The sequence below is a fragment of the Nicotiana tomentosiformis genome, chromosome 6 (genome assembly GCF_000390325.3).
Source record: "Nicotiana tomentosiformis chromosome 6, ASM39032v3, whole genome shotgun sequence".
In the NCBI taxonomy this organism is placed as follows: domain Eukaryota; kingdom Viridiplantae; phylum Streptophyta; class Magnoliopsida; order Solanales; family Solanaceae; genus Nicotiana; species Nicotiana tomentosiformis.
Window position 1 is genome coordinate 23,601,116 of NC_090817.1, and position 72,089 is coordinate 23,673,204.

At 39.5% G+C, this 72,089-nt stretch overlaps 2 protein-coding genes and 2 long non-coding RNA genes across 4 annotated transcripts; all 4 read left to right on the plus strand.

Annotated features, from left to right (window-relative positions):
• Nucleotides 1–8,694: 8,694 nt before the first annotated feature.
• On the plus strand, nt 8,695–10,514 carry LOC138893683 (uncharacterized). The gene is made up of 4 exons (XM_070178335.1): nt 8,695–8,938; nt 9,262–9,338; nt 9,432–10,079; nt 10,125–10,514. Exons 1-4 carry the CDS (start codon nt 8,695–8,697, stop codon nt 10,512–10,514), a joined length of 1,359 nt encoding a protein of 452 aa, XP_070034436.1.
• A 1,070-nt stretch (nt 10,515–11,584) lies between these two features.
• LOC138893290 (uncharacterized) lies at nt 11,585–15,698 on the plus strand. The gene is made up of 2 exons (XR_011408405.1): nt 11,585–12,071; nt 15,353–15,698. It is a non-coding gene; the product is annotated as an uncharacterized lncRNA (long non-coding RNA).
• A 7,579-nt stretch (nt 15,699–23,277) lies between these two features.
• On the plus strand, nt 23,278–24,405 carry LOC138893684 (uncharacterized). The gene is made up of 2 exons (XM_070178336.1): nt 23,278–23,404; nt 23,915–24,405. The coding sequence occupies exons 1-2, from the start codon at nt 23,278–23,280 to the stop codon at nt 24,403–24,405; spliced, it is 618 nt and encodes a 205-aa protein (XP_070034437.1).
• Nucleotides 24,406–37,260: 12,855 nt separating this feature from the next.
• On the plus strand, nt 37,261–38,095 carry LOC138894330 (uncharacterized). Its single transcript, XR_011409094.1, has 2 exons — nt 37,261–37,510; nt 37,633–38,095. It is a non-coding gene; the product is annotated as an uncharacterized lncRNA (long non-coding RNA).
• The last annotated feature ends 33,994 nt before the right edge of the window (nt 38,096–72,089 follow it).

Consider the following 72,089-nt stretch of genomic DNA (forward strand, 5'->3'; position numbering starts at 1 on the left):
CGGATGGATGGAATAATTCGTCGTCTTTTCTACTAGGGATATTATCCCGGCCACGACTCTAACTTTTAACGAGTCGTGGAATCGCTTTCGTAAGTTCTCGATCACTCACTTCCTTCCTTCTTGAAAATATTATTTTCCATTGTTGCTGAGTTTCTTGTTTCTTTTATTTCAACTATTCGATGGGAACCACCATGGGTTCAAGGCTTCGATCAGTAGGTTCAAATTTTTTTGGAAATCACCACTCCAGAATCCCGCAGGTAGAAGGAAATGCCCCTCAAATACGGGTGAAAAGCCAAAACCCATGGTAAGCATAGTCCTTTTTCTTTATTCTTGTACGGGCACAAGTAATTTCGTGAATAAAGTGTACTCTATTTTCGCTTTTGTAGGGCTTCCTAGGGGCTCAATTGTATGTCCCGAGGTTGACTCCTTAGTTGACCTCGAGGAGTCCAGGAGGGTGTGGAAAATGCCCTTTCCCGGAACAGAGCTCGTGGATCTGCCCCGAGCTACCGGTGAGGGCACCTCCTCTCAGAGTCTCCAGTCTGAGAGCAAGAAAATAAAACGAAGATGCTCTTCCTCAGCTGGGACTCAGGAGAAGAGAATAAAGAAAAAAATGATCGAGCCTCCCACAGTCACAGTGGTCCTCGATGATGAAGGAGAAGCCAGTGATGGAGAGGTTTCCCTTCTAAGGAGAAAAAGATCTTCATCATCTCAATTGGATGCTCAACCGGAGGAGCTTCAAAATCCAACACTGGAGGAAACCCATGCACTTTTGGGTGAGATGGACGTGGTAGAGATTGCTCATTCTCTCTTCCCAGCCCCCATTGATGTTTCTAGTCCAAGGAGTTCGGACCCTGGGCCTCTTATGCCTCCGACCACTGAGGAAATAACCATCAGCACTTCTTCTTCCACTAATACCTCTTCACCTTCCACACCGATGGGTTCATGCCTATCGATACCAGTTGCTCCTTCGCTACCAGCAACACCTACATCTCCTCCACCGATACCATGTGAACCAGAAAGTGACACCTCTCCTCCTCGGTCTCCCGACCATGGGAATTTGAGGCATGATTATTCAACCCCTTCCCCAGATCCTCGAGGGAGAAGAAGTGCCACTCTTTTGATTTCGAAAGAATACCATATTTTGTCTAAGCCGGTGGAGCTTCCGAATTAACTAAAGCTATTGGCTTCGAAGAAAGATTGGAAGAAAATGCGTTCCCTTTCTGGAGAGTTCTTGATAAATAATGCCATGCATAGCGCGACGCAGGTACCGTACTTGCTTCCTCATATCTTCTTTTTTTGCTTACATGTTGCAGCGAAAATCCTAACTTTAATATTCTTTTTTACGGGCCAACTTTGTTGCTTCTGAAGGCCTACAAAAGTTGATCCTTGATAAGTAAGGACTTGCTTCCAAAGGGGATCAACTTTTGGTCGAAAGGAGCCAACTTGCTACGCGCCTCCCGGTGTTGGAGGCAAAAACTGCTGAGATGGTCTAGCTCAAGGCTCAGTTGCAGCAAAGCGAACATGATAAAATGGCCCACAACCAATAAGCTGCTCAATTACACGAAAAGTTTCAAGAGGCTAAGGCTAAGTGGCCGAGCTTCATGACATTGTACTTGCCGCTGCCCAGCGTGAGTCTACCTTCGAGGATCAAATCAACAATTTGAAGGCAGACTTACACTCAAAGATCAAAGAGGCCAGTGCTGTTGAAGAGAAAAGGGCCAAAATGGAAGAGAGGTATAAGAGGGTCATGGAGAAAAACCGGATCCACTTATCTACAACTATTGAGCTTGACTCTTGCCTCAGTGCCATGAGATCTGAAAAAGACGGTCTTCAGGCCGAAATGGATAAACTCCAAACTCAACCCCAATATCAAGAAGATTCACTTGTATTCGAGAAAGCCTATATTATATATCATATGCAGAGGAAGACTTTGGAGGAGGCCAAAGTGGGCATCTCCATCATAGACGATTGTATTGCCCAGGCCCGAGAACTGGAATTGTCTAATCGTGAAAATCTTCCTACCTGGACCTCTGCATCGGACTCCATGAGCATTGGTTCTGAGTATTCGAGAATCGAAGTGGAGATTGAAGAAGATAAATGCCTCATAACTAACAGTAGATCCGCCTTCTTCTACCTGGGGAAACATAGATCCATCTCTCCCTTCGGGTCCTGCTGGCAATGATGCATAAGTTCTTTTATTTTCTTACATTGTAAATATGCCAAACCTTTCATCAAGTTTTGCACTTGATAAATAAATAATTTTTTGCTTAAGTGTTATGCAAAAATATTCCTTTTATATTTAATCAATTAAAGCTTCAGGTATATTTTCATTCGATAGCTTTTAATTGCGGGCATAAACTCTTCCGGAATCTACCTTTTACTATGAGGGTTTCATAAAAGATGGGCCTTATGTTTATGGTGCTCTTGAAGAGGACGTCTCCTGTTTATGACGCCACAAGCATTTGAAGTTTTAGTTAACTTTAAAACGATAAAATTAACTCATTATTTGGACAAAAAATAAGATAAAAATAAAAGAAACTTTATTTTATTCCTTCTATCTTTATAAGTACATAAGCATTCATTTGCTAAAGTAAATAAAACTACCAATACATGTGGCTAACCTGTATAACTTATTTCTACAGGGCTGATCATGCAGTCCCCGGTCCTGATGAAACATTGATTCCGGTTCTCGTAGTCCCGATTTTGTGGCATTTCTACTGCCGTATCAGATATTATTTCCCTCTCCCTAGTGTTTGAATGCGAAGAATGGAATTAGAGCACTGGAAGTCTTGTGCCCAGATTCATACTTCACTGGTGGAAACAACTTGTGAATTATTAAATAATCCTTTTTAAATAATAGAAAACAAGGTTTGCCACTGAGTCAAAGATTTTTAACAATCCACATAGCTGTTTACCATTGATGTGAAAGTTTTAGTGCCTTGATATTTTAAGGTCTTTTTTTGCCGATGGCGTTCTCTTCATAGTATGCTTTCCGTCGCTGCCTTGTCAAAAACCTTGCCAGAAAAATTCGATTGGGAAAAAACTGGTCGAAAGAAAAAAGAGTGCATCACATATTTTCAATATTGGTAGGCTTCATATGCAATAATACCTTATGAAGTGAGTCACGTTCCAATTGCTAGGTAATTTGACTCTGTCTTGGTTATCCAACTCGTACGACCCTTTACTGGTGATAGCTGAAACCTAATAAGGGCCTTAATGAGCATATCAAAAGAGTTAATTGAATGTTGGGGTAAGAGAGAATACCATGACAACCCCCTTTGTGTCACGACCCAATTTTCACTATAGGTTGTGATGGCGCCCAATTTCCAACGTCACCGCTAGGAAAACCAACGCGTGAACTACCCATTTAATTGCTTATTTTTAATATTTTCAAAGTCTTTGATTTTTTATTTAGTAAGGAAACAAATAGTAAGTGAGCGTAGTAATGTAAGCATAAACTTAACGTGAAAGTAAGATAGTAAATTAAATAATCAAAACCCATAAGTGTATACTAGAACTCCCTAAAACCCGGTGTCACAAGTGCACAAATATCTATTAGAATATACAAAACTTTCTAAGAACTGTTGTCTGAAACAGAATAGATAGGAATGATAAAACATAACAAGAGAAGGCTCTGGGTGCTGCAGAACGGAGCATGAGAAGCAGCTCACCACTATGCCACCGGGTAATACGGATGCATGCTCGGACGAACTCCAGATGCACCTGCCTCAAAATCTGCAGGCCATGTGCAGAAGTGTAGCATGAGTACGTAAATAAGGTGTACTCAGCAAGTATCCAGTCTAGCCTAGAAGAAGTAGTGACGAGGGTTCGACATCGACGCTAACTAGTGGGAACTATACATAATGTATAAGAATATGTAAAAGCCATGAAATGCAACATCAATAATGGAATAAGAGGCAATAATTAAATGACCCCTTAACGAAATAAAAATTAGAAGTCCTCAAATATCACATGCTAATCTCAACAAGTAAGGGGCCAACATGTATTTATAAATTCTCAAGTCATGAAATACATATAAAGTATAATCGGACTCCGAGTGACAACACACATGAGTTATGCTGAGGTCGTACGACCCGATCCATAATAATCGTATACATACACTACGGAGGTCGTACGGCCCGATCCATGGATGCATCCCATAATTTATATAAATATTGTCGAGGCGTTCGGCCCATTCCACGTGAATAGGGAAACGTTTTGGATTACGAATTAAGTATTTATAGCTTCAAGGTAAGCCCATAAAAGAATATAAATTTCCATCAATGACTAAACATTCCGCCAAATCTCTAAGTAATGAAGCTTGATTTAACACAATCTTTAACCAACTTTTACTTATTAATTCAAGCAATTAAACTAGCGAATTGAGTTCAAAGAGTGCAAGTAATAGCATAATAAAGGCCTATGTCTACCCGTATATAATATGAATTTTAGCTACGCACGGACTCTCGTCATTTCGTGCATATGTAGCACCCACAATTAGTAGCAAATAATAATTTAAATACCTATGAGGTTAATTCCCTCTTACAAGGTTAGGCAAGAGACTTACTTCGCTCCCAGTCCACTTTCCGGTCCACAAATCATTCTAAAAGCCTCAAGTCGGTGCCGAACAATCCGAAACTAGCCAAAGGTTGTACAAACTAATCAATAATTGCTCAAAAGTTTATAATTTAACTATTAGAGTGATTACCAATCCAATTTGGAAAAATCCTAAAATTCACCCCAGGCTCACATGCCCGGATTCCAAAAATATTTGTAAATAGTTGTTACTCACTGCCTCACGAACACAAATATAAAATTTCTACTTAATTCCATAACTATTTTCATGGTCTAATCCCTTTTTTTATTTATCAAAACCTAAGTTTTTCAATAAAATACTTAACTTTCTACAATTTCAATGTTAAGATCTACCCATAATCTAGATATTAAACTCACATTGTGTAAAATACACTTACCTCAAGATGTTAGGTGAATATCCCTCTCTAAAAAGCTCCAAAATCGGCCAAGAAATGAACAAAATGGCCAAAATCCCAATTTTTATTAAGTCACTGCCTAGATCTGCCTTCTTCGCGATCACGGACAAGCCCTCGCGATCGCGAAGGCAAAACTGCCCAAGCCTCTGAAAATCTCCTTCTCGAATGCGACAGGGTCCTCGCGATCACGAAGTCTTGACCAACCCAAGCATCGCGAACGCGACCCACCCTTCGCGAACGTGAAGAGCAGTGACCCACACACCCCTGACCCTATAATCCCTTTTACGCGAACGCGACCAGGACATCGTGAACACGAAGGCCACAAGTCCTGAAGCTTCGCGAATGTGAAGAGAAAAATCACCTAGCCCCCAAATCCTTCATCACGAACGTGAGGGTTCTTCCGCGTTCGTGTGGAAGGAAACGAGAACCAGTACACCAGCAGTTTTGGACTTAGCTCCGAGCATTCTGAAATGCACTTGAGCCTCCCGGGACCCTGTCCAAATGCACCAACAAGTCCATAACCATAATACTGACCCGCTCGAACCCTCAGAACACATAAAACAACATCTAATCTAAGAATTGCAACCCAAAACCAAATTGAATCAACTTATGAACTTCAAACTTTTCAACCAGTTCCGAACGTGCTGAATCATACTTAGACTACTCGGTATCACTCCAATTCTTTTTGTACAAGTCATAAATCACCATACAGAACTATTACCGAGCTTGGAATACCAAATGGACCTCGATAACACCAAAGTCTACTCCAAACTATATTTAAAGAACTAGAAAACCTTCAATGAACCACCTTCCAACATTAAGCGCTGAAATGTTCTAGGATCACCTGAAACCTGATCCGAACACACGCCCAAGTCTAAAATCATCAGAAAAATCTATTGGAACCATCAAATCCCAGTTCCAAGGTCATTTATTCAAAATATTTACTCAAGTCAAACTTAGCCATCAAAGGCCACTATCAAGGAACTAAGTGTTCTGATTTCAACCCGAACCCTTCCAAACCTAAACCAACCATCCTCGTAAATCATAAAATAGTACATGCACATATGGGGAGTCTTAACTAAGGTAACAGTGATCTAGAAAGTAAAACGACCGGTCGGATCATTACACTTTGTGAGGGTTTCATCAAACTTCTTCAGAAAAATCGACTTGATCTCATGTTGAGCTAAATCATTCCCTTTCACAGTCGTGGTGTAGGTTGAGATGTGCTCATGTGGATCCTAAGTCCCATCATATTTTGGTATGTTTTGCATCCTAAACCTCTTTGGAATTAACTCTGGTGTTTGCGCTTGACTTAAATGGCAATTGTGTGTATTTTCTTGAATATAGGCCTTTATTACTAGCGGTGCACCTAGAATCTGATCCATCCGAGCGTGAAACTCCTTCGCATTTTGATCCATTCGTTCATTCATTTAACTCATAAACCTCATGATCTTCGTTTTGAATGGATATTCATGTTGTTATTCCCAGATCCACTACTAGTCCCTCTGGCTTTGTCGAAACCGACTTTGCCTCTTGGTGTATTGTTATCGACCCTATGAGCTGTTTGGTTTGCAGGGACACTTGGAGGAACTGGGCCCCTTCCGTTCGTGTTATTGAAGGCACCTGACAATGCTTGTTTTAACTCCTTCATCACTCGATCCTTCCTTAAGAGGTGTTTCATGATTGCTTTCTACTGTTCTCTCATGATTTTAATAGTTTCCACGACATGTTCCTCCTTCGCATCATCGAGAGTCGATTCCCGCACGTGCCGAGGATATTGGCCACCTTGAACCGGGTTTGTCTCATCCCCTTTGTTATCACTGATTGAATCATGTCCGTGCCTCTCAATGTTGTGTATGATATTGACATCATTGGCTGCCATTGTCACGCCCCGACCTTATGAAGCAGGACATGTGCTCGACTGAGTTGCCCCAGTCAAGCAAGCCTACTTAGTGCCTACCATTCCACCTTACCCATGAGTAATTTGAGGATAAACATAAATAGTTAAACCAATCAAGAGAATAGTATACACAACACCAACTTTCATTCTTACAAGAACTCCATGATGTTTAGATTAAAGTATATATATTTATATGTATATCGTCTCATGTTTTACTTATGTTTCGTGGATTTCAGATGTAAAATGTGTTGATGTATATTAATTTGGGGTGTTTTTATGTATAGGAATCATCCGGAAGTAATTGGGGGCTAAAGATGCAAGATTTGAGCCCAAACGGAGGAAAACGGAAAAAATGGATTTTCAGCGCCATAGGAAGCGCTCCACGCCACCTGTGGCTTGAGTGACAGAAACTTTAATAAGCCAGGTCCAGGGCCAGTGTGGGGCGCTGGGCTGGACGCTGGTGATGGGAAAGTTATCCAAGTTTTCCCGGGGCAAGATTATTTCGGCCCTAGACCTACCCAATGCGTATAAAATCAAGACTAAGCTTATTTTTAGAGAGGGGGATGCCGCTTTGTAAATGGAATACCCACGAGGAACATCCGAGAGCGAGGAGATCTCAGTTTTCTTCATATTTTCTTCGTATTTTCAATTATCCAACACTTAGGAAATTGTTTGATATTATCATGAGTGGCTAAAATCCATAGTTCTAGGGTTGTGATTTAGCCATGAATATTATTTTTTAACGTTGACTTAACCTTGATTACAATTCATCAATATATGGTTGTTTCTTCAATTCTGTGATTAATTGCTTAATTGTCTGGCCAATAGTTACGTTCTATTTACTATATATGCTATGCTTGGGAAAGCCGTGTTTAGATTAGAGAAGAATTGAAGAGAGCACGATCTTAACTCTGATGGGGAGGGGGAGGATTTGTGGTTAGGATAGGAATATACCTAGTCACCATGCTTAATTAAATATCATAATCTTAATGCGTTCTTAATCGATTGATTTCATAGGAATATAAGCGTTAATCTGTTTTGAATAGGCGAGTAGTACTTTGGGAGAAGGCTACGAGAGCAATTATTCGATTAATTAGCAACCATGAGTGAATTGTATGAAAGGGAGAGTTAACTAAAACATAATAAGATTGGTGAATCGATCACAACCCTGGAATATTTGTCTCTACTAAATACACAACCACTATTTTGCTGCTTGATAATTTAGTTACTAGTTATAATTATTGTTTAGTATAATCACACATTTGAACTCGAATTGACTCAACTGAATAACAATCTTGGTGAATTTAGTGGGTAGTTAATACAAGTCTTTGTGGGTTCGACACTCAACTTATCATTTTATTACTTGTACGACCACATATACTTGCGTGTGTGTTAGGGAGAAACAAGTTTTTGGTGCCGTTGCCGAGGACTTGAATATTGAATACTTTCTAGTTTTTGCTTTAATTGTTTATTTCATCAAGTCTAACATTACTTAATTGTTTCTCTACTCTTAGGAACCTTGATTGAATGCAAAGGGTCAGAATCAAGGATAGACTTCAAGGCTTTGACCTCGAACTTGAGAGAACATTTCATAGGAGGTTGAGGGAAGCAAGGGACACAAATAATCTTCAGGCACTTGTTCAATTTCCTGTGAACATGGTAGAGGAGAAACATATGGCTGTTCATGAGGTGGCGATGCCCAACATTGCTAATTTCACCTCCAGCATTGTGAAGCCTAGAATCACTGGGCATTTTGAGCTGAAACAAAGCATGATCTAGCTACTTCATACGAATGAGCAGTTTATGGGTCTTCCACACGAGGATCCACAACAGCATATCCTGAATTTATTAGAGATTAGTGATACTTACATCACTAACAAGGTCACTCCAGACTATGTGAGGCTTATACTTTTTCCGTTCTCTTTGTTGGGTAAAGCAAAGCGATGGTTGAAGGCAGAACCGACTAATTCTATTACATCATGGAATGATCGAGCAAGGAAATATTTGGCAAGGTTCTTCCCTTCAGGCAAAACTGCAAAGATTAGAAGTGAGATAGTCGCCTTCAAACAGAAAGTTGGGGAGTCTTTATACTGAAAGGTTCAAGGGGCTGCTCAGAGACTGTCGTTATCACAATCAGACAAACGAAGTGTTAGCTCACACTTTCATAGAAGGGCTACATCATAAGAAAAAAATTATGGTAGATACTGCAGCTAGAGGTCAAGTGTTGGAGAAAAGCTTTGATGAGATATATGCGTTATTGAACAAATTCTCCAAAATCAATCCTGATTGGCAAGGAGAGATGGGCAGACACGTTGTGCAAAATCTGTAGGGGTTCTCGAGCTAGATGTCATTTCTGCATTATCAACACAGATTTCCACATTGACCAACCAAGTCAATCAGATGACCTTGGTTATTATCAAGCAACAAGCTCAGCCAGTGCAACATGTGTAATTATTTTATGAAGTATGTGGAGAGGGTCATACGGGTGACTTATGCCCAGTTAATCCTGAGTCTGTCTATTTTATGGGTAATACAAATAGAGGCTAGGCAAACCAGTATGGGAACACTTACAATCACAGTTGGAGGAACCACCCAAATTTCTCTTGGGTGGAAACCAAGGTGCTCAGAATCAATACCGGCCACAAGTACCTCAACAACAATATAGACCACCTCAGGCTGAACAATATACAAACTCGACAAGTCACCTTGAGGAAATGATGAAGGAAGTTATGGCTGACCAGCAGGCCCAAACAACAGAGATGATGAAAAGAGTGATGGCTGACCAGCAGGCCCAAGTAGCAGCAATGAGAAATTTGGAGCGACAATTGGGACAACTTGCCAGTGCCCAAAATACTCGACTAGTTGGAGCTCTTCCAAGAGACACTGAGGCTAATCCTAAATCATCTATTAATGATGTGTCATTGAGGAATGGGAGACAATTAGAAGAAGTCCAGTCGAAAAGGAGAAAATATGTGATTTTTAATGAGAAGCCGGACACTATAGAGTCACAATCAGAAAAATTAAAGGAGTTAGAGAAGCCAGCTGAAGAGGCAGTGGCTAAGGAACCCCCACCATTAGCTGCGAGGCCACCACCCCCATTCCCTCAAAGATTGCGGAAAGTGAAGGATAATGCCGCCTATAAAAAGTTTCTTGATATTTTGAAGCAAGTGCAAATCAATATTCCACTGGTAGACATTCTGCAATAAGTGCCCAAATATGCAAAATACATCAAGGACATACTGGCAAATAAAAGGAGGTTGATCGAATTCGAGACTGTGGCACTCACCGAGGAATGTAGCTTAAGAATCCAAAGCAAGCTACCTCAGAAATTGAAGGATCCTGGTAGTTTCACTATCCAAATCTCCATTGGTAAGCATGCAGTCAGGAGAGTTTTGTGTGATCTTGGGTTGATGCCGCTATCTGTGTTCAGACAGTTGGGCTTCGGTGAGCCGCCCCCAACAACAGTAATCTTACAATTGGTTGATCGCTCCCTTGCTCATCCTGAAGGAGTGATTGAAGATGTGTTAGTTCAAGTGGGGTCTTTCATATTCCCTGTTGATTTCATTATCTTGGACTACGAACTTGATCAGGAAGTCCCATTTATTTTGGGGCATCTATTTTAGCCACGGGGCGAGCTATTATTGATGTATGCGAAGGAAAGATGACGATGAGAGTAGGTGATCGAGTGTAGGTATTCAATGTGTATAAAGCATTTAGATTGCCAGCCCACTATGAAGAGCTATCCATGATTTCTGTGGTGGAAAGCGATGCCACATCATTGGTGCCTTATATGAGCCCCATATATCCTCTTGAACGAGCTTTGATTGGGGATGAAGAAGATAGTGAAGATGAGATGATGGGCGAAATTGAGCAAGTACTTGACATGTCGTACAATTATATCCATGGGTTTGGGAGATTTGAGGAGTTGGACAGGCTTGTCACTCTGACCCCTCCTAAGCCATCTATTGAAGAAGCTCCAAAGCTAGAACTTAAGCCCCTTCCAGCGCATCTACGCTATGCTTATTTGGGGAACTCTGAAATATTGCTAGTAATTATCTCATCCAGCTTGACTAATATACAAGAAGAAAAATTGTTCAGAGTATTTCGCGAGCATAAAAAGGCAATAGGGTGGACAATTGCGTACATCAAGGGAATACGTCCATCGTTTTGCATGCATAAAATCTTTTTGGAAGATGGACACCGCCCCAGTGTTGAGCAGCAAAGGACACTAAATCCCACCATGAAAGAAGTCATGAAGAAGGAAGTAATTAAGTGACTCGATGCAGGTATCATCTTTTCTATCTCTGACAGCAACTGGGTAAGCCCAGTGCAATGTGTGCCTAAAAAGGTAGGGATGACTGTGGTTGAGAATGAGAAAAATGAGCTAATCAAATTATTTCATGTTAGTTCCATGTTAGTTTGCACAAATCAAATTATTTCAATCTAGTTAGTTTGAGTATTAGTTCCATTTGAAAGTCTTATTTATTGTTTTGACAATTCTTAGTTGTTTGAAATTGATTTGGTTCAAAATCAAGGGGTTCGGTACTGTTTTAGTTCATAACTGAAGTTTAGTTAGTGTAGTCATGAAATAGGATATGCTAGTAGCTTACTTTTTAGTACTAGAGTGGTTGAAAATATATTTTCCTCCATGTTTTTGCCATTTTAGCTGGTTTGGACTGTCCTTTCCCTTTTGGACAACCTTTGGACATACTTTTAGCACACACAAGTGAGTCTTTTGGGTAGGTATTTGGTAGAAAAAGTTAGTCTTTTTAGGCAGACGTTTGGTAAACCAAAATCTGTCCAAAAGATGTTTTTTGTTTCCTACCTAAGAGTTCATTTCTCACACATTTGGAGATCATCCTTTACACTCTAAGAAAGACACAACTAAAAAAAGTAAAAAGGCCTCTGCTAAACATCAAAGTAAGTTGAAGAAATGAAATCTTTGTGAGTGATCTTCTGAGTGCATAATCTTTGAGAAAACAAAAGATCTTATTTTTTAACTTCTGAAATTACATAGTTTCTAGCCTCCGGTGCTTCTTGCTAGATTTTCTGGGGTATTCTTGAGTTCTGCTACTACTGATTTGCTGCTGCTTTTCACTGCTGGTTCTGCTTGTTGGTCCCAAGTAGCTTTGATATCAAAAGATTTTCTTGTTGTTTCTTTCTCGAAATTCTACAACAAGGTATTCTGTTAACCTCCATATGACTGCTGTGATAAAAATGAATGAGAATCATGATGTTTTGAATGTTTACTTCCACCGTGTGAGATATTCCTTAGCTTAATGTATACAAATATGGATGTTCGTATGTTTGAAATCTAAGTTGTGGAGGTTTTAAATAACTGTTATTGTTTCAAATCTTAGAGACGTACATGCTATATCTTTTTCAGTCATGAATATTGGTGCTTATCAAATCTGACCATCCTCGGCCGGCTTAATAATTTCGATCCATAGACAAAAGTGGTTATGCTTGTCGTATATAGCTGTTCAAATAATAAAAATGGAACTATTTTCAGCAACGCTTTAAACTAAATTGGCTTTTGTGTTCTGTCCAAATGTGTGAAAGTTTTAAGCATATTTTGTTTCATTTAAGTTCACTCTTCTTTACTGCCATCTCGCTTCAATAGTGTTCGAAGCCGCGTTTCAATTTTTCATGTTCTGTTTTTTTAATTTGGATTATTTTATTTGTGCTCATGGAGGTTAGTTTTTGGTTTAAGCATAGTGTGAGGTTAAAATGATGCCTTCAATGATTAGGCGTTCTCATTTTATTGTTTCTTGGTAGGTTATAGGTTAATTAACAAATTGATAGGACGTAATTTCAATTCATTTAAATGTCAAGTAGTTGAAAGAAGATCCATATTTGCCTTGTTAGTTAGGACTTAAATGTAGGAATTAAATAGGACTTGTTAATTAAGAGTTGAATGTGGAAACTAAATGTCAAGTGTGCTTTGTTGGGAAGAATTTCAAAGGTTGTGGGCCCATATGATTCTTAATTGACTTTTGTCTTTAGTTTGTGTCATTCCAATATTATTAATTAATTTAATTTTAGTACCAATAGTTGATTGTTTGTTTGTGCCTTCGGCCTTATCTTTCATGTGACTTACAATGGGGAGCAAATACTAGGAAAAACAAAATACTAGGCCCAAAGAGAATAACCAGCAATTGGCCCAATGGCCATTTAAATTCAAAAGATGCCAATAGCTTAGTACCAAATAATTTGGCCCAATGGCCATGTGATAACCAAAATAGGCCAGCTTGTCCAATACAAGTGAACTGACCCATCATTGATTCTCCATATCTTTTCAACAATAAAAATCCAAAAAGTCAGTTTATTTGTTTAACTAATTTAACTAATTTAAATGCTAGGCAATTAGTAGGCGCGTTTTAACCTTTTTTAAACGACCCGACCGGTTATTTCGAGCTCTAGCGCATCGTTAGGCGGTTTGAGGCCTTGAGTAGACTTACTTTATGTATTATGACTTGTACGTATGGTCGAAATTGAATTCTGGGAAGTTCAGAGTTGATTCAGAAGGAAATTCTCAATTTGGAAGCTTTAAGTTGGAAGAGTTGACGAGGGTTTGACTTTTGAGTAAATGATCTCAGAATCGGAATTTGAAGGTTCAAATAGGTTCGTATAATGATTTTGGACTTGGGCGTATGTTCGGGCTGAGTATCGGGTCGCCCGGGAGCATTTCGGCGCTTATTGTGGAAAGTTGGCATTTTGAAAAATTTAAAAATTCCTAAGTTGGACTTGAAGTGGACTTTGGTGTTATCGATGTACGTTAGGGATTCCTAGCCTTGGAATTACATATTGTGATTTATGACTTGCACGTAAAGTTTGGCATCATTCTAGGATATTTAAGTATAATTCGGATGCGTTCGATAAAGTTTGAAAGTTGAAATAAAGGTTTTGGCCGTCGAGTCATAAATTGTGATATTGTTTGACGTGATTGGAGGCTTTGACTAAGTTCATATCATGTTTTAGGATGCATTGTTATGGCTGGATGGGGGTCCCTGGGGCCTCGGTTGTGAATTAGATTGGAATCAAATCATAATTGCTGAAGCTTAAGGTTTCTGGTATAATCGCACCTACGAGGTTTTGGCCGAAGGTGCGAGACCGCAGATGCGGCCCAGGGGTCGTAGAAGCGGATGTGATTGAGGCTGGCTGGATTTTCAGGTGCAAGGAATCCACCACACCTGTGAGCTCGCAGATGCGGGCAGTGGAATGCAGAAGCCAAAGGCGAAGAGGCATGGCCTTCCGCAGATGCGGAGGCTCAACCACAGGCGCGCTTCCGCATGCGCGATTAAATCCTCCGCAGAAGTGGAGTTGGGAAGGGCTAGTGTAGGCTTGCAAAAGCGAGAAATTTTTCACAGAAGGAGGTTTGGCTGGCCTTAGAAGGAACCGCACCTGCAATGGATGTTTTTCGCAAGTGCGGAGTCGCAAGTCCGATTATTTGGCCGCATGTGCGATGATCGCTGGGCAGAATGCTTTGTTGAGTACGGGATTTGGCTCACTCTTTTTTCATTTTCTCTTGGTTGGGCGATCCTTAGAGCTCTTGAAGAGGAGATTTTCATCATCTATTGCAGGGTAAGTAATTCCCACATATTGTAAGTTAATTTCATGGATTTAATAAGGATTTAACATGGAAATTTGTGGGAATTTTAAAGAAAAAGCTAAAAATTATATTTTGCATTTTGACCACGAAATTAGACATGGAATTGGAATAAATTATATATTTGAGTTTGTGATGTTATGGGTAGTATTTATCTTCGAAAATGTTCGAAATTCGGGCATGTGGGCCCGAGGGTTGACTTAGTTGACTTTTCGAGCGGAGTTGGGAAGTGTTATAAATTAATTAATTATGATGTTGGAGTATATTTTTATTGGTTTTCATGATTGTTTGACTAGTTTCTGATCGATGGGCATTGGTGTGAGGTGCTAGAGAGGCGTTGGAGCCGGTTATGGAACTTCAGAGCGAGATAAGTATCCTGTCTAACCTTGTGAGGGGGAATTTACCCCGTAGGTGATATATTCTTATGTTCTACATGTTGTGAGAGATACACACATATGAGGTGACGAGTGTCCGTGCATATGCTAGGATTTCTAATTATGTCCGGGTAGACTTAGACTCACGCCATGTTTAAATTATACTATTTGAGTCTTTCTTGCATGTTTAAATGCTTTTATTTACATTTATCATGAGACTAGACTCGCGTAAAGTATCGTACTCGCTTTTTAAATATTCGACGAGCTACTTGATTAGCGGCGGAAAATTATTCTTCCTTTACGAATTTCTCCCTTGTTGTGCGTATTCATCAAAAAGTTTCCTTAAATTTCATAACTCACATATATATTCGTTAGTGGGGGTCAAGGACCCGTTAAAGCTTCTTATTCTAGTAGGATCGGATTGTTCGCCTTGGTAGGATTATATATCACACTCATAACGGGTCGTTCATCTCGGCAGGATTATGTACCACACTCTTATTGGATCAAGTCGTTCGCCTTGGCAGGATTATGTACCACACTCTTATGGGATCGGATCGTTCGCCTCGACAGTATTATGTACCACACTCTTATGGGATTGGGCCGTTCGCCTCAGCAGAACCATGTGTAATATTTGACAAGAAGCCTTGTATCCGTGAGTTTTCCTGACTTGAGTTGTGATGACCTATCTGGTAGGGACCATATTATATACTCCATTTGAGGAAGTGATCGATATTTGAGGACTTGTGTTTACTGTTCAGATGACTATTGTATCATGTACATATATTTGTTTTAACTTTTTAATTACCATGCTTCATACTTGTTTACTTTCTACTGTACTTGATATATTGGACCACTAGTAAGTGTTGATGTCGACCCCTCATCACTACTTGTCCGGGGTTAGGCCAGATACTTACTGGGTATGCATTGATTTACGTACTCATGCCACACTTTTGGACTTATTGTGAATGTACATATTTCTGGTGGTGTTTTGGGCACAAAGGCGCAACTATTGCGGGGACTTCACGGTAAAGGTGTTAACCGGATGGACTAGTCCGGGCTGGACACGAAAAAAAATAGCCCGTCCGGTTATTGTTCCGGGCTAGTTAGTGGGCTGGGGTTCCAGGATGGTAGTGGGCTTAACGGGTCCGGACCGGGCTGGGTTAATTTTTTTTTTCTTAAAGTATATTTTATTTTTCTTATTCAATGTTATTGATACTTAAGTGTTTGCAAACTTTTAAGGCTTAGAATTAAACTTTAAAGTTTAAAGTTTTAAATTTTAAATTTGAATTTTAAAATTTTAAATTTGACATTTGAAAGTAAGTGGCTACAAAAAATTATTTAATAAGACCAATAGGCAATATGTAAGGATCAAACTCCGAAGACTTTCGTTTTATATTTTCATTGAATAATAAATAATACTTCAAATTAATTTGCAAGTTCTATTTTAATTTTTTTTATTTTTGAACTTGGAAATTAAAAGTTTACAATAATTATAAAAAATAAAGAGTACATCACATGCTTTGCATCATATTTGTAAGTTCATCCATGTCAACATGAGGTTCTTGATTTCCGACATTGCTTGAATCGGAACCATAAACCATTATATCTCCAATTTATTTGTCCTCCGCTTCATCTACTTCTTCATGCCCTTGATTTTGTTGTTATGATCTTATTTAATCTCTGAAGTACGCTAGAATTTTCAAAGCGTTACTGCCCAATGAATGACGGGTATCTCCTAGTTGTTGCCTTGCTTGGCTAAATGCGCTCTCTGATGCGACTGTTGAAATTAACACATTTAGCACGTCTCCAGCCATGGACGAAAGAACGAGAATTGATTTGAGAGAATTGAGAGAGAATTAGAGTAGTAAGAGAGAAAATTATGAGAAAAAATGAAGAAGGGGGCTATTTATAGTTTTTAAAAGTTTAAAATTGTAATTTATCAAATATTAGGGGAGGGGGGCTATTTTCTTAAGGGGTAGATCGAAATGGCTAATTTTGCAAAAAATGGTTGTTGCCCAACAGTCATTCTTGAATTTGACTGTTGGCAACGGTCCAGAAATAAAAGAAAAAAGCAAATTACAACGGTAACCGGGCTGGACTAGGTTGTAGTCTGGTAAATATCCTGTAACGGGTAACCGGGCTAATCGGTTTTCGGGGCACCATTTACCAAAATGTGTATGTTCCTGCCCGGCTCTCCGCCCAATCCTCCCCAACATGTCCCCAACTCCTATCGTACCGGGCTGACCCGGGTTGAACCAGGTCAAATCGGGCCGTGATTGGGTTGGCCCGGCTTGTTTAACAGGCTAACTTCACAGTGAGCTGCATCCCATGTTACGATCCGCAACATACGGAGTCCATCATAACTATTTACATTATCCTATCTATCTTGTATTCCAGACAGATGTTGTATTATTATTGCACTTCCTAGTAGATGCTTATGCACTTGTGACACCGAGTTTTAGGGTGATCTAGAATTTGTTAATCATTTTGCTTACCATTAAGACACTTTTACTTTGTATTTTACTTAAATCATATGTATCTACGATCTTAGATGCATCGATCTCTCCGTCTAATAAGATTCACGATTTCAAAAATAATAAAAATGAACATTTAAGTTGGTAGTTCACCGTTGGCTTGCCTAACGACGACGTTGGGCTCCATCACGACCTATAGCTTTAATTAATTTCTATTTTAATTATTCCTTTGATAAAATCGCGGATTCGCTTGTGTAGCGCGATAGTTGATATTTAATTAGTTTCTTCGAATGTAGTAATTTTTCCTAAAGTAATAACCTACTAATAGTCCTTGTCATGACTGCGGATTCGCTTGCGTAGTGATATTATGATAAAATAATAACTTTAGTCTCGATTACGCATTCACTTGCGTAGTGTGGTTACGACATCTTATTATTTAAAATATTCTTTATTTTTTTTTCTAATAATCAAAAAATAAAAGCGGATAGGTAAAACATGAAAATCAATAAAACACAATTTGTCCAAAATTAATTCAAGCCAAATTTAAGTCAATAAAGTGATTGTGCTAGAACCACGGGACTCGGGGAATGCCTTACACCTTCTCCCCGGTGAACAGAATTCCTTACCCAGACTTTGTTTTTGCAGACCATAATAATAGAGTCAAACATTCCTTTGACTAGGGATTCAAATAAAAGGTGACTTGAAATACCCAAAAATCAATTCCAATCGGTGACTCTGTAAATAAAATAATCCTTACTCAAGTTTGTCACTTTAATTGGAAATACTCTCTAATCCACACACAATCCATAATATACAATATATCTTTTTGGAGTAAAAGGGGGTGTGACACCAACCACAACCTCATAAGCATCATATTACCCAAAGGAGAATCTTAGTAAAACTGCACAAGCTTGAACATAATTCATAGAAAGTAAACTCCTAATATGTTTTTTAAAACACAACAATATGGTTATACAACAAGTGATGGTCTTTCTCCTTCATCTCTTCCTCGGCTTCCCAGGTTGCCCCTTCCACTTGTTGGTTTCGTTATAGCACTTTCACGGAGGCAATCTCTTTATTCCTTAACTTTCAGACTTGTCTATCAAGAATGGCAACCGGGATCTCCTCTTAAATAAATTCTTCATTAAATATAATAGTTTCTACCGGAACAATGAGTGACGAATTCCCAAATCACTTGCTTCAACTGGGACATGAAACACAGGATGCATGAAGGACAACGATGGAGGAAATAAAACTCATAGGCTACTTGGCATATTTCCTTCAAGATTCTATAAGGCCCAATGTGTACTGCACTTACTTTACCCTTATTAACAATTCACATAATGTCTTCATGGAGAAAATCTTGAGAAGAACCCATTAACTTTCTTCAAACTCCCAAGTCTCTATGTCGAACATCCGAATTGGACTTTTGGCGATCCTCAACCTCCTCTAACTTATTCTACGATGTATTTGAATGAATATTACCAAAGAGTCGCATGCCCAATGTTATTGATCATGGAATGATTCTTCTTCTTTTACATATTTGAACCTACAACCCCAGCAAGTTTTAATGCAAATAGGAACAACGTGGTTCCAGATTGAGCTGGAATTATTCAAGAATTCACCAATGTGCTGAGCAGATGCATTTCAGGAAGTTATATCCTAAGAGGTACGAAGGTTACTACCAATAGCGCTGGCATAGTTAATCATGGTGATGACTTTGTTGAACTGTATGTTATAAACTATCTTCTCACGCACTCCCTCTGAGTCTTCTTGAAATTAAAATTGGAAATTTGCTTGAAATAGCCCGCTTTCTTTGAGATAGACGAGGTTCTTGCCACCCGATAAAGGATTTTAGTCACACATGTTTTAGGCGGGGAGCGCCACCAGCTAAGTCGGAAAGTAATACTACCAGTATGTTGACCCTCATCGGCTCGAGTTGTCCGCTTGAGTAAGCCAGTCTAGATACCTTTTCCACCCGAAATTAAACTTTAAAACAAAACCTTATGCCGGATATCTGTTGTAGGTTAGCTTTATTTGCATAACGTGCATTTGACTTAGCAGTGCTTGACACAGGGGTCGGATTCTATTTAAGGACATGTAAGTGTCGAGACCATTATGTTCTTATTATGTGCTACCAGTTACATTATTTGGGAGACTTGCATGTTGACCGACTTTAGGGTGGATCAATTGAATGAATAGAGAGAAATAAAGAACATGCTCTTGATTTTTGTACAAATGTCCGTTTTAAAAATAAAAAGAAATAAACAACAATATGGTCTAGTGCTTATGGTAGTAAAGATTAATTTCATAAAATTCAAAAAGAGAAAACATGGTCATTTTATCGAACTACGTAGGTCTGATTCTCACTACCCGGTGAGATATGTAGGCAACCTCCATCGGGTTCGACCCACAGTTTTCAAAAAACAAAAAGAAGCATAAAAATTACGCATGTGCATAAAATTTTCGAAAAAACAAATTTCTATTTTTGGTCACCTTTTATTGTTTTGCCCTCTTATCCGGCTGATTTTGCCAAGACAGCCTTATCCTTGGAAGTGCTAAAAGGCCATTTTTGTAAAAAATAGCTACTTTGTCCAACTTTTTTCACCTTTTACCATTTTGCCCTTATGTCTGGCCATTTTTGCGAGACAACTTTAAACCTTCTACGGAAGTACCGAAAGGTTATTTTTGCAAAAATAACCATCTTATCTAGTTTTGTCCGGTCGTTTTGCCGAGACAGCCTAAAATCTTCCATATAATTACTGAAGGGCAGGGGCTGTTTTCATAAAAATGGCCATTTTATCTAGTTTTGTCCGGTCATATTTGTCGAGACAACCTTTAAACCTCTCTCGGGTGTACCGAAGGGTCGTTTTTGTAAAAATAACCATTTTGTCTACTTTTTATTATTTTGTCCTTATGTTTGGCCGTTTTTGCCGAGACATCCTTTAAGCCTTCCGTGAAAGTATCAAAGGGACATTTTTGTAATGATAGCCATTTTGTCTACTTTTTATTATTTTTGTCCTTATGTTTGGTCCTTTTTGCCGAGACATCCTTTAAGCCTTCCGTGGAAGTATCGAAGGACTATTTTTGTAATGATAGCCATTTTCCTACTTTTATCATTTCACCTTTTGTGTACGGTAATTTCAAAAATAATAATGAAAAATAGATTAAGTCCTAAAATGGAATTTAAAAGAAAATTGGAATTTGCTTGTAGTTTAGGTAATTCGTGACCTTTTTTTTAAATCTTATTCATAGGTTCACCATAAATTCTCCCCAAAGAAGCAGTCAGAAAAGGGTAAGGGACGAGACACCTCCTATGTTCTTGATTAAAGATAAGACCCCGAGTAGTCTCTGTAATTGGTGGGTTAGTTTTGCTACATGAGAACAAAATCAAGTATTTAAGCACCTCAAGTTCATCACAAACATCATGGGAATTTAGCCTAACGGAGATTTAATCGAGGCCCTAGTGGGTTTTTGGGACCCCGTGAATAATGTCTTCAGGTTTAAAGATTGTGAAATGATGCCTACATTGGAAGAATTAGGTGGGTTTACCGAATTGGGGAGAGATCTTCGTGGGAAAAAGCTCGCGGCTCCGAGAAAAGTTGGTGTGAACAACGTTTTGAAGAAGTTATGACTCTGTCGAATGCCAATGGATTGCTTGAACGAAGGTTGGATTCCGTTGGAATATTTCAATGATATATTTGAGGATGAGAAAGGGTTTGAGAACTTCTCGGGCATAGAATTCGTCAATCAATTGAGTTACGATACTTGGAGGAAGTTGAGAATCTTTGCGTTTATGATATCGTCTCTGGGAATCATGGTCTTTCCAAAGCGTGGTGAGCACATCAAAATTCAATTACTTGCGGTTGTCTCGTTTTTGCAAAGTAGTGAAGATCATACTATTCTTCCTATGATTCTGGGAGATATTTTTCGAGCTTTGACCCGCTGCTAAGAGGGTGAAAATTACTTCGAGGGATGCAACATTCTATTGTAGATGTGGTTCATAGATTTATCATCATCTAATAGTTGTAAATTTCAGTGATAGTTGGCTGAATTACATTGGATGTCACCCAGACATGGTCGCGAGTTGTAATCTTCTAGAGGGGGTGAGGGCATGTCGGACATTACTTGGTTCATTGACTGCTGACAGAATCACTTGGAACTATTATTGGTTCCCTTCTTCTTGGGTCATGCATATGTCGACGTATCGCCCATTCTTTATACTCATGGACTTCAGAGGTTTCCACCCTACGCGCACCTACGTGTCATGCGCCAGTTAGGGAGAGAGCAAAGGAGGCCCCAGGATGAGGACATGCGTTCGTTTGTGTGGGAGTTCAAGGGAGAGGAACTTCCAAGGGAGTCATATGCACAAAATATTTGGTTTGGTAGTTGATTTTCTGACTTGGACGAGATGTTGGCCGATCGGTAACGTGAAGAGGTGAGCCTTGCGTATCTTGTGTGGTTTCACAATCAGTCGATCTCAAAGTAAAGGCTAGAAATATCTTTAAAAAATACATTTAATTGGGAGGAGGAGATTGAGGCCAGAGTTAGAGAAACCGGAAGGGAAGTGGCACATGAGTACCAATCCCGTATTAACATTTTACAAGAAGATAAAGGCATTTCGGAGACAGCCATAGACATACAACATGCTGATTTCGAGCGGGAAAAGGCTTACTGGCATAAGAGAGGTGAGCACTCAAAACTCAAATTAGACAGAAAAAAGTGATCACTACCGCCCAACAACAAGATGAAAGAGAAGCCCAATTCAAGATGGTCCATGATCATAAACGCAGAGGATTTTCTCCATTAATCCAATGTCTGAAGGTTCAAATAGGGGAGTTGAGTCAAGCAAGGAGCGCCAAATCGTAGAGTTTGAAATAGAAAGGCATCACTACCAAAGTATGATCAATCGGTTAGAGGGGGAGTCACTAGAAGTTCAGCGCCAGAGAGATATGGCCATGGAGTGCGAACATGATGCGCTGGATCTAGCTGAGACTAGTGGTCAGCGAAATCAAGAGTTGCATTCTTCTCAGGAACACATTAAGGAAAATATCCTCGAGGTAGCCACTTATATCTCCCGAGCATGAAGGAGTTTCCAAGGAATGACACTTGAGCTGTTCGCAGAAGTACCATTGAACATCGTCCGTCACATATCTACAGACTTATAGAGGATATACCGCAATGTTGGGGGTCAGCCGCATAAATAACTGTCTTGACTATAGTGATGTCGATGGATTCTACTGTAGAGATCAGAGTCTTCTTTACTTGGCAGTCTACTTTGATTGTTCTTTTGTTGTCTTTGAGTCTTGTTGTTTTGCCTTTTTTCCTTAAAAAATCTGTTTGAGTCGAGTCTGGTCTTGTTTAAATGTTTGTCTTTATGTATTTTTCGCTTTTTAATCTTGTATAAAAAAAATTAAAAAATATGAAAATCAATGAAAAAGTTTTTGTTTTAGTAAAATTCAAAAATTAACCAAAAAGAGTTTTGTTTTTGTAAATATTTGAAAAATGGTCATGTCTCTGAACTACGTAATGATCTGATTCATGTGGCGACATGATATGTAGGCAACCTCCAAAAGGTTCGATCGAAGTATTTTTCAACGACTCTAAAATGAGGGATCAAAATGAGGTGAGTGAAAAGAAAGCGGAAAGAGAGAGAGAGAGAGAGAGAGAGAGAGAGAGAGAGAGAGAGAGAGAGAGAGAGGAAAAATAAGAGCGTCAATAAGTAACAACCTTATAAGCCGGAACGAAACATGAAGCCTTCCAAAAGCATGTTAGAGACGGTGATAATTTTAGGAGCATAGAATATTTACGTGTAAAATGCTTAACCCTAACACGTTTGTTGCCTTTTATATAGTAAGCTTAAGGTGGTTAGTTTGTGGTGAGACTGACAATACATCATTACTTCACCAGATCTAAGGGAAAGGTAGAAATGGCTAACAATGATGAAATCGAGTTGGTCAGTGATAAACCCCAGGGTCAGCTAGTTGATCAAGAGTCGGAGGAAGTAAGAAGATGGAAACAACAACTGTCTGATGTGTATCAGGCTTGGGTCTCCGGTCAGCCTCCGCCTTAGGGTCCCTTAGAAGGAACTTCCACCGTACCCCTGACTGCTCAACCACCGCTTCATGCAATGTGCGATCAAATTATACTACCATGGTATGTGCCAAACTACAGCTTCCATGCCTCCCCCGGTACCTCTAATGTGTGACCTCTAGCTGCACTGATCAAGAACACCCCTCCCATCGTGTCTGGCGCGCAGGTATCTACAATCCCGCCAGCACCTCTTGTGATGAGGCCAGACAATGAGACACCATTTCATGCTTATGATGTCTAATACTACTCTCCAAATATGGCTTTCAGGGTCTCGGCTTCATACAATCAGACTCCTCAGTACGAGTCACCAGTGGAAAACGAAAAGCATGCAAAGACGGGCGGTGAACTAGATGAGATGTCCAGGAAAATGAAAAGTCTTGAATAGAACATAAAGAACATACAACGACTAGGTGGTCACAAAAGTGATTCATTCAATGATCTATATATGTTCCCTCACATCCATTTGCCACCAGGGTTCAAGACCCCAAAATTTGAGAAATATGATAGACACAATGACCTTATCGCCCACTTGAAAAGGTACTACAACCAGTTGAGAGGTGCAGGAGGAAAAGAAGAGTCGCTGATGGCTTATTTTATGGAACTCTTGGTGGGAGTAGCCTCTGAATGGTTAATTGACCAAGATATCTCCCACTGGCATGTTTGGGACGACATGGCACATGCCTTCATCAAACAATTTCAATACAACATTGATATTGCGATGAATCGCAATTCCCTGTCCAATATGAAGAAAAAGTCGACTGAAAGCTTTAGGGAGCATGCAATCAAGTGGAGGGAGAAAACGACTAGAGTTAAGCCACCCATGGATAACCACGAGTTGATCATTATAATTCTGGAGGCTCAAGAGCCTGATTACTTTCAAAACATGATGTCCGCGATGGGTAGACGTTTTGTAGAAGCGATCAAAATAGGAGAGATGGTTGAAAATGGCCTCAAGAAAGGCTGAATTATAAGTCAAGTTGCTCTCAAAGACACCACCCAAGCAATCCAAAATGGGTCGAGAAGTTTGGAAAATAGAAAAAATAGAGATGAAGGGTCCATAATGACTTCGGGATCGAGGGAAGTTCAAAGAGAGGCATTACACCCTTATGTGCAAGTTCAGCAGGGGCAATCCAGCTACCCTCAATACTATTATCCCCCATCAATTCCGCAATACTCTGTGGGCCCACCAAAGTATACAGGTACGGGCACCAGCTCCAAGGATCCCCTGACCTCAGTAATAAAATTTTCAGGCACCCTACAATGCTCGTCCCAAGTAGGATTATGGCAGAGAGCAGAGGCCGATGGAAAAATTTACTCCATTAGCTGAATCATATTGTAGTCTGTTCCAGCAATTGAAACAAATTGGCATGATTGGACCCATCGCTCCCCGACATATAAATCCTGATTAACATGGATTACAAGCAAATGCTAGATGTGAATATTATTCAGGTGCCCAGGGGCATATCACTGATGACTGTTCGACTCTGAAAAGAGCTATAGAAAGACTCATCGCTGAAATATTGATTGTGGTGACAAATGGAGAGGACGCTCCTAATGTGAATAACAAACCGTTGCCAGCACACAATGATGTTCATTTAGTAGGAATGATTGGCCGAGATTAAGAATACAAACCGATTGGTCGAGCAGAAATGTAATGACCTGACCGGTCATTTTGCTTTCTAGAACCATGTTCCCCTAAATAAGACTCCTCGTATGTGCTTTTACTATTTTATGACTTGCAGGGATGGTTAGTTCGGGATTTGAAAGGGTTCGGGTTGAAATGGGAATACTTGGTTCCATGGATTGGCTTTAAAATGCTAAGTTTGACCTCGGTCAATGTTTTGAGTAAACAACCTCGAAATCGGGATTTGACGGTTCCAATAGGTTTGTATGATGATTTCGGTCTTGGGCGTATGTTTAGATCGAGTTTTGGATGACCCAGGAGCGTTTCAGCGCCTAATAGTATAAGTTGGCTCTTTGAATGTTTTAAAGCTCTTTAAGTTTGGGTTGGAGTAGGTTTTTGTGTTATCGAGGTCCAACTAGAATTCCAAGACTGGGAATAGTCTCATATGGTGATTTAAGTCTTGCACGCAAAATTTGATGTCGTTCCGAGTAGTCTAAGTATGTTTATATGTATTTGAAGTTAGTTGGAAGAACTTGAAGTTCATATTTTAATTCAATTCAGTTTGGGGTGTGATTCTTAGTTTTGATGTTGTTTTACGCATTCCGAGCGAGTCCGTCTTATGATTTCAAACTTGTTGGTATGTTTGAGCGAGTCCATTCGGATGATATGCGAATTGAGTTAAAACTGAAGAGTGTTGTTGGTGCACCAGTTCTGGTGTGTTCCCACCTGCGAGCTTTGGTGCGAGCCTGGAGATGCGGGATTTTGGCCGCTAAAGTGGCTTGGATAATTTGGCCATGGCCGCAGAAGCAAAGGGGTTTGCGCAGAAGCGACCTCGCTTTGCGATGAGAATCCGCAGAAGCGAGATCGCAAAAGCGGAAGCACATCCGCAGATGTGGCTAGCGCTAGTCCTGTGGAGTTTCACAGAAGCAGGTTTGGTGCCGCAGAAGCGGGACCACAGATGCAGCCCCCTGATCGCAGATGCGAAAATCGCAGAAGGTAGAACACTTGTTTTAATTCGGGACTTAGGCATTTTGAGCTCATTTATTGCATTCCATGGGCGATATTTGGAGCTCTTAGAGAGGGTTTTTCACCTAACACTTTGAGGTAAGTAATTTCTACACAATGTGAGTTAAATACATAGATTATGGGTAGATTTAACATGTAAAATTAGTGAAATCATGGGTTTAGATGAAAAACCTATGTTTTTGATGGATTTAACCACGAAAATGGTTATGGAATTTAGTGAAAACCATATATTTGAGTTCATGAGGTTATGGGTAACAGCTTTCTTCAAATATTTCTGGAATCCGGGCATGTGGGCCTGAGGGTGAATTTAGGAATTCTTCAATTAGGGTTGGTAAATCACTTTAATAGTTAGGATATGAACTTTTGAACATGTATTGACTATTTTATATAGCATTTGACTAGTTTCGAGACGTTTGGCACCGAGTTGAGGGTTTAAAGCACAAATGTGGACCGAAAAGTAAACTTTGAGACGAGGTAAGTCTCTTTTCTAACCTTATAAGATGGAATAAACCCCATAGGTGAATTGCATTAATATGTACTTCTATTTGTGGGGGCTACATACACACGAGGTGACGAGAGTCCGTACGTAGCTACTAATTATGCTTATGTACGGGTAGTTTAGGACCCAAATCATGTTATACTTGCAATGTTTGCACCCTACTTATAAATTTAAGTGCCTAAACCATATTGGAACTTGATAAAGTAATTGTAAAAGGTCGAATTTCATTTTCTTGAGTTTTGGACGGGTTACTTGACCGTTAATGAGAATTGGTGTTTTCTTTGAATATTAGCCTCTTAATAATCTTTGAATCAGTTGTTTATAAAGTACTTTTCTCTTCTTTTGGAGCGGGCCGAACGCCTCGGTAATAGAATAGATGAATCTATGGTTCGTGCCGTTCGAGCCCCGGCAGTACACAGTTTATATATTTGTATGTTGGATCGGGTTGTATGTCGTACGACCTCGGCATAATTCGTTCTTAAAGATTCTTGGAGCCCAAATGTAATTGATATTGTTTCATTGGCTTGAGAGCTTAATTTGTTAAATGACGAAAATTAATTTGGAATTTACTATTAGTGACAGAATTGTTTATTTATTTCATGTTATTGAGTTTTCAGCTGTATTTCTATAATCCATGCTTAATTATAATTTCGGTATTTATTGTTTGCCCATAGTAAGTGTCGAAGTCGACCCCTCATCACTACTTCTTTGAGGTTAGACTAGATATTTACTTGTTACATGTTGTTTATGTACTCATGCTACACTTCTGCACTAATCATGCAGGATCTGAGGTTGGTACATCTGGCTATCAATCCGGTGCGCATCCTTGATTTCTTCGAGACTTAGCGGTGAGATTCCTTTCGAGCCCATTCTGCAGCACCCGAAGTCTTCCTTTTATTTTTACTTTCTGTCTATTTCACTTCAGACAGTAGTGTAGTATTTTTGTATATTCTACTAATATCTCATACACTTGTGACACCAGGTCTTGGAAGTTATGCCAGTAGACACATGGTGATATTTGTTTTTTAATATTTACTTATCTCATTTGTTCTTAAAATTAATAATCTATCATCTTATTAAATTCTTACTTCCTATTTATGCGCTAATTAAAAATTAGCTAGTTTTGAAATGTTAAAAGAAACAATCATAAGGTTAGTTCACTGTTGGCTTGCCTAGCGGTAACGTTGGGCACCATCACGGCCTATAGGAGAAATTGGGCTGTGACAAGAAACGACAGTGGGAATGATTCAAGAAGGAACAAGACTAGAAGTAAGTCGAAATCGAGATGTGCCATTGATTGTGAAAGGTGCCTAGAGCTCAGAGAAGGCAACTTTATTTGTTCCAAAAATCTCTAGGTTGGAAGTTCGCTCCAGTGTTCCAAGCCCAAGGTTGTATGTCCTGGGAGGCCACTCCGTCATGAGTCAGAATCAGGGTGGTACAAAAGGTATAATAGAGCCGATCATAAGCAAACCCTCTGTGCTACCCCATGTGACAAACACAAAAACCATTCCTTTGAACTTTAACAAAACTGTGGTGACCTACAAAGGCAGGGAAATCATAGATGAAGTGGGCGAAGCTAGAGGACTCGATCGGGGAGGTTTTATTCTCCAGTAGTGTTGAGGAAGGCCAAGCAAATCAGAGAAGGTCAAATGCCAATAAAGAAACCGGTCACTGAAGAAGAGGCGGAAGAGTTTTTAAAAAAGATGAAAGTTAAGGATTACTTAATTATTGATCAGTTGGGAAAGACTCCTGATCAAATTTCTCTGCTATCTCTGCTCATACATTCAGAAGAGCATGTCTGTGTACTAATCAAGATCCTGAACGAGGAACATATCTTAGAGAATACCACAGTGAATCAGTTAGAGAAGATAACCAAGAGAGTTTTTAAGGGGAACAAAATCTCATTTACTGAAGATGAATTCCCCGAGGAGGGAGCCGGTCACACTAAGGCTTTGCACCTGACTATCAAATATGAGGGTTACTATGTAAAGCGAGTCATGGTTGATGGAGGCTCGAGTGTAGATGTATGCCATCTCTCTACCTTGCAAAGCATGAAAATCAATACAGATAAAATCCGACTAAGCAATGTCCGCATCCGGGCTTTTGATGGCTCAACAAGATATACCATTGGGGAGATCCATCTCACCATGATAATTGGGTCGGTCAATTTTGAAATTGTCTTCCAAGTAATTGAAATGGAAACTTATTATAACTTTCTTCTTGGAGGGCCATGGATCCATATGGTTCGAGATGTGCCATCCACCTTACATTAGATGCTCAAGTTAGAACATGACATGCAAGAAATTATTGTTCATAAAGAAGACGATTCATCCATAAAGACCTATTAATCTAGTGTATTGATGCCAAGGAAGGGTGTGAGTCTATTATCTATCAGGCTTTCGAAGTGGTTGATGTGGACCATGTTGAGGAAGGAAAGCTCATTCTGTATCCTCATCTTTCCGCTACATCTGTAATGGTGGCTGCACTTATACTGAGGCAAGGTTATGAGCCAGGAAAATGCTTAGGGTCATCATTGCAAGGAATTTTCGAACCCATTTCTTCGTTCAGTAACAAGGGTACTTTTGGCTTAGGTTTCAGGCAAGATAAGCAGATGAAGACAAAGCCAAGAACCATAAAAATATGGGTGGGTCTTGTAGTAACCGACCCCTCACAATTTCTACACTTTTGTCAAGCCATGACTCCAAGAGGGTCAAAATCCCTCGACACAGGAAAACATTGATGAAATTTGCCATGGCCTCAGCAAGTTATTTTCTAAAGTAATATGATCCAGGCTGGTGAAGGCACAAGTCATGCTGATATTCAACTAATTGGCCCTAACACCATGCTCAACAACTGGGAAGCAATTCCTCTCCCCACAAAGAAGGAGTCTTGGTAGTTTGCTATTGCAACTTCTTTTTTGTATTTTGGGTTACTTTCAGGGTTTTAATCCAAACATCTCAGTATGATTGTTTTGTTTTGATGTTAACCCTTGTGTCCTATCAAATTTAATGAAATGCAGTTCAGTTTTGTATTAAGTTTTGAATCTTTTTCTTTTCCTAATTCCTATCATTTTATTTTCATTTCAGGTTTGTTAATGAAAGCTTTAATAACATGACAAGCATGCAGAATTCACGCCTAGATCTTAAAAAGCTGTCTAATTTCAAAATGATGCATCAAGAGGTTGAACATGATGAATATGAGGTTGTTGAGGAAATAAAAAGAGAGTTGGAACAATTTGAAAACAAACCTAAGTCCAACCTCAATGAAACTGATCCAATTAATATTGGAAGTCATGAAGAAGTTAGAGAAACAAAGATAAGAATTCACAAAGATACCACAAGACTGCTTGTACATTTGTTGGTGCATTATCTGTTGGTATATGGAACGGAAGCCGTAATACAAGTTGAAGTTGAAATTCCCTCTCTCCGGATCATTGTGAAATCGGAGATTAAAGATACATAATGGGTAAATACCCGTTTGGAACATCTGATGCTGATTCATGAAAAAGGCTAGCAACAGTATGTTTTGGCAAATTATACCAGCAAAGAATGGTGCGCGCTTACAATAAGAAAGTGTATCTGTAATGACCTAACCGGTCATTTTAACTTTTAAAACCTCATTCCCTAAAATAAAATATTACGTAGATTCTTGTAATGATTTATGACTTGCGAGGATGGTTGGTTCGAGATTTGGAAGTGTTTGAGGTGAAACCGAAACACTTGGTTCCTTAAGTTGGCCTTAAAATGCTAAGTTTGACTTCGGTCAACATTTTGAGAAAACGATACCTGAATAGAATTTTGATGATTCCAACAGCTCCGTATGGTAATTTTGGACTTAGGAGCGTGATCGGAATTTTATTTGGAAGTCCGTAGTTAAATTAGACTTGAAATGGCTAAAAACAAGAATTTAAGTTTGGAAGTTTGACCGATGAGTTGAATTTTTGATATCGGAGTCGGAATCCAGTTCCAAAAATTTTCATAGCTCCTTTATGTCATTTATGACTTGTGTGTAAAATTTGAGGTCAATCGGAGTTGATTTGATAGGTTCCGACATCGAATGTAGAAGTTGAAACCTCTTAGTTTCATTAAGCTTGAATTGGGGGTATGATTCATGATTTTAGCGTTGTTTGATGTGATTTAGAGGTTTGACTAAGTTCGTATGATGTTTTAGGACTTGTTGGTATATTTGGTTGAGGTCCCAAGGGCCTCGGGTGAGTTTTGGATGGTTAACGGATCAAAGGTTGAACTTAAAAAGCTGCTGAAATTTTCTCTTTTGCTGCATATTTTGGGCTGTGATCGAGCTCCAGATCGAGCCCCAGATCGAAGACCAGATATCGAGCCCACGATCGAGTCCTGAGTCGAAGCCAGGGACAAGGCTCAGTATCAAAGCCTCGATCGAAGGCAAGGCTCGAGGGCTAGGATCGAGACCCATACTCGATGCCCTGATCGAGGGCTCAAGCTCGATGCCATGATTGAGGCTATGATTGAAGGCCTAACCTCGATGCACTGATCGAGGCCATGACCGAGGTCCAGGCTTGAGCCTGTGATCGAAGCCCTGATCGAGGCCCAGTTCGAGGACCAGTTCCGAAGGCTGTTGGGCAGTTTTATAAAAAGAGGGCATTCGTCCCATTTGCCTTTTTGACGAACTTGAGCTTGAGAAGAGACGACTTTTGGCAGATTTTCAAGAGAAAAATATTGGGATAAGTGATTCTAACTTGGATTTGGTCTATGAACATAAATATATCATTGTTTTCACAATTTAATTAGTGTTTTGAGATTTAAATTTGGAAAAGTTTAGAAATCTCATAGAAACGAAATTTTGAGATTTCGGTATTGAATCAGAGTCGGATTTGAGTGAAACTGGTATGGTTGGACTCGTAATTGAATGGGTTGTCGAATTTCATAACTTTCGCCGGATTCCGAGATGTGGGTCCCGCGGGTGAATTTTTAATTAATTTCGGGATTTTTATTAAAATGTAGTATTTCCTTATAGAATTTATTTCCTATAAGTTTTAGTGATTGTATCAAATTATTTTGGCTAGATTCGAACCAGACAGAGTTGGATAATCGTGGAAAAGGCAAAAAGTTTGGATTAAATTGGAGCAAGATGAGGTCAGTCTCTTGTCTAATCTTGTGAGGGAAAAATTACCTCATAGGTGATTGAGATTAAATAATTATTGCTAATTGTGTGGGCTACGTACGCACGAGGTGACGAGAGTCCGTGCGTAGCTACTATTAATGCTAAAGTTCGGGTAGTTTAGGACTCAAAGCATGTATTACTTGTGTAAATTGTATTCTTTGATTAATTAATATTAATTGATATATATGAATATATTGTGAATTGTTTGATAAAGATATTAAAGGATGAAAATCTTATAGGTGAATTGTTTGATAAAGATATTAAAAGATGGAAATCTTATAGGCTTGATTTTCTATTTAAAATCAATTAATTGTTAAAAGAAACTGTTCTCCTCCCAAATTTATCTTATAATAAACATACTGTCCTTCCGGAGGCACATAAGAAAATGTCCTCCTTTCTTGTGGAGCGGGCCGAACGCCTCGGAAGGATAGATGCATCTATGGATCGCATCGCACGTCCCTCGGCAGTGTACACAACACTCTGGATCGGGGTGTACGTCCTCGGCAGAAATCGTGCTTAATAATAATAATTACATGATACTTTAATAATTTATTTCAGCTTGAGAAGCTAATTAATAAATTGGAAAATCATTGGAATTTAATAAATTATTATTCGTGCTTGTTTATGAAATTAATTGTTACATTTGAAGGAATTTGATTATCTCTGCTGATTAAATAAATTATGGTAAATTCTGTAAATCATGCTGATTTAAATATTCTAGTTATATTTCAGTTATTATTATTGACTCATAGTGAGTGTCAAAGTCGGCAATCTCGTCTCTACCACTTCGAGATTAGGCTTGATACTTACTGGGTACACGTTGTTTATGTACTCATGCTACACTTGCTGCACTTTTTGTGCAGGATCTGAGATAGGTACTAGTGGAAGACCTATCATCACATATCCACGTCATCCCGAGGTATAGTGGTGAGCTGCCTTTCTGAGCCGTTCTGCAGCTACCAGTGTCTCTTCTTATATTTATATTCTGTCTATTTCATTTCAGACAGTATTTGGAGTTTTGTATAATCTACTAGATGCTCATGCACTTGTGACACCGGGTCTTGGCACACACACATTTGTAGAAGTTGGTATTTTATTATTTTCTTGGAATAAAAGTTTAATCAATGTACGTATGACTTATTAAGTTGGATTGCCTAGCTGTAGTGTTGGGCGCCATCACGACCTATAGGTGAAATTGGGTCGTGACAGTATCCAAGGAACTTTGAGGTAGGCTAGAGCGTTTTGAAACGCATCCTTCCACGCCAGTTAGAAGCTCAAGGAAAGGTCGCCCGGAACTTGCAAGGACCCTACATCATCAAGAGAGTATTACCAAAAGAGGCCTTGCACTTGGTAGATGATGAAGGATAGGTAACAGACATGAATATTAACGCAGATGCAGTCGAAAGATATTATGTTTGATATATACCCACTACGGAACTTTCAAACATGATTTTCTCATATCGAGATGATGAAGGCTATCATTGCTCACAATCCCAAATAAGTGTCACCCTTTTGAGCTGTATTGTCTTCTTTGTTTTTCCTCTTTTTGGAATCTATGTACTTGTAAAAAAGTAAAAGAAAAAGAAAAAAAAGAAAAAAGAAAGAAAGAAAGAAAAAAAAACAAATCTTCTGAGTCAATAAACTACGTTCGACCTAATTTCAAAAGGATACGTAGGCAGCCTCCCCCTGGGTTCTGTTCCATCACAACAAAAAATCCATATCCCCAATACTCCAAAACTAGGGCACAATTTTGTTCTATTTTTTACAATCTTTCTATAAAAATGGTTCCAAAAGTTGTAATTTATTTCAAGGTTCGTTTTTCCTTTTCTCGTTAAGACCTTCTAATCGGTCTCTGGGAATGTTGAAGTCACCATGCCAAGGGTATTGGACAACCTCCCGCATGCAGTATCTTAGTCAAAGGCGGAAAAAAAGAAAAAAAAGAAAAAGAAAAAAAGAAATGAGAGAGTCTTATCGGTGAAAACTCATATGGGCACCGTAAGGTGATGATGAGCAAAGAAATGAGAGGTCAGTTAGCGAAAACCCGCAAAGGGTGCTACTAGCTGAATTAGGGTCTTCGATGCTCCGGCATGGGCACAACCAAGACAGTTTCAAGATAAACATTTGCGATGGATTTTGAGAATTAGACAGTTCAGACGGATTGGGTGTCCAGTCCAAAATGCATGTAATGATTTATTGAAGCTGGCACATACCTCCAAATAAGGCTCCCTATTCCTCTCCCCGAAAGGGACACATTTTTTTTAGACACAATTCTTTCTCACTTTCAATTGCTCTTATATTTTTACCCATAATTTTCTTTGAGTCCCTTTCGGTCTAATCTTGCATCAAAAGCGAAGCAAAGAAATGGCTTCAAAATTGGCTACAATTTACTCGTAATACCGAGCACAATTTGGGGGATATACAACATTGACGAAGGCACAAATCCATTTGATATCTCTTTTGATAAGCCGAACAAAGTGTCACAAAGAAATTGAAAAGGTCGCCTAAGCAAGACTTGCTTTATGGGAAAAGTTGATAATCACTACGGACATAAACTGGTACCTGGTGCAAGGCAATTGAGTTTGATTTTAAAGTAAAAATTGCCTTGCCTCAGGGACAAAGGTTAACAGTACCATGGATATTCGAGTATGAAACAGTCAGGGGCAGCGTCGGTAAGCCAAGGTCTCCAGAAAGCGATATAGAGTATATGAGCACCTCGGTACCACACTGACAAAATCAGTTCTTTAACAACGGAGTGGCCTTCAATTCAAACTACTCAGGGCATCAAGGCCACAAACCGACCACCACTTTGAAAACTCACAAATGTTTCATTGTTTGAAGCAGGAACAAAGCAGTGCATAATGACGATTCTTAAAGAACGAATGCCACAAAAGGTAAGTTCTTCAAAATCTCTATTTTCTTTTATTTTCAGCATGCATCACTACTATTCATACCTCCCATTTGCGTAGCTTAACTCAGGTAGAACCTTTTCGCCTAGAGGGATCCAACTCATATTTCGGGTAAAAGTACTCTTCGCTTAGGTTGTTTTACGTAGCTTAACTCAGGTAGAACCTTTTTGCCTAGGGGGATCTAGCTCACACTTCTGGGTAGAAGTATTTTTCGCCCAGGCTCGCTTTTCATAGCTTAACGCAGGTAGAATATTCTTGCCTAGGGAGATCTAGATCATAGTTCCGGGTAGAAGTACTCTTCGCTCAGGCTATTTTACGTAGCGTAACTCAGGTAGAACCTTTTCGCTTAGGGGGATCCAGCTCATATTTTCCGGTAGAAGTACTCTTTTCCCAGACTTGCTTTTCGTAGCTTAACTCGAGTAGAACCTTTTTGCCTGGGGGGATCCAGCTCATATTTTCGAGTAGAAGTACTCTTCACCTATGCTTGCTTTGCATAGCTTAACTCAGGTAGAACCTTTTCGCCTAAGGGGATCTAGCTCATATTTCTGGGTAGAAATACTCTTTGCCCAGGCTCGCTTTTCGTAGATTAACTGGGGTAAAACCTTTTCACCTAGGGGGATCCAGCTCATATTTTCAGGTAAAAGTACTCATCGCTCAGGTTGATTTACGTAGCTTAACTCAGGTAGAACCTTTTCATCTAGAGGGATTCAGTACTTTATCAATAATATAAGGCACCAACCCTAGGTTACATTCCTCCTTAGTAATATAGGGTACTAACCCCTGGTTACATTCCGTTCAGTAATATAGGGTACTAATCCCTGGTTACATTTTCTTTTAGTAATATATGGTACCAACCCCTGATTACATTCATTCTCAGTAATTCAGGGTACCAACCACTAGTTACACTCATTCCTACTGATATAGGGTGCCAACCCTTGGTTACATTTCCTTTCAGTAATACAGGGTGCCAACCCCTGGTTATATTCCTTCCTAGTGATATAGGGGGACAACCCTTGGTTACATTCATTTTTAGTAATACAGGGTTCCAACCCCTGATTACGTTTCTTTTCAGTAATATAGGGTTCCATCCTCTAATTTTATTTCCTTTGTTAACATAGGGTACTACCCCGTGGTTGCATATCTTCACATAGCTAGTTTATACTACTGTATTTGTCTTTCTTTCGATAATTTAGATAGTTTATAGCTTTCTCTAATTCAGTCACAAAACTTTCCTAGTGCTAGACTGGGGAAAAATAATTTTGTTCGTTGTGTTCATTTCTGATGGCTTTGCAGGCTCTGCCGTATAGCACAAGTGATGATTAAAGCTTGCAGTTTCAGCTTCTCATCAGAAGAAAGAATTTTTTCGATCACAAGATAGTTGGACTTAGCTTTGATAATTTGTCAGCAACCCAGCTTCTTAAGTTTTATTTTTCTCAATTTCGAATCAGTAAAGTAAGCAAATGAGATTGAATCATATTCTTTTCTTCAAAGAGCATCAAGATCCAATCTAAGATCAACACAAGCGAGCAAGTCAAGAATCAAGATTTGACTCCAGAAGTCACATAGATAGGAATTTTATAACTCTTAGTTTGTAGACATATGTAGTTCTCTTCTCTTTTCCTTTTGATATAAGCGGCAAGTAACAGTAACAACAACAACAACAATAACAGTTTTAACTCCAGTGTCTGCTAGTCCCAGCTACCAAATTTCTCAGAACTACACTGACCTGATTCCTTTATAGCCAAAGATATGTAGGCAACCTCGGAGGTAAGGTGCGATCACCTTTTTAAAAAATGCTTCCATCGGAGTGATATGTGAGCAAAAGTTAATCATGGTATTCACTTTTCTTTGCATGAAAATTCTTCATGTTCTCGAGCAAAGAGGGGCATCTGTGAATACCTAATTTTTGCACCACTTTGACATCTCCTAAATTCATTAGTGTTTTGTTGTCTTATTTAGTGGGCGTTTGGACATAAGAATTGTAAAATTCCAAAAAGTGAAAAGAATTTTCAAATGAAAATGTTATTTGAAAATTAGAGTTGTGTTTGGACATGAATATAATTTTGGGTTGTTTTTGAAGTTTTGTGAGTGATCTGAGTGCAAATTTTGAAAAACAGTTTTTTGGAGTTTTTCAATTTTTTCAAAAAATTTCAAAATGCATTTTCAAGTGAAAATTGAAAAATTTATGACCAAACGCTGATTTCGAAAAAAAGTGAAACTTTTTCGAAAAAAAGTAAAAAATTTCTTATGTCCAAACAGGCTCTTAGTTTCTCAAAATTTTGCTTTTTTTCTTCATATTTGCGTGCATTATTGTTCGTATTTTATTTCATAAAAATTCAAAAATACTTTTTATTTGTGCGCTTTAGTTTGTATATTTAAATTATACCAAAAATAGTTTTTCTATATATTTGTGAATTTTAGGATTTAAATAGATTAAAATGTAATTAAAGGTTGATGGATTAGGCTAGTAATATTTTTAATTAAAATTGGGCCAAGCTTGAACAGAATCAGCTGGCCCAGTGCTCATAGACCCGGTCCAAACTAAACTGAAGTTTAGTTAGTGTAGTCATGAAATAGGGTATGCTAGTAGCTTACTTTTTAGTACTAGAGTGGATGAAAGTACATTTTCCTCCATGCTTTTGCCACTTTAGCTGGTTTGGATTGTCCTTTCCCTTTTGGGCAGACTTTTAGCATACAAAAGTGACTCTTTTGGGCAGGTATTTGGTAGCAAAGGTTAGTCCGTTTGGACAGATTTTTGGTAAACCAAAATCTATCTAAAAGGTACTTTTTGTTTCCTACTTAAGAGTTCATTTCTCACACACTTGGAGATCATCCTTTACGCTCTAAGAAAGTCACAACTCTGGTGAACATCAAAGTAAGTTGAAGAACTGAAAGCTTTGTGAGTGATTTTCTAAGTTCATAATCTTTGAGAAAACAAAAGAGCTTTTTTTAACTTCTGAAATTACATAGTTACTAGCTTCCAATGCTTCTTGCTAGGTTTTCTTGGGTGTTCTTGGGTTCCGCTACTACTGATTTACTGCTGCTTTCCACTGCTGTTTCTGCTTGTTGGTCCCAAGTAGTTTTGATATCAAAAGATTTTCTTGCTGTTTCGTTCTCAAAATTCTGCAACAAGGTATTCTGTTAACCTCCATATGACCACAGCGATAAAAATGAATGAGAATCATGTTGTTTTGAATGTTTACTTCCACCGTGTGATATGTTCTTTAGCTTAATGTATGCAAATATGGATGTTCGTATGTTTGAAATATAAGTTATGAAAGTTTTAAATAATTGTGATTGTTTCATAGCTTAGAGACGTACATGTTATATCTCTTTCGGTCATGAATATTGATGCTTATCAAATCTGACCATTCTCGGCCGACTTAATAATTTCGATCCATAGATAAAAGTGGTTATGCTTGTCGCATATAGCTGTTCAAATAATAAAAATAAAACTATTTTCAGCTATGCTTTAAACTAAATTGGCTTTTATGTTCTGTCCAAGTGTGTGAAGGTTTTAAGCAGATTTTGTTTCATTTAAGTTTATTCTTCTTTACTGCCATCTCGCTTCGATAGTGTTCGAAGCCGGTTATCATTTTTTCATGTTCTGTTGTTTCCTTTTGGATTATTTCATTTGTGCTCATGAAGGTTAGTTTTTGGTTTAGGCTTTTGTGAGGTTGAAATGATGCCTTCAATGATTATGTGTTCTCATTTGATTGTTTCTTGCTAGGTTATAGGTTATTTAACAAATTGATAAGATGTAATTTCAATTTACTTAAATGTCAAGTAGTTGAAATAAGATCTATGTTTGCCTTGTTAATTAGGACTTAAATGGAGGAATTAAATAGGGCTTGTTAATTAAGAGTTGAATATGGAAACTAAATGTCAAGTGTGCTTTGTTGGGAAGAATTTCAAAGGTTGTGGGCCCATATGATTCTTAATTGACTTTTGTCTTTAGTTTGTGTCATTCCAATATTATTAATTAATTTAATTTTAGTACCAATATTTGATTGTTTGTTTGTGATTTTGGCCTCATCTTTCGTGTGACTTACAATGGGGATCCAATACTGGGCAAAACAAAATGTTAGGCCCAAAGACAATAACCAGCAATTGGCCCAATGGCCATTTAATTTCAAAAGGGGCCAACAAACTAGTGCCAAATAATTTGGCCCAATGGCCATATGATAACCAAAATGGGCAGCTTGTCCAATACAAGTGAGCTGCCCATCATTGATTCTCCATATCTTTTCATCAATAAAAATCCAAAAGGTCAGTTTATTTGTTTAACTAATTTAATAATTTAATTAATTTAAATGCTAGGCAATTAGTAGGCGCGTTTTAACTTTTTTACTTACGGATTCGCTTGCGCAGCGTGATGTTTAACATTCAATAAATGAATTCAATAATCATATACCATATCTAATAGCTTTAATTAATTTCTATTTTAATTAGTCCTTTGCTAAATTCGCGGATTCGCTTGCGTAGCGCGATAATTGATATTTAATTAGTTTCCTCGAATGTAGTAATTTTTTCAAAAGTAATAACGTACTAATAGTCCTTTTCATGACTGCGAATTTGCTTGCATGACGCTGTTATGATAAAATTAATAAATCGTCTTGATCACGCATTCACTTGTGTAGTGTAGTTATGACATCTTATTATTCAAAATATTCTATAATTTTTCCTAATAATCAAAAAATAAAAGCGGATAGGTAAAACATGAAAATCAATAAAACATAATTTGTTCAAAATTAATTCAAGCCAAGTTTAAGTCAATAGAGCGACCGTGCTAGAACCACGGTACTTGGGGAATTCCTTACACCTTCTCCCCGGTCAACAGAATTCCTTACCTGGACTTTGTTTTTGCAGACCAATAATAATATAGTCAAAACTTTCTTTGACTAGGGATTCAAATAAAATGTGACTTGGAACATCCAAAACTCAATTTCAAGTGGCGACTCTGTAAATAAAATAATCCATACTCAAGTTTGTCAATTTAATTAGAAAAACTCTTTAACCCACACACAATTCATAACATACAATATAACTTTTGGAGGGTAAAAAGGGGCGTGACACCAACCACAACCTCATAAGCATCATATTACCCAAAGGAGTTGTAACGATCTGACCGATCGTTTTGCTTTCTAGATCCATATTCCCTAAATAAGACTCTTCGTATGTGCTTTTACTGTTTTATGACTTGCGGGGATGGCTAAGTTCGGGTTTGGAGGTGTTTGGGTTGAAATCGGGACACTTAGTTCCTTAATGTTGGCTTAAAAGGGTTAAGTTTGACATGGGTCAATATTTTTAGTAAATGATCTCGAAATCGGTATTTGACGGTCCCAATAGGTTCGTATGATGATTTTGGACTTGGGCATGTATTCGGATCAGGTTTTAGATGACTCGGGACCGTTTCGGCACCTAAAGTTGAAAGTTGGCGCATTGAAGGTTTTAGAGTTTTTAAAATTTGTTTTGAAGTAAGTTTTGGTGTTATCGAGGTTTGTTTGGGATTTCGAGCCCAAGAATAGTTCTGTATAGTGATTTGAGACCTGCATGCAAAATTTGGTATCATTCTGAGTAGTTTAAGTATGATTCAGCGCGTTCAGAGTAAGTTGGGAGAACTTGAAGTTCATAAGTCGATTCGATTTGGTTTGGAGTGTGATTCTTAGTTTTGGTATTATTTTCCGTGTTTTGAGTGGTCGATCAGGTCCGTTTTATGATTTTGAACTTGATGGTATATTTGGGCGAGGCCTCGGGGGCCCCAGATGTCATTCAGACAATGCACTGAAGTCGTTTGGACTTGGAGAAAATGGCTGAAACAGTAGAGCTTCTGGTGCAATCGCACCTACGAGGAGCTAGCAACAGGTACGAGCCAACGACCGCAGAAGCGCCCTGGCGTGGTCTGCCCAGGGATCACAGTAGCGGAGCAAGGACCGCACCTGCGAAAATGCAGGTGCGGAGAAGGCAAGCGTAGAAACGGGCAAGGCCGTAGGTGCGGCTCGCAGAAGTGGGCCATTGTCCGCAGATGTAAAAGTAGGCCAGCTCGGGGAGAGCCGCATCTGTGATGCCTTTTTTGCAGATGCGGAGCCGCAAAAGTGGATTCTCCGCAGAAACAGAAATTGCTGGATGCAGAAAGGTCCATTTAATACGGGACTTAGGCCATTTTGGCTCATTAATTTCAGTACTTGGGCGATTTTTGGAGCTTCTTAGAGAGGGGTTTTCACCTAGCTATTGAAGGTAAGTGATTTCTATCCAATGTAAGTTAAATATATAGATTATGGGTAAATTTTGACATGAAAAATTATGAAAAATATGGGTTTAGTTGAAAAACCTATGTTTTGATTAAAATATTAGATTTAATCACGAAAATGATTATGAAATTGAGTGAAAATAATATATTTGAGTTAGTGAGGTTATGGGTAACAATAATCTTTGAAAAGTTTCGGAATCCGTGCACGTGGGCCCGGGAGTAAATTTTAGGAATCTTCCAATTTGGGTTGGGTAATTACTCTAATAGTTAAATTATGAACTTTTGAACATGTATTGATTAATTTATATAATATTTAACTAGTGTCGGGTTGTTTGGCACTGAGTTATGGATTTAAAGCATATTTGTGGATCGGAAGTGAGTTTGAGAACGAGGTAAGTCTCTTGCGTAACCTTGTAAAAGGGAACTCATCCCCTTAGGTGTATTCTTGTTGTAAATTACTTGTGTGGGGAGCTACGTATGCATTAGGTGATGAGAGTCCGTGCGTAGCTATATTCCATGAGATGTCCGGGTAGTCTTAGATTTACATCATGCCTTGATTGTACTGTTATGTTTATTATGCATATTAATTGTCTTAAATAAGGCTGAGATTAGGGATTGTAAGGTTGAAACTCTCCAATTTAGATTTCTTATTTTGGGAAGAATTGAGGAACATATAATAACTCTGAGAAATCCATGTCCACTCGCGTCACAAGTACTTCCGCGAGCGAGGTAAACTTCTCTACTCTCATTGGAGTGGGTCGTTCGCCTCGGCAGGTTAATAGACGCATCTATGGTTCGTGTTGTTCGACCCTCGATAGAGCACACCGTATATTTTTGGATCGGGACGTACGACCTCGGCATAAATCGTGCGTGATAATACTCGGAACCTGATTACACTTGATATTATTTCATGGCTTGTGAGGTTATAATTTACTTAATGACATAAATTGAATTGGGATTAGTAGATGTTGGCTAGAGAAATTCATAGAATTTATCATGAGTTAAGGAACCATTTATTCACTGCTTGTTATTGTGTTATTATTATTATTATTATTATTATTATTATTATTATTATTATTATTATTATTATTATTATTATTATTATTATTATTATTATTATTATTATTATTATTATTATTATTATTATTATTATTATTATTATTATTATTATTATTATTATTATTATTATTATTATTATTATTATTATTATTATTATTATTATTATTATTATTATTATTATTATTATTATTATTATTATTATTATTATTATTATTATTATTATTATTATTATTATTATTATTATTATTATTATTATTATTATTATTATTATTATTATTATTATTATTATTATTATTATTATTATTATTATTATTATTATTATTATTATTATTATTATTATTATTATTATTATTATTATTATTATTATTATTATTATTATTATTATTATTATTATTATTATTATTATTATTATTATTATTATTATTATTATTATTATTATTATTATTATTATTATTATTATTATTATTATTATTATTATTATTATTATTATTATTATTATTATTATTATTATTATTATTATTATTATTATTATTATTATTATTATTATTATTATTATTATTATTATTATTATTATTATTATTATTATTATTATTATTATTATTATTATTATTATTATTATTATTATTATTATTATTATTATTATTATTATTATTATTATTATTATTATTATTATTATTATTATTATTATTATTATTATTATTATTATTATTATTATTATTATTATTATTATTATTATTATTATTATTATTATTATTATTATTATTATTATTATTATTATTATTATTATTATTATTATTATTATTATTATTATTATTATTATTATTATTATTATTATTATTATTATTATATATATATTATTATTATTATTATTATTATTATTATTATTATTATTATTATTATTATTATTATTATTATTATTATTATTATTATTATTATTATTATTATTATTATTATTATTATTATTATTATTATTATTATTATTATTATTATTATTATTATTATTATTATTATTATTATTATTATTATTATTATTATTATTATTATTTTTATTTCCATGTTCCATACATGTTTATAATTCCTGTATTTTATTATTGGCTCATAGTAAGTGTCGAAGTTGACCCCTCGTCACTACTTCTTCGAGGTTAGACAGGATACTTACTGCGTACATGTTGTTTATGTACTCACGCTACACTTATGCACTAACGTGCAGGATCTGAGGCAGGTACATCTGGTTGTCATCCCGGCGCGCACCCCCGATACTTCGAGACTTAGTGGTGAGCTGCCTCCGAGTCCGTTCTGTAGCACCTGAAGCTCATTCACTTATGACACCAGGTCTTGGAGTTATGCTAGTAGACATTTGATGATTGTTTTTGGGGTATTTATTTCACCACACTTGTCCTTATAATTTCTCACACTTTATTTTTATTAAATTTCTCACCTCTCCTTTATTTAAAAATTAAAAATCAACCATTTCTAAAATGTTAAAGAGAATAAATATATGGTTAGTTCACCGTTGGCTTGCCTAGCGGCGATGTTGGGCGCCATCACGACCTATAGGGAAAATTGGGTGTGACAACATGGTATCAGAGCACTAGGTTCAAGTAGGTCTCACAAGTTAGGAGCATGCCTAATAGAGTCTTGCAGATCGGTGCAGAGACGTCTGTACTTATCTTCGAGAGGCTATAGGGTGTTAGGAAACTACTCTTTCTACATCTCCTATCGTGCAATTGATGTTGTGCTGAGTATCTTTATCTTATTCTCTCACAGATGGTGAGAACGCATGCGGCATATGTACCCGATCTTGGTTGAGCTGCTCCTCCTATTGCTAGAGGCCGAGGCAGAGTCCGAGGAAGGGCTCCTATTCGTGGTAGAGGATGAGGACGTCATAGAGTTATTCTAGTTGCTCCACTAGTGGATCCAGTGGAGGACCCTATTATTGAAGAGCAGGACAAGATTCCTGTAGTAGAGCCGGTCCCAATGGATTTCATATCTGTACCGGGATTCCAGGAGGTCATGGGTCGTATGCTGTGGTTCATGGATTCTGTGACTTAAGCTGGTTTATTTCTAGCAGACCCAGCCATATCTCAGGTGGGAGGGGGAGCATAGACCCTTACCGCTCAAGGCTCCTAGGCATGAAGCTGCCGTATATCAGACATCGGGCGCACTAACCATGGGCGGAGCCCAGCTAATTATAGTAGCTATACCTGAGCTTAGACCAGCTGCGGCTGACGAGCCGCAGAAGCTATTGGACAGATGGACCAAGATACACCCTCTTATCTTCGGAGGTGAGCGACATGAGGACCCCAGGACATTATTGATCGGTGCAGGGACAGACTGCACAACATGAGGATATTGGAGTCCCACGGGGGTGGACTTTACCACTTTCCAGCTGGAGGGTAAGGCCCGTAGATGGTGGCAGTCCTATCTTCTCGGCAGACCAACATGTTCTCCTCTCTTGACTTGGGACCAGTTCATACATATCTTTCTAGATAGTTATATTCCTCCCTGTCAGAGGGAAGAGTTGCGCTTTAGTTTGAGCAGCTCTAGCAGGGTCAAATGTCAGTGACCAACTATGAGGCGAGATTCTCTGAATTTTCTCGCCATGCACTTATGATACTTCCCACAAATGTAGAGAGAGTGCGGAGGTTCGTTGCAGGGTTGCACTCTGGTAAATAGGCCACTATGGTCCGATAGGTTGAGATGGGGACTTTTTACGAGCTAGATGTGGAGATAGCTCGGAGGATCAAGGGTGTTCGACAGCGGAGCCGAGAGCAGATGCCGCGGGACAAACAGTTCCGTTATTCTGGAGGGTTCAGTGGTGCTCCGTCTGGGGGCAGAGGTCAGTTTGGGAGAGGTCAGCCTAACAGGCCCACATATACCGCACCGCCTACTTCTCGGGGTGCTCCAATGCGGCCCTATTTCAACGCCATGCTAGAGAGTCCCTACCGCCCACCAGCTATTCAGGGTTCTTCCGGTGGGTATTGAGGCCATCAGGGTCAGACTTCAGGTCAGCAGTCCACCATTCCGAGGGGTTGTTACGAGTGCGGGGATCCTGGCCACATGAATAGGTTTTATCCCAGACTTCGGGGCAAAGCAGTACATTAGGGTCATCAACCTATGATTAGTGCACCAGTCGTCCAGCCGCCCAGAAGCGGAGGGAAGGTGGGTAGGGGCCGTCCTAGAGGTGGAGGTCAGATATGTGGAGTCCAGTCAGGTGGCTCTCTATCTAGATTCTATGCTTTTCTGGCCAGACAGATGTAGTGGCCTCAGATGTCATGATCACAAGTATTATCTCTATCTGCAGTAAGGATGCTTCGGTACTATTTGATCCAGGGTCTATATATTCATATGTTTCATCTCTGTTTGCTCATTTCTTTGGTGTTCCTCGTGAGTCCTTGGGTACTCATGTCTCTGTGTCCACTCTAGTGGGCAATTCTGTTGTTGTAGATCAGATCTATCGGTCCTGCATTGTTACCTTCTACGGTTATGAGACTAGAGCAGATCTTCTATTGCTCGATATGACTGACTTTGATATCATCCTGGGCATGGACTGGTTATCTCCATATCATGCCATTCTTGATTGCCATGCTAAGACTGTTACCTTGGCGATGCCAGAGTTGCCTAGAATAGAGTGGAAGGGTTTGTATGTCAGTGCATCTAGTCGGGTTATCCCTTTTCTAAAGGCTCGACACATGGTCGAGAGAGGTTATTTGGCTTATCTAGCCTATGTTCGGGATAGTACCATAGAGACTCCGGCGATTGATTTAGTGCACGTGGTCCGGGAGTTCTCCGATGTGTTTCCTTCTGATCTTCCAGGCATGACACCAGATCGTGATATCAATTTCTGCATTGATTTGGCTCCAGGTACTTAGCCTATCTCTGTTCCTCCATATCACATAGCTCCAAAAGAGTTGAAGGAGTTGAAGGAACAGCTTGAGGAGTGCTAGCAAAGGGGTTCGTCAGACCAAGTGTATCGCCTTGGGGTGCATCGATGTTATTCGTGAAGAAGAAAGATGGGACTATGCGGATGTGCATTGATTACCGCCAGTTGAACCAAGTTGCCATTAAGAACAAGCATACGTTGCCGCGTATTGATGATTTATTTGACCAGTTGTAGGGTACCAGGGTATTCTCTAAGATTGACCTGAGATCGGGGTACCATCAGTTGAAGATTCATGATTTCGATGTTTCGAAGACAACTTTCCAGACTAGATATGACCACTATGAGTTTCTAGTGATGTCCTTTGGGTTGACTAACGCCCCGGCAACGTTTATAGATTTCATGAACTGAGTGTTCAGGCCGTATATTGACTCGTTTTTCATTGTCTTCATTAATGACATTTTGATCTACTCACATAGCATGGAGGAGCACGAGCAGCATTTGAGAGTGGTGCTTCAGACCTTGCGGGAACATAAGCTATATGCTAAATTTTCCAAGTATGAGTTTTGGTTAGATTATGTAGCATTCTTGGGGCATGTTGTATCGGGCGGGGGTATTAAGGTAGATCCTAAGAAGATCGAGGAAGTTCAGAGTTGTCCTCGTCCTCTCGTCCTACCATAGCAATCGAGATCAGGAGCTTCTAGGGGCTAGCAAGTTATTATCGTCGGTTTATGGAGGGCTTCTCATCTATTGCAGCACCTTTGACTAGATTGACCTAGAAGGGTGCTCCGTTCTGATGATCCGATGATTGTGAGGCGAGCTTTTAGAAGCTCAAGACCTCCTTGACTTCAGCACATGTGTTAGTGTTGCCTTCTGGTTCAGGGATGTATACTGTGTATAGAGACACGTGTATTGATGCAGAAGGGACGAGTTATTGCAAATGCTTCATGTCAGCTGAAGTCCCACGAGAAGAATTACCACGTACATGATTTGGAGTTGGCCGTGATTGTTCATGCTCTTAAGATCTGGAGGAATTATATTTATGGGGTGTCCTATGAGGTCTACACCGATCATCGCAGCTTGCAGCATTTGTTCAAGCAAAGGGATCTCAATTTGAGGTAGTGCATGTGGCTTGAGTTACTAAAATATTATGATATTACCATCCTTTATCATCCGGGCAAGGCGAATGTGGTTGCAGATGACTTTAGCTGAAAGGTGGAGAGTATGGGTAGTTTGGAATTCATTTCAGCAGAGAAGAGGCCACTAGCTTTGGACATTCAGTCCTTGGCTAACAGACTTGTGAGGTTGGATATCTTAGAGCCCAGCCGAGTTCTTGCATGCGTCGTTGCCCAGTCTTCACTATTTGAGCAGATCAAGGCTCGCCAATGCGACGATCCGCACTTATTGGTTCTCAGAGAGACAGTACTACAGGGTGGTGCCAAGGAGGTTACTATCAGTGAGGATGGTGTTCTGTGACTCTAGAGCTGTCTATGCATTCCTAATATAGATGGATTGAGGAAAAATATTCTATAGGAGGCACACAGGTCTCGGTATTCTATTCATCCAGGTTCTATGAAGATGTATCGCGACCTGAGGTAGCATTATTGGTGGTGGCAGATGAAGAAGGACATAGTTGAGTATGTAGCGAGGTGCCTAAATTGCTAGCAGGTTAAGTATGAGCATCAGAGGCCAGGTGGCCTACTCCAGCAGATGGTTATACCTGAGTGGGAATAGGAGCGCATTACTATGGACTTCGTAGTTGGGTTGCCGCAGACCTTGAGGAAGTTTGATACAGTTTGGGTCATTATCGACAGTTCGACCAAGTCAACACACTTCATTCTGGTTGTGACCACGTATTCTTCAGAGAGATTGGCCCAGATTTACATTTAGGAGATTGTTCGGTTGCATGGTGTGCCTGTTTCCATCATATCAGATAAAGGCCGTCAGTTTACTTCACATTTCTGGAGGTCAGTACATAGTTAGTTGGGGACTCGGGTAGAGCGCATCACAACCTTTCACCCGCAAACCAACGGGCAGTCGGAGCAGATTGTTCAGATCTTAGAGGATATGCTCAGAGTATGTGTGATTGACTTCGGAGGGTAGTGGGATCGATTCTTTCCTTTGACTGAGTTTGCTTACAATAACAGTTAACAGTCCAACGTCGAGATGGCTCCATTTGAGGCTTTATATGGTCGACGATGTCGTTTACCCATCAGATGGTTTGAGCCTAGCTAGGCTAAGTTGTATGGTACTGATTTGGTGAAGGATGCCTTGGAAAAGGTAAAGTTCATTTAGGAGCAATTTCTCACAGCACAGTCCAGACAGAAGAGTTAGCAGATCAGAAGGCACGTGATTTATCATTTATGTTGGGTGAGAAGGTTCTCTTGAAAGTCTTGCCGATGAAGGGAATCATGAGGTTCGGGAAGAAGAGCAAGTTGAGCCCAAGGTTTATGAGTCCATTTGAGGTCTTGAGACGAGTTGGGGAGTTTTCTTATGAGCTTGCTTTGCCTCCCAGTCTATCGGGAGTTCATCCGATCTTCCACATGTCTAATGCTCCGGAAGTATCATACCGACGGGTCGCATATGTTAGACGACAACACGGTTCAGTTAGATGAGAGCCTGGGTTATGAGGAGGAGCCAGTTGCCATTGTTGACAGGCAGGTTTGCCAATTGAGGTCCAAGAAGATTTCTACGGTAAATGTTCACTGGAGGGGTCAACCAGTCGAGGAAGCGACTTGGGAGACCGAGGAGGGAATGCGGAGCAGATATCCACACTTATTCTGCACTCCAGGTACGATTCTAGACCCATTCGAGGACGAATGTTTGTTTAATAGATAGAGAATGTAATGACCCAATCGATCTTTTTTCTTTCTAGATCCCCGTTCCCCTAAATAAGACTTCCCGTATATGCTTTTAGTGTTTTATGACTTGCAGGGATGGCTAAGGTCGGACTTGGAAGGGTTCGGGTTGAAATTGGAACATTAAATTCTTTAATTTTGGCTTTTGGTTTGAAATAGGTTTTGGTGTTATCGAGGTCTGTTTGGGATTTCGAGCCCAAGAATAGTTTTGTATAGTGATTTAAAACTTGCACGCAAAATTCGGTGTCATTCCGAGTAGTTTAAGTATGATTCGGCGCGATCGGAGTAAGTTGGGAGAACTTGAAGTTCATAAGTCGATTCGATTTGATTTGGAGTGTGATTCTTAGTTTTGGTGTTGTTTTCGGTGCTTCGAGAGGTCGAGTAGGTCCATTTCATGATTTCAAACTTGTTGGTATGTTTAGGTCAGGCCTCGGGGGCCCCGGATGCCATTCGGACGATGCACGGAAGTCGTTTGGACTTGGAGAAAATGGCTGAAACAGTAGAGCTTCTGGTGCAATCGCACCTGTGAGGAGCTAGCAGTAGGTGTGACCTCGCAGAAGCAAGCCAACGACCATAGAAGCGACCTGGCATGGGCTGCCCAGGGATCACAGAAGCGGAGCAAGGACCGCACCTGCGAAAGCGCATGTGCGAATAAGGCAAGCACATAAGCGGGCAAGGCCGTAGGTGCGTCACATTCACCGCAGGCGCGAGCTCGCAGAAGCGGGCCACTATCCGCAGATGCGGAAGTAGGCCAGTTGGGGGAGAGCTGCATCTGCGATGCTTTTTTTGCAGATGCGGAGCCCCAAAAGTAGCCGATTCTCTGCAGAAACGTAAATCGCTGGAGGTAGAAGGCTCCATTTAATACGGGACTTAGGCCATTTTGGCTCATTTATTTCACTTCTTGGGAGATTTTTGGAGCTTCTTAGATAGGGGTTTTCACCTAGCTATTGAAGGTAAGTGATTTCTATCCAATGTAAGTTAAATACATAGATTATGGGTAGGTTTTGACATGAAATATTTTGAAAATTATGGGTTTAGTTGAAAACCCTAGGTTTTGAAAAACAAAATGAGATTTAACCACAAAAATGATTATGAAATTGGTTGAAAATGATATATGTGAATTAGGGAAGTTATGGGTAACAATTATCTTCAAAGATTTTCGGAATCCGGGCACGTGGGCCCGGGGGTAAATTTTAGGAATCTTCCAATTTGGGTTGGGCAATTACTCTAATAGTTAAATTATGAACTTTTGAACATGTATTGATTAATTTATATAACATTTGACTAGTTTCGAGTTGTTTGGCACCGAGTTGTGGATTTAAAGCATATTTGTGGATCAGAAGTGAGCTTGAGAATGAGGTAAGTCTCTTGCCTAACCTTGTAAGAGGGAACACATCTCCTTAGGTGTATTCTTGTTGCGAATTACTTGTGTGGGGAGCTACGTACGCACTAGATGATGAGAGTCCGTGCGTAGCTATATTCCATGAGATGTTCGGGTAGTCTTAGATTTATATCATGCCTTGATTGTACTTTTATGTTTATTATGCATATTAATTATCTTAAATAAGGCTGAGATTAGGGATTGTAAGGTTGAAACTCTCCAATTTATATTTCTTATTTTGGGAGGAATTGAGGAATATATAATAACTCTCAAAAATCCATGTTCCACTCGCGTCGCAAGTACTTTCACGAGCGAGGTAAACTTCTTTACTCTCATGGGAACGGCCCGTTCGCCTCGGCAGGTTAATTGATGCATCTATTATTCGTGTCGTTCCACCCTCGGCAGTACACACAGTATACTTTTGGAGCGGGCAATACGACCTCGTTATAAATCGTGCATGATAATACTCAGAACCTGATTACACTTGATATTATTTCATGGCTTGTGAGGTTATAATTTACTTAATGACAAAAATTGAATTGGGATTAGTAGATGTTGGCTAGTGAAATTCTTGGAATTTATCATGAGTTAAGTAACCATTTATTCACTGCTTGTTATTTTGTTGTTATTATTATTATTATTATTTCCATGTTCCATACCTGTTTATAATTCTCGTATTTTATTATTGGCCCATAGTAAGTGTCGGAGTCGACCCCTCGTCACTACTTCTTCGAGGTTAGACTGGATATTTACTGGGTACATGTTATTTATGTACTCACACTACACTTTTGCACTAATCGTGCAGGATCTGAGGCAGGTGAATCTGGTAGTCACCCCAGCACGCACCCCTGTTACTCCGAGACTTAGTGGTGAGCTGCTTCCGAGTCCGTTCTGAAGCACCTGAAGTCTCTCTTTTGCATTTACATTCTGTCTACTCTACTTCAGAAATTAGTTAGTGTTTTGTGTATTCTACTAGTAGCTCATACACTTGTAACATCAGGTCTTGGAATTATGCTAGTAGACATTTGATGGTTTTTTTTGGGTATTTATTTCACCAAATTTGTCTTTATAATTGCTCACACTTTATTTTTATTGAATTTCTCACCTATCACTTATTTAATAATTAAAAATCAACCATTTCTAAAATTTTGAAAAGAATAAATACATGGCTAGTTCACCGTTGGCTTGCCCAGCAGCGACGTTGGGTGTCATCACGACCTATAGGGGAAATTGGGTCGTGACAAGAGCATCTTAGCATAAACTGCACAAGCTTGAACATAATTCATAGAAAGTAAACTCCTAACATGTGTTTTAAAACACAACAATATGGTTATACAACAAGTGATGATATTTCTCTTTCATTTCTTCTTCGGCCTCCCAGGTGGCCCCTTCCTGTTGGTTTCGTCATAGCACTTTCACGGAGGCAATCTCTTTATTCCTCAACTTTTGGACTTGTCTATCAAGAATGGCAACCAGGATCTCCTCATAAGTCAATTCTTCATTAAACTCAATAGCCTCTACCGGCACAATGAGTGGTGAATTCCCAAATCACTTACTTCAACTGGGACACATGAAACACGGGATGCATGGAGGACAACGATGGAGGAAATAAAACTCATAGGCTACTTGGCATATTTCCTTCAAAATTCTATAAGGCCTAATGTGTATTGCACCTACTTTACCTTTATTAACAATTCACATAATGTCTTCATGGAGAAAATCTTGAGAAGAACCCATTCACTTTCTTCAAACTCCCAATCTCTATGTCGAACATCCGAATTGGACTTTTGGCGATCCTTAACCTTCTCCACCTTATTCTACGATGTATTTGAATCAAATATTACTGTCAAGACCCAAAATCCCACCACAGGCGTCGTGATGGCACTTAGTCTCTAAGACTAGATAATTCGATTACAATTACATTTCGAGCCTTTTTTTTTTTATACAAGTGTCGAAACCAAAAGCGAAAACAAATATAAAAACCTCCCAAAACTGGTAATACTGAGTCACAAACTCTAATTGAATATATGCAATGATCTCAAGGATCGAGTATACAACACTGTTCGGATAAGAGTTGATAGTACAATAAAAATGAAAAGACTCTAAAGGACTGCGACCGCCAAGCAGCTCTACCTTGAATCCTTGCGATCATTACACTAACTGTGTCCGGGTCCGATATCTACAATACTTGGTTCTGCAAGAAAATGTGCAGAAGTGTAGTATGAGTACACCACAGTCGATACCCAGTAAGTATCAAGACTAACCTCGGTGGAGTAGTGACGAGGTACAGTCAAGACACTCACTAGTCAAATAACCTGTGCATTTTAGCATACAGAAATAGATGAAAGACAAACAACGGTGATAGCAACAATAATCAAACAAGTGATATAAACAGCAAGGCAACAAGAACACCACAAATATTACTCAAACAAATAATGAACACTAGCACAACCAATAACTAAAGTCCTTCAAAGATACATCTTTTATCTACAAGTTTTTCGAATAGAAATGTTTAGAATATAATCCTTTCAATAAATATCTTACGAATATAATTCCTTCAAATAAATAACTCTCGAATATGGTTTTTCAAATAAAATCTTTCAAATATAACTCTTGCAATTAAATAACTTTCAAATATAATTCTTCAAATAAAACCTTTCGAATATAAATCTTTCAAATAAATAACTTTCGAATAAAATTCTTCAAATAAAACTTTTCGAACATAATTCTTTCAAATAAATAACTATCAAATATAATTCTTCAAATAAAACCTTTCGAATATAATTCTTTCAAATAAATAACTTTCGAATAAAATTCTTTCAAATAAATAACTTTCAAATAAAATTCTTCAAATAAAACCTTTCGAATATAATTCTTTCAAATAAATAACTTTCGAATAAAATTCTACAAATAAAACCTTTCGAATATAATTCTTTCAAATAAATAATCTTCGAATAAAATTCTTTAAATAAAATCTTTCGAATATAATTCTTTCAAATAAATAACTTTCGAATATAACTCTTCAAATAAAACCTTTCGAATATAATTCTTTTCAAGTAAAAGTTACCATCTGACACCTCATTTCATAATCATAAAATTTACGGGTCTCAGCCCACTTTCATATGTCCACGGCACCTCCTGCCCATATCTCTATCATAACGCACGGACAATTCACTAGGCAAAAGACATACCAATATAATGAAATGACTGAGAAGTGGACAATGAGAAATTTCAGAAAGGTAACAGCACAACAAATAGAGGTAGACAATAGGGGCGCTCCCGAGGTACCGCCTCGTAGTGCCAAAAGTAATTATGCATGACAGGGGAATCTCCGGAGGTATCGACTCGTAGTCCCAAAAGTATATATGCAAGCAGGTGGGTCTACTGAGGTATAGCCTCGTAGTCCCAAAGTAAATATGCAAACATGGGGATCTCCCGAGGTATCGCCTCGTAGTCCCAAAGTAAATATGCAAACTGGGGGATCTCCCGAGGTATCACCTAGTAAATATGCAAATAGGGGGATCTCCCAAGGTATCTCCTCGTAGTCCTAAAGTAAATATGCAACAGCAAAGACGGAAGAATAACTCAGCAAGAACAACCCATTCTTAAATCATAATTTCTGATAAATATATAAACGTCTCCATTTAAACTTATTTAATCAATTATTTGCAGATGGAAAGTCCAAAATATAATTATTTCCAGAAAATATCAACTCAACCAGTACACGGAATTCACCTAAAATTAAAGTAGCAATCACACCAAATTATCATATAAAACAAATTCGACAAACAAGGAACGAGACATGACAAATAAGGACTTAATAAGTGACAAAAAAATTCAATTTAATGCTTAACAATTCCTATGACTTTAAGCCAATACAATTTGTACATATAAGCCCGAGTACGTACTCGTCACCTCGCGTACACAACTTTCATATAAGCCCGAGTACGTACTCGTCACCTCGCGTACACGGCTTTCACATTACACAAATGGCACATACGACTCAATGCGTAAGGGAAAATTTTCTCCACACAAGTTTAGGCAAGATACTTACCTTTTTGAAGTTAGGCCGATATTCTAAAATAGTCGTCTTTCTTGAATTGACCTCCGGGTAGCTCAAATCTATCCAAATTAATTGTATAACTTCATTAAAATTTATCGAAAATTATTTCGGATAATAAAATGCCGACTTAAAATTTCACATTAAAAAGTCAACCAAAAGTTAACGCGGGGCCCACCTCTCGGAACCTGACAGAATTTTCACTAATTCTGACCATTCATTCCGATACGAGTTCAACCATACTAATTTTATCGAATTCCAATAACAAATCATCTTCCAAATCTTAAATTTTTGTTTTTGAAAAGTTTTACAAAAAATCCCAATTTCCTCCATTAAAACTCGAATTAAACGATGACTATAACCATGGATTTATGAAATACAATTTCTTTCGTATGTAGAACACTTAACCCACTCGAAATCATGAAGAAACCCTCAAAATCGCCCAAGAATCGAGCTCCAAAAATCCCTATTGAAAATGAAGAAATGACCATTTTTGGTCCTTATGATTCTGTCCAGTTCCGCTTCTGCAGAACAATTGGTCGCATCTGCGGCCTCGCTTTTGTGAGACCAATCTCGCTTCTGCGAAAAACCACAGCGAGCCGAAACCATGCACTTGCGGACAAGGCTCCGCTTCTGCGCAATAGCAGGTGCGGCTGGAGTTACGCTTTTGCGCTATTGTCCACTTCTACATTCCCTTCACCCGCTTCTGCGATCACGCGGGTGCGGGAAATTCTTCACACCTGCGACCTCTGTCAAGTCCAGCCTTCCTTCCCAATTTCGCTTCTACGAGTTTCATCTCGTTTCTCCGAGGTCGCTTCTGCAATGAAGCTTCCGCAGAAGCAAAAACACCAGCAGTAGATTTCCAGTAGTTCCTTCAAGTTCAAAAATCAATCCGTTAACCATCTGGAATTCACCCGAGTCCCTCGGGACCTTAACCAAGTATACCAACACGTCCCAAAATACAATACGAACTTAGTCAACTCTTTTCATTTAAGCTTCAAAAATAAGAATTGTTCTTTCAATTTAATTTCGAATCTTCTGAAAACCAAACTCGGCCACACACGCGGGTCATAATACATATTACGAAGATGTTCGGGACCTTAAGTCGCTGAACGGAACGTAAATTATCAAAACGACAAGTGGGGTCATTACATTCTCCCCCTCTTAAAACATACGTTCGTCCTCGAACGTGCCAAGAATTATTTTGAGGAATTACTGAGTGTACTATTACACACCTACTCGAGATGAGTCCACGTCACCGAGATGTTAATATGGTCCGACAACACCATCTCCATTTAGATTATTTCTTTTATCCACATTTATAAACTTTAAAACCAAATTTCTTACACTCCAAATATTTTCAAAAGGCCTGATTTTTTACATCAACACACGGTATTATTCTCAACCGGTTGTGGCAATTTTGTGCCTACGCACACATCATACGTATGCCCATAACCACATCTCTAGTCATAATAGATGTTCATATTAATTCCAGCATCGTCAATTAACCTCACATTATCCAAAACCTCGTTTCAAATTTTTCACCACACTGACAGCAACACGCGAGGCATGAAGACCTCATAATTATTTACCCGCATTAACGAGTCACATTTAACGCCACCTGGGCACTCGCCTTGTGGGCTAAAACTCAATAATTACAGCACAAAATGGCTAAATATGCACAGAAAAACACCTACAAGAATTATCAAATAAGCCTAAGAGGCATGACTCCCTATTAGTACTATAGTACACATTTAATTTCACAAGGGAGAATTTAAACATATAAATTTTCATCACAAGGATCTCGCCCTTGTATAACTTCCACTGCGGCTTGTAGCCCGGTTTAAACATTTCACACCATATTAAAATACGAGGATCCCGTCCTCAGCTCGGAGTCACGAGTAATATGCACATCGTGCCAATCAAAATCCTTCCTTTTTTTCTTTTAATAAATTTCTGATAAACAATTTTACAACAGGTAATAAACCCCCATACCGGTAGGGCATATAATTCATAAAATTAAAATCAATTATCCCGAAATTACATCAAAACCCACTATAGTGAGTAATAGAAAGTCTGTTTTTTTTTTGGTCTCATAGCCCACAATAGTGTACAACACAAAATGATAGACACGACTATCCCAATAAAATCTCCCATCGGGGGTAAACGCATAAGTAGGTTACAGAATTACGAAGCTCACCCATAAGTGGAGCATAATAGGAGAACTTGCCTCGATACTTAGAACTGAATCAAACTAAGGCAAATATTCCCTTATAACAAATTAGGATTGTACCTGTAATGACACCATCTGGTGTAGCGGCCCCGGCCATACTATAGCAATTATATCAATGGGCTGGGCCTCCCCCTCTAGGGCTCCCTCTACCCGCCTGTCCTCTACCCCTAATTGGCTGTGCACGTGGAGTATTAACTAGAATAAAGCTTGTAGCCTGAATGTTTTGATGAAATTCGCCTCTCCCAAGTCTGGGACAATCTCTCAGGATGTGCCTAGTATCACCACACTCATAACAACCCCTCTGAGGTCGCAAATGTTTGTGCTGAGTCTGTGCCGGATAACTGAAATAACCACTGTAAGAACCTCGTGTCGGTGGTGCACTAAAAGTATTAACTGAAGCACTACGAGTACTCTGAATTGCGGATTGGGCTGACAGACTACCCGAGCCTCCGCCATGATGAGTCATAGCTGTAGAGTAGAATCCACTGGATCCTCTAGAGTTACGAGACCTTTTGGCCTCCTTAGACTCCTTTTCCTCACTTCGAACACGTTCTAACATTCTGGCAATCTCTACTACTTGCTAAAATGGAATGTCAGTCTGCAACTCTCGATCCATACATATTTTAAAATCATAATTGAGCCCTTCGATGAATCTGCGGACTTGCTCTCTAACTGTAGGAATCAAGATAGGTGCATGACGGGCTTACTCACTAAACCTGATGGCATATTCTGACACCGTCATGGTGCCCTGACGCAACCGTTCAAACTTTGTAGGCCACGCATCCTGGAGAGTCTAGGGAACAAACTCTTTCAAAAATATCTTTGAAAAGTGAGCCCGAGTTGGTGGTGTTGCATCGGCTGGTCTACCATCTTCATAAACTTTCCACCATTGATACGCTGCTCCTGACAGCTGAAATGTGGTAAAGGCAAATCCGCTCACTTCCACAGTACCCATGGTGCGGAGAATACGGTGACACTTTTCTAGAAACCACTGGGCATCCTCGGTAGTAGTGCCACCGAAGGTAGGTTGACTATCTCTTAAATCTCTCAAGTCTCTATTGTTCTTCTTCTGATGCCTCTAGCCTGACCTCAGGCTGAACTGGAATAACATGTTGTACCGGCACCACACCCGGAACCTGACTAATGTGAACCTATTGCTATGGAGTACGGGCGGTAGGAGTCTGAGCTCCTCCTCCAATCTTTGAAATTTTTGGTGCAACGGAGATCAATCCTGCCCGAGTTAATGTACCAAACATATTCAGGAACTGTGCTAAAGTCTCCAAAAGTCCGGGGGTAACAACAGATGTCTTTGGTGCCTGTCCCCCAACTGGAGCTACTGGCAGCTCCTCAACTGCTACTCTGACAGGTACTCTAGTTGCGGCACGTGCCCTTCCTCGGCCTCTACCTCGGCCTCTACTTCGGCCCCGGCCTCTCGCGTCCCTAGCAGAATGCACGGATGTCAGCTCAGCTGACCCGGTAGCACGTGTCCTCACCATCTGTGAGAGAATAGAGATACAAAGGCTCAAATTCCAAAATCAACAAATTCGCACAATAGGAATAATGAACACTAGCACAACCAATAACTCAAGTTCTTCAAATAAAACCTTTCGAATATAATTCTTTCAAATAAATAACTTCCGAATAAAATTCTTCAAATAAAACCTTTCGAACATAATTCTTTCAAATAAATAACTATCAAATATAATTCTTCAAATAAAACCTTTCGAATATAATTCTTTCAAATAAATAACTTTCGAATAAAATTCTTCAAATAAAACCTTTCGAATATAATTCTTTTCAAGTAAAAGTCACCATGTGACACCTCATTTCATAATCATAAAATTTACGGGTCTTAGCCCACTTTCATATGTCTACGTCACCTCCTACCCATATCTCTATCATAACGCACGGACAATTTACAAGGCAGAAGACATACAAATATAATGAAATGACTGAAAAGTGGACAATGAGAAATTTCATAAAGGTAACAGCACAACAAATAGAGGTAGACAACAGGGGCGCTCCCGAGGTACCGTCTGGTAGTCCTAAAAGTAATTATGCATGACAGGGGGATCTCCGAAGGTATCGACTCGTAGTCCCAAAAGTATATATACAAGCAGGGGGTCTCCCGAGGTATCGCCTCGTAATCCCAAAGTAAATATGCAAACTAGGGGATCTCTCAAGGTATCGCCTCGTAGTCCCAAAGTAAATATGCAAACAGGGGGATCTCCCGAGGTATCGCCTCCTAGTCCTAAAGTAAATATGCAAATAGGGGGATCTCCCGAGGTATCGCCTCGTAGTCCCAACGTAAATATGCAACAGCAAAGACGGAAGAATAACTCAGCAAGAACAACCCATTCTTAAATCCTAATTTCTGATAAATATATAAACGTCTCCATTTAAACTTATTTAATCAATTATTTGCAGATGGAAAGTCCAAAATATAATTATTTCCAGAAAATATCAACTCAACTAGTACACGAAATTCACCTAAAAATCAAAGTAGCAATCACACCAAATTATCATATAAAATAAATTCGACAAACAAGGAATGAGGCATGACAAATAAGGATTTAATAAGTGCCAAAAAAATTCAATTTAATACTTAACAATTCCTATGACTTTAAACCAATACAATTTGCACATATAAGCCCGAGTACGTACTCGTCACCTCGCGTACACGGCTTTCACATTACACAAATGGCACATACGACTCAATGCCTAAGGGAAAATCCCCTCTCCCCTCCCCCAAGGTTAGGCAAGATACTTACCTTTTTGAAGTTAGGCCGATATTCCAAAATAGTCGTCTTTCTTGAATTGACCTCCACATAGCTCAAATCTATCCAAATTAATTGTATAACTTCATTAAAATTCATCGAAAATAATTTCGGATAATAAAACGCCGACTTATAATTTCACATTAAAAAGTCAACCAAAAGTCAACGCGGGGCCCGCCTCGTGAACCAGACAGAATTTTTACGAAATCCGAACACCCAATCCGATACGAGTTCAAGCATACTAATTTTATTGAATTCCAATAACAAATCGTCTTCCAAATCTTAAATATCCGTCATTAAAAAGTTTTACAAAAATCCCAATTTCCTCCACTAAAACTCGAATTAAACGATGAATATAACCATGGATTTATGAAATACAATTGCTTTCGGATATAGAACACTTATCCCAGTCGAAGTCATGAAGAAACCCTCAAAATCGCCCAAGAACCGAGCTCCACAAATCCCAATCGAAAATGAAGAAATGACTATTTTTGGTCCTTATGATTCTGTCCAGTTCCACTTCTGCAGAACAATTGGTCGCATCTGCAGCCTCGCTTTTGCGAGACCAAACTCGCTTCTGTGAAAAACCACTGCCCGCCGAAACCACGCACCTGCGGACAAGGCTCCTCTTCTGCGCAACCGCAGGTGCGACTGGAGTTGCGCTTCTGTGCTATTGTCCGCTTTTGCATTCCCTTCGCCCGCTTCTGCGATCACGCGGGTGCGGGAAAATCTTCACACCTGCGACCTCAGTCCATTCCAGCCCTCCTTCCCAATTTATTCTACGAGCTTCATCTTGCTTCTATGAGGTCTCTTCTACGATGAAGCTTCCGCATAAGCAAAAATACCAGCAGCAGATTTCCAGTAGTACCTTCAAGTCCAAAAATCAATCTGTTAACCATCCGGATTTCACCTGAGGCCTTCGGGACCTTAACCAAGTATACCAACACGTCCCAAAATATAATACGAACTTAGTCGAGGCCTCAAACCACATCAAACATCGCCGAATTTATGAATCGCGCCTCCCATTGAATTATAAGTTTTCAAATCTTCCAATTTCTATAATTTGCGCCGAAACGTATCAAATTAATTCGGAATGACTTCAAATTTTGCACACGAGTCTTAAATGACATAATGAAGCTATTTAAATTTCCGGAATCAAAATCCGGCTCAGTTATCAACAAATCAACCTTCGGCCAAACTTATAAATATTTCAAGAACTTTATTTTCCAACTTTTCGCCGAAATGTGCCGAATTGTCCTACGGACTTCCAAATCCAAATCAGAACATACGCCTAAGTCCAAAGTCACCATACAAAGCTATTGACATCGGCAAAATTTCATTCCGGAGTCGTTTGATCCAAATTCAAACTCATCGCGTCGTGTCGCTAAAAGAAAAGAAAGAACAAGTGAGGCTTGCTCAGTTGGTAAAGCACATTCACCCACGACCATTAGGTCTTGGGTTCGAGTCACGCTGGAGGGGAAGTGTGGAAACACTATAGATCCTCCTAATTTGGGAGGGATTTTAAAAGTAAAAAAAAATTAAGCTTCAAAAATAAGAATTATTCTTTCAATTTAATTCTGAATCTTCCGAAAATCAAACTCGACCATACACGCGGGTCATAATACATATTACGAAGTTATTTGGGACCTTAAGTCGTTGAATGGAATGTAAATTCTTTCAACATCATGCAACCGCCAACCTGTTCACAGGAGATAACCCATATCGATATCTTCCAACGACTTTGCATTGGGTACAACTACCACGAATGCAGTAAACCCTCCTGAACCTATGCTCGTCCACCAGCTGTAGAAGTCTGTTCACTCCCCATCGACATCAACTGAAAATCTTACAATACATTCCAAACTTGGAGTCACGTTGCATCCAAAAACGATAATCAAGTCTTCACACCCCTCTTCATTTCAAGCAAACTCCTTTTTGCCATATTCCATCTTCCTTGGTACAGTAGCCACCATCCCAAACAAAATCCATAGACCAAATCACCTTCCATAACTATTCCCCGAGTCGCCCTAAACTTTCTCAAGGCACGTGGCTATCCTATCACAGAATCTATATGCTACTCTGCCACTCCCACTTCAGTTAACCTATCTCCTTAAGAAACTTCTCGACCTCTACTGTGCGTACTTGACCTGTTAGCAATTCAATCACCGCGAGACACCTCCCACCATGTCCTTACTTGTCTTTCACTACCCCAATACTACCTCAGAGCAAAATCCATATTTGTATCACCCGAACTAATAAATTGCTACCAACTCTAGGCATCCTCACAGATCATCTTTCTCGAGCCATCAGCATTAGAAACACCGATTCGATTCTGAAATCACTACACACCACCATCTTTGACATTCTCAGGCACCATTTCATAATACCCTGCCCCGAAGGCAAATCAAGAAGACCATAACACCGACGAACCTTAATTCTTTCAACAAGGACGATGACACCATGTCACAAATGAGAATTCCACCACGCTCGAAAATATCAAGTCTTGTTACTCCATCAACCAAAGCCCGAACATCTATAGTCTGATTGCCTTTCCTCATCTATAATTAAATGCCGAACCTTTAAATCATGCAATGAGAAATCCTACTTTCAAGTCATTCACTGCCTTGACACATAAACAAGCACCCTACTATAACACCAACATTGTGCGATAACAACGCATGAACATCATAGCAATCTGTGCATAGCCTCAAAACCATAGGAAAATACAGATATTGAGTTGAATGACAGAATATTATTTCACAAGCCGACAATGATAGCCTGCCCAAATTCGCAGGAAAAGACATCCTGCACCATGTTTGCAGTACCACTACAACTCCTCGATGCCCAATTGATAACAAGTGTTTCACGTCGCATAAGATTGAGTAGGAAGGAATAAAAGCATAATCCTCAAAGGAATCAAATCGCACGATGAGGAGTCAATAAGGGAAGTGCTCCAAACAGCCATGTATCCTCTCGAAGATAGGTATAGACGTCTCTGTACTGACCCACAAGACTCTACTAGACTTGCTCATGACTCGTGAGACCCAAGTGAACCTAACACTCTAATACCAAGTTGTCACGACCAAAAGCTCACTATAGGCCGTAATGGCGCCCAACGTCACCGTTAGGCAAGCCAACGATGAACTATCAACTTGATTATGCATTTTTTTATTTTTGAAATCGTGCATTTTATTAGATGAATAAATCAACGCATTAAATTCATGGAAACTTAAAATTTTTTATAGAATAGATAATAAAAGTGTGTAAATGCTAAGTAAAATCACCACAATATCTAGAACATCCCAAAACCCGGTGTCACAAGTGCATGAGGATTTACTAAGGAGTACAATAACAATACAACACATGTCTGGAATGTAAATAAGACAGGATACAGTAAATGGTATGATGAAGACTCTGTGGGCTGCGATATGTAGCATGGAATACAGCTCACCATAAAGTCTCCCCAACAGTTGCGCCTACATACCAAGATATTCGCCAATTGAACCTGTCAGATCCTGCACATTTAGTGCAGAAATGCAGCATGAGTATGTAAATCAACGTGTACCCAATAAGTATCTAGCCTATCCCCAGAGAAGTGGTGACGAGGGGTCGATATCGACACTTACTAGAGGTCCAAAAAAGCAATATAATAAATTATAAGCAGATATGAAGCACACAATAATAATGGGATAAATCTGTAAGTTACATAATCTTCCAAATATTTCTTTTAAAGTATGAATTTCTCAATCTTGTATTCTACCTTAATAGCTCAGAAAATGTCAAGTGCCAATATCAAATGAATAAGGATACCATATAAAATGTCGGACATTAGTGGAAAGATAATCTCGTGAATGTTCGGGCTACCAGCGATATAATGCACGATTATGCCGAGGTCGTTTAGCCCAATCCAAAATAATGTGTATACTGCCGAGGGTTGAGCGGCACGAACAATATATGCATCTATTATACTGTCGAGGTGTTCGGCCCGCTACAAAAGGTGCACCACTGAAGTGAACTGGAAAGAGCTTAGTAAACTTGTCCAATCTCAATAAGCCCTCAGAAGACATGGCAGGCCTATCACAGACCTGTGCCGCAACAACCGGTTGAACTATCCCAACTGGCGGGGCTACTGGAGTCTGATACTGGGGAGCCATATGCTTCGGAATGTGAGTAGTGGGAGTCTTTGCTCCTCCCCCAGCCTGAGAGACGGTTGGTGCCACCGGAAATGTAATGGCCTGGGCCACACTCTCCATAAGGCCCACCAAATGGACTAGAGCGTTCTGTAGCACTAGAGTGGCGATGAACCCCTCCGGGACCTGAGCTGGTCCAACAGGTACAGTTTGAGCTGGAACCTCCTCATCAAAATCCACCTGAGGCTCCACTGCTGGTGCTGTTGCTCGAGCTCTAGGCTGAGTTCTGCCTCTGCCTCGGCCTCTGGCGCAACCTCAGCCTCGGCCTCTGCCCCTCGTAGGAGCTTCCACTGGGGGATCCGGTTGCTGCCCAGCTGAAGATGCAGTACGTGTCCTCGCCATCTGGGAGAGAGCAAGAATAGAAGAGTTCAATCATTAATGATAGCATAAAATCACACGATAAAGAAGAATGGAAGTAAAATTGTTCCTAAACTCCATAGCCTCTGGAAGATAAATACAGTCGTCTTCTTACCGATCCTCCAGACTCTACTAAGTCTGCTCGTGACTTGTGAGACCTAGAAAACCTAGTGCCCTAATACCAACTTATCATGACCCTGAATTCCCACCTTCGGAAACATGATGGCGCCTAACATTTCACTTGCTAGGCAAGCCAACGTTAGAGTAATTCTTTGCCAATTTTAAACATTTCGAACATTTTAACCAATTAAACATAAATTGAGCCAAAATAAAGTAAAAAATAGCATAGTAATCCAATATCTAGTATAACCCGGATCTGGAGTCACATGTACACGAGCTTCTAGAGGTTCTACAAATAGAGTCTGAAATAAATACAACTGTCTCGAATGAGATGAACAGTAAATAAGGAGAGAGGAAGGGGACTTCAAAGTCTGCGGACACCGGCAGATCTACCTCGAGTCTCCAAATAAGCTAATCCGAGTTGATGCGTCTCACGGACAGCTGGGACCAGTACCAAAATCTGCACAAGAAGTGCAGAGTATAGTATGAGTAAAACCGACCCAATGTACTCCGTAAGTGTCGAGCCTAACCTCGACGAGGTAGTGACGACTCTATGATAGGACACCCACATAATTAAACATGTACAGACCTATATATATGTACAACATAACATTACAAGATACGGTAACTACAACAGGAAATGACAACATGAAACAGTCTATAAACCTTCAACCAATAAAACTAGAGAAACATAATGAAATAAGAGTGCAGGGCATCACCCATCGTGCTTTTACTCTCAACCTCACCATGAAACAATAACAATGGTATGGCATCAACCTTCGTGCTTTTACTCTTAATCTCCCCATAAAATGATAAATACGACACGGCATCACCCTTCATGCTTTTACTCTCAATTTTATCGTGAAGCGATAAATACGGCACGACATCACCCTTCGTGCTTTAACACTCACCCTTACCATGTAGCAATGAATATGTACAACATTTGGGAGATAGAATAAGCAAGAATAACCCTTACGTCAACAATGGTTCGCATCACCCTTCGTGCTTTAACTCTCAATTTCATCGTGAAGCTATAAATTCGGTATGACATCACCCTTCGTGCTTTAACTCTCTTCCTCACTATGAATTAATCAATAAATGAAACGTAAAAGGGCCATAAATACCCTTAACGTATTAGAAATGGCTAAAAAATTCCCTCCTTCCACCTATGGGTTCAAATTTGCCCTTAATATAATGTTAAGGGCCAGAAATGCCCTTAACGTATTAGAAATGGCTCAAAAATGCCCTCCTTCCACCTATGGGTTCAAATTTGCTCTTAATGTTATTTTTAGGCTTAAAAATATCCATCTCTTAACGAAAATATGACATGGTATTTATGGGCATTTTAATTGAACATGTGGAATTTATTTAGTGGTCCACATAGATTTTTTCTAACTCAACCCAAAAGATTCAACCCATCTTCTAATAACCCAATTTTCTTTAAATTAACTCAAGTTTCTGGAAACCCATTGGCATTATTTTCGTCTCTTTTGTTCCAAGTAGAGTTTTTTCTTCTTCTTCTCCCTTCCTTGTTTGTCCATATGCTTTCTGAGTTCAGTTTTTATATATTTTAGTTCTAATGTTTTGATACTAACTCTTTATCTTAGTTCTTTTAATTCTCTGATTTAAGTTAATTTTTTGATTTCAATTCTTATAATTTTCTTTTTTAGTTCTAATATTAATGTTGCTTAATTATGGAAGTTGTTGTATTGGTTAATTTGTGTTTAATGTATGGAAAATTGATAGACTAATTTGTGTTTAATTTGTGTTCTATTATGCTGATAGAAAATGAAGGAAGAAAGAAAAGCAAAGTAAGAACCTTATTTGAAACAAGAGATGCGGGGTTGGGATACCGAAGTTTTTGTTGGTGAAAACAAGATGAATGTTCTTCTACTCATTGTTGCGGTCAGAAAGGATATTTTTATTGTGCATGTGAAAACTTTCCATGGATTACTGCAAAAGGAGAAAGTAAAAATATGACATTGATCTGACCCATCGGGTTATTAGAAGATGAGTCGAATCTTTTGGGTTGGGTTAGAAAAAATCTATGTGGACCGCTAAATAAATGCCACATGTTCAATTAAAATGTCCATCAATGCCATGTCATCTTTCCGTTAAGAGAGAGATATTTTTAAGCCTAAAAATAACATTAAGGGCAAATTTGAACCCATAGGTGGAAGGAGGGCAGTTTTGAGCGATTTCTAATACGTTAAGGGCATTTCTGACCCTTAACATTACATTAAGGACAAATGTGAACCCATAGGTGGAAAGAGGGCATTTTTGAGCCATTTATAATACGTTAAGGGCATTTCTAGCCCTTTTCCGTAAATAAAATAATAATCGGCACAACATCACCCTTCGTGCGTTAACACTCACCCTTACCATGTAGCAATGAATATATACAACATTTGGGAAATATAATAAGCAAGAATAACCCTTACATCAACAACGGTTCCACAATACCTAACCTCAACTTCCCAAAAATACTCAATTATCACAAATAGCTTGTAAATGCGGAAAGAACGATCAATTAAGTAATAAACTTGTCTAAGCATGGATATTATAAACAAAGAAGGATATAAATTACAAGATACAAGTCCCACTAGCATGCTTTAACCCAACAACAACGCATAAGTACTCGTCACCTCACATATACATTGTACCCAAACATTTGAACGTGTAGAAAATAGGCAAACAAGTCCTAATCCCTCAAGTAAAGGTTAACCACAACACTTATCTTGCTCCAAAATCGATTCAAAGTGAAACCACGGCTTTGCCTTTCAAACAAGCCTCCGAACCATACAAATCTAGCAATTCATTAACCAAATGATTCAAAATAAGCCTTAGGAACTACCCACGAATGAAAGAGGTTCAATTTAGATCATTATGGAAGAAGTCAACAAAAGTCAACTCCCAGGCCCGCATGGTCCAAACCCAAAATTCGGACCAAAACCCAATTACCCATTCACCCCTGAGCCCAGTTATGTAATTTGTTTCGAAATCCGACCTCAATTCGAGGTCTAAATTTCAATTTCATAACAATTCCTAATTCTACCCAAATTCCCAATTTCTACCGTAAAAATCCTAGATTTAAGGTTGAAATCTTATGAAATGTAATGGGTAATTGAAAGGTAGTAGGTTAGAATCACTTACCAATGAATTGCGGAAGAATAGCTCTTGGAAAAATCGCCTCTAAGGTTTCTAGGGTTGAAAGTTTGAAAGTATGAACAAACATCCCGTCTAACTCAGCTTTTGACCAGGCGTAGATGTCGCAATTGCGACCCGGGGTTCGCAATTGCGAACCCCGCAAATGCTAGAAATCCTTCGCATTTGCGAAAGTCCCCCATCTCTGCTACCTTCGCAAATGCGAACAATATGTTCGCAAATGCAAACCTGAGTAGATCGCAAATGCGACCCCAGATCTCGCAAATGCGAAAACCAACCCCCAGTCTCTGCTCGAAAATGCAAACCTGAGTAGATTGCAAATGCGACCCCAGATCTCGCAAATGCGAAAACCAACCCCCAGCCTCTGCTCGAAAATGCGAGGCTCGCATTTGCGAGCCAGACCTCGTAAATGCGAGATCTGTAGACAATACCAGAATACACACTTGCACCAGCTATGATTCTAAGTCCAAATTCACTGTGTAGCCTATCCGAAACTCAACTGAGTACTCGGGGCTCCAAACCAAACATACACACAAGTCTAAAAACCTTATACGAACTCGCTTGAGCGATCAAAACATCAAAATAACACCTAAAACTATGAATCGAACACCAAGCCAAATGAAATTTTCAATGAAACTTAAGAATTTCTATTTTAACCACCGGACGTCCGAATCACGTCAAACTAACTCCGTTTTGCACCAAACTTTGCAAACAAGTCATAAATATAGTATGAACCTATACCAAGCTCCAGAACAAGAATTCGGACCCAGTAGCAACAAAGTCAAACTTTGGTCAAATCTTTAAATTCTTTAAACCTTTAAACTTTAAATTTTTGACAAAATGCGATAACTCGAGCTAGGGAACTCCGAATTCGATTCCGGGCATACGCCCAAGTCCCAAATCACGATATGGACCCAGTGGGACCGTCAAAATACGGATCCGGATCCGTTTTCTCAAAGAGTTGACCAAAGTCAACTCAAATGGATCTTTAAGGCACAATTTCACATTTTATTAATTTTTCACATAAAACCCCTCCAGAAAATTACACGGACTGTGCACACAAATTGAGAAAGGATAAAAGGAGATATTTGAGGTTTCAAAATACAGAATTAAGGTTTAAAACTCTAGATGACCTATCGGGTCATCACATTCTCCACCTCTAAAATAACCGTTCGTCCTCAAACGGACATAGAAAAGTATCTGGACTGGTGAAAATGTGTGGATATCTACTCTGCATGTCCGACTTGGACTCCCAAGTAGCTGCCTCGACCGGCTGACCTCTCCACTGCACTCGAACTGAAGAAAAACTCTTAGACCTCAACTGTCGGACCTACTGGGCTAGAATACCATTGGCTCCTCCTCATAAGTCAAATCTTTGTCCAACTGGACCAAACTGAAATCTAATACATGGGACGGATCACCGTGATACTTCCAGAGCATAGACACATGGAACACCAGATGGAATGCTGATAAACTAGGTGGCAATGCGAGCTTATAGGCCATCTCACCCACTCTCTGAAGAATCTCAAAAGGCCCGATGTACCTAGGGTTCAACTTGCCCTTCTTTACGAACCTCATCACACCCTTCATGGGTGAAACCCGGAGCAACACCCTCTCTCCGACCATGAATGAAACATCATGAACTCTACAGTCGACATAACTCTTCTGCCTGGACTGAGCTGTGCGAAGTCAATTCTGAATAATCTTGACCTTGTCAAAGGCCTCCTGTACCAAATCTGTACCCAACAACCGAGCCTCCCCCGGCTCGAACCATCCAACTGGCAAACGACACCGCCTCCCAGATAATGCCTTATAGGGAGCCATCTGAATGCTCGACTGGTAGCTATTGTTATAGGCAAACTCCGCAAGTGGAAAGAATTGATCCCAAGAACCCCTGAAATCCATATCACAAGCGCGAAACATGTCCTCAAATATCTGAATAGTGCGCTCGGACTGTCCGTCTGTCTAGGATGAAATTGTGCTCAACTCAACCTGCGTGCCCAACTCATGTTTTACTGCCCTCCATAAGTGCGAGGTAAAATGCATACCTCGATCAGAAATAATAGACACGGGCATACCGTGAAGGCGGACGATCTTGCGGATGTAAATCTCAGCCAACCGCTATGTAGAATAGGTAACTGCCACAGGAATGAAATGCGCTGAATTGGTCAACCTGTCCACAATGACCCATATCGCGTCGAACTTCCTCTGAGTCCGTGGGAGTCCAACAACAAAATCCATAGTGATACACTCCCACTTCCACTCGGGAATTTCTAACTTCTGAAGCAAACCACTAGGTCTCTGATGCTCGTACTTAACTTGTTGACAATTTAGACACCGAGCTACTATGCAACTATATCCTTCTTCATCCTTCTCAACCAATAATGCTGTCATTAGTCCTGATACATCTTGTCGGCACCCGGAAGAATAGAATATCGGGAACTGTAGGCCTCCTCAAGAATCAACTCATGAAGTCCATCTACATTTGGCACACAAATACGACTATGCATCCTCAAAACCCCATCATCTCCCACAGTAACCTGCTTGGCACCATCATGCCTTACCGTGTTCCTAAGGACAAGCAAGTGAGGGTCATCACACTGCCGGTCTCTGATACACTCTTACAAGTAAGACCGAGCGACTGTACAAGCTAGAACACGACTAGGCTCTGAAACGTCCAACCTCACGAACTGGTTGGCCAAAGCCTGAACATCTTCAGCAAGCGGCCTCTTACCAACTGGAATATTCGCAAGGCTACCCATACTCACTGCCTTTCTACTTAAGGCATCGGTCACCACATTGGCCTTCCCAGGATGATACAAAATAGTGATATCATAATCTTTCAAAAACTCTAACCACCTCCTTTGCCTCGAATTGAGATACTTTTGCTTGAACAAGTACTGTAAACTCTGATGATCCATGATACCTCGCATGACATGCCGTAAAGATAGTGCCTCCAAATCTTCAGCGCATGAACAATGACTACCAACTCTAATTCATGAACATGGTAATGCTTATCATGAACCTTCAACTGCCGCGACGCATATGCGATCACCCTACCATCCTACATCAATACTGCACCAAGCCTAACATGAGATACATCACAATACACTGTGTAAGATCCTGAACCCGTGGGCAACGCCAATACCGGCGACGTAGTTAAAGCAGTCTTGAGCTTCTGAAAGCTCAACTCAGACTCATCTGACCATATAAACGGGGCACCCTTTTGGGTCAATCTGGTCAATGGGGCTGCTATAGAGCAAAACCCCTTCACGAACAGGCGATAATAACCCGCCAAACCCAGGAAACTCCGGATCTCCGTAGCTGAAGTGGGTTTAGGCTAGTTCTGAACTGCCTTAATCTTCTTAGGATCCACCTGAATGCTCTCTGCCGATACGCCGTGCCCCAAGAAAGCGATCGAGTCCAACCAAAACTCGCACTTTGAAAACTCGGCATATAACTGGCTGTCTCTCAGAGTCTGAAGTACAATTCGAAGATGCTGCTCGTGCTCCTCTCGACTGCGAGAGTAGATCAAAACATCATCAATAAATACAATCACGAGGGAATCCAAGTAGGGCTTGAATACCCGGTTCATCAGATCCATAAATGTTGTCGGGGCATTAGTTAGCCCAAATGACATCACTAGAAACTCATAATGCCCAAACCAAGTCTGAAAAGCCATCTTAGGGACATCGAATTCCCTAATCTTCGACTGATGGTAGTCAGACCTCAAATAAATCTTTGAAAACACCTTGGCACTCTGAAGCAAATCAAATTAGTCATCAATCCTCGGCAATGGATACTTGCTCTTGATGGTGACTTTGTTCAATTGCCGATAGTTTATGCACATACTCATCGATCCATCTTTCTTCTTCACGAACAATGCAGGCGCACCCCAGGGCAAGACACTAGGTCCAATGAAGCCCTTATCAAGAAAATCTTGTAGCTGCTCCTTCAATTCTTTTAACTCTGGCGGGGCCATACGGTACAGCAGAATAGAAATGAGCCGAGTGCCCGGAGCCAAATCAATACAGAAATCAATATCCCTTTCGGGCGGCATCCCCGACATATCTGCAGGAAATACCTCTGGAAAGTCACGAACAATAGGCACTGAATCCATTGAAGAAACCTCTGCACTAGAATCACTGACATAGGCCAAATAAGTTAGACACCCATTCTCGATCATGCGTCGAGCCTTCATATAAGAGATAACCCTGCTGGTCGAATATCTAAGAGTCCCCCTCTACTCTAATCAAGGAAACCCCGGTAAGTCTAAGGTCATCGTCTTAGTGTGACAATCCAATATAGCATGATAATGTGACAGCCAATCCATACCCAAGATAACATCAAAATCTACCATATCAAGAAGTAAAAGATCCACTCTAGTCTCGAGACTTCCCATGGTAACCACAGACAAATGATAGACACGATCTACTACGATAGAAGCTCCCACAAGTGTAGACACATACACAAGAGCACTCAAAGAATCACGAGGCACAACTAGATATGAAGCAAAATAGGATGACACGTAGGAATAAGTAGAGCCCGTATCAAATAGAATTGAAGCATCTCTATGGAAAACTAGGACAATACATGTGATAACAGCGTCAGATGACTCAGCCTCAGGCCTCACTGGAAAAGCATAAAATCGGGGTTGGGCCCCACCACTCTGAACCACGTCTCTAGGATGGCCTCTAACTGGCTGGTCTCCACCTCTAACGGCCTGACCCCCACCCCTGGCGGCCTGACCTACACCTTTGGCTGCCTGACCCCTGCCTCTAGCTGGCTGAGCGGGCAGCGGAACAACCGGTGCCGGAACCATGGCACGAGAACCCTGCTATTGTGATTTGCCCGGTGCTCGAGGGCAAAATCTAGCAATGTGACTCGGATCACCACAAGTATAACAGGACCTCGGCTGTTGTGACTGCTGACCCTGAAACTGACCTTGTCGACCTGAGTAACAACTCTGAAAACTCTGGAGCGGAGGTGCACTAATAGGAGCTGATGGTGCACTGTAGGCTAGCTGGTCGGGATGAGACATATGAGGGTCGCGACCACCTGAAGCACTGTGCGATGCCTGGAGCGCTAAGTGAAATGTCCTGGGAGGATGGACTCTACCGAAAG

Coding starts and splice junctions, on each gene's coding strand:
- LOC138893684 (XM_070178336.1), top strand. CDS start 23,278: ATGGCTAACAATGATGAAATCGAGTTGGTCAGTGATAAACCCCAGGGT. Junction 23,405..23,914: donor GTATCAGGCTTGGGTCTCCG/GTCAGCCTCCGC, acceptor ATTTGCCACCAG/GGTTCAAGACCCCAAAATTT.
- LOC138893683 (XM_070178335.1), top strand. CDS start 8,695: ATGGGTCTTCCACACGAGGATCCACAACAGCATATCCTGAATTTATTA. Junction 8,939..9,261: donor CAAAACTGCAAAGATTAGAA/GTGAGATAGTCG, acceptor TTATCAACACAG/ATTTCCACATTGACCAACCA. Junction 10,080..10,124: donor TGCAAATCAATATTCCACTG/GTAGACATTCTG, acceptor AAATACATCAAG/GACATACTGGCAAATAAAAG.